At 37.1% G+C, this 72,089-nt stretch overlaps 3 protein-coding genes across 4 annotated transcripts; 2 read left to right on the top strand and 1 right to left on the bottom strand.

Annotated features, from left to right (window-relative positions):
• Nucleotides 1-15,552: 15,552 nt before the first annotated feature.
• Nucleotides 15,553-28,541, top strand: LOC592754 (phenylalanine--tRNA ligase beta subunit). Its single transcript, XM_030986888.1, is given in 16 exon segments — nucleotides 15,553-15,665; nucleotides 15,668-15,706; nucleotides 15,967-16,022; nucleotides 17,161-17,258; nucleotides 18,060-18,189; nucleotides 19,055-19,170; nucleotides 19,393-19,501; nucleotides 20,597-20,747; nucleotides 21,314-21,446; nucleotides 23,131-23,244; nucleotides 24,003-24,109; nucleotides 24,841-25,022; nucleotides 25,720-25,812; nucleotides 26,669-26,851; nucleotides 27,239-27,326; nucleotides 28,326-28,541. Coding segments are annotated over 16 exon segments (1,767 nt in total). The 5' UTR covers nucleotides 15,553-15,649; the 3' UTR covers nucleotides 28,478-28,541.
• A 5,836-nt stretch (nucleotides 28,542-34,377) lies between these two features.
• On the bottom strand, nucleotides 34,378-48,714 carry LOC115924529 (monocarboxylate transporter 12-like). Its single transcript, XM_030986887.1, has 4 exons — nucleotides 48,449-48,714; nucleotides 38,141-38,278; nucleotides 36,045-36,956; nucleotides 34,378-34,585 (listed from the first exon to the last, which is right to left on the bottom strand). The coding sequence occupies exons 1-4, from the start codon at nucleotides 48,627-48,629 to the stop codon at nucleotides 34,434-34,436; spliced, it is 1,383 nt and encodes a 460-aa protein (XP_030842747.1). The 5' UTR covers nucleotides 48,630-48,714; the 3' UTR covers nucleotides 34,378-34,433.
• Nucleotides 48,715-57,346: 8,632 nt separating this feature from the next.
• Nucleotides 57,347-71,762, top strand: LOC100891865 (protein brambleberry). 2 transcript variants are annotated; one of them, XM_030986884.1, is made up of 12 exons: nucleotides 57,347-57,711; nucleotides 58,569-58,697; nucleotides 59,596-59,781; nucleotides 59,996-60,218; nucleotides 60,828-60,944; nucleotides 63,223-63,402; nucleotides 64,053-64,259; nucleotides 64,947-65,046; nucleotides 66,987-67,128; nucleotides 67,865-67,989; nucleotides 69,722-69,937; nucleotides 70,918-71,762. In XM_030986884.1, the coding sequence occupies exons 1-12, from the start codon at nucleotides 57,475-57,477 to the stop codon at nucleotides 71,066-71,068; spliced, it is 2,013 nt and encodes a 670-aa protein (XP_030842744.1). In that variant the 5' UTR covers nucleotides 57,347-57,474; the 3' UTR covers nucleotides 71,069-71,762. The 2 variants fall into 2 exon arrangements, with proteins under 2 accessions (XP_030842744.1, XP_030842745.1); XM_030986885.1 differs by lacking the exons at nucleotides 69,722-69,937; nucleotides 70,918-71,762 and adding an exon at nucleotides 69,515-69,608 and having other exon boundaries at nucleotides 57,348-57,711.
• Nucleotides 71,763-72,089: the final 327 nt, after the last annotated feature.

The raw sequence follows: 72,089 nt of genomic DNA, 5'->3' as shown, positions 1-72,089 counted from the left end.
ACCCCATGGAAGACCAGAAGTGTTGTGCCTGGCACAGCTGAAAATGGGTTATCCAGCCGTTTTATTCACACTTATGTGTATACTTGTATTGTATGTTTGTTTTTAATCAAACAGAAAATAAATACTACTACTACTACTACCTTTGAGGGAGTGCGCACGTCAACACACGTCGCTAATAAAAAAAATAGAGAAAAATCCAGACAGTGGACTTGACTACGCCCCTCCCCATGACTGTACTACTCTAGTGATCCTGTATACCCCACTGGAGTTCATTAAATATAATTCAGCGATGTCACAGCTGCATGGCAATTAGTATCCAGACTAATCATTGCTCCTGATGAAGATAATGGCCCTGGCTAATGAGAGTGCACCGTTCGTCAAGCTAATGAACGCTAGCTAGGGTCTGCATACTATATCGGTTATCATGCATGGTCATGTGATCTACCATAGGTATATGGGTCTACGATCTACTAGATCTATTACCGTTCAAGCAGACGTCCCATTTTGCACACTGAAATATTAAGTATGTAAGGGGTTTTGTAAATTTGTAAAGTTTATGAAATTATAAAGTTCGCAATCATTTTTAGTACTGCAAAGTCTTCGTGTATAGTATTGTATTATTTGACTAAATCGCTTTATAAGGCTCGTTTACAGTCCGGCCCCAAAACTATGATGTGAAATCTGAAAAACACGATCGCAAAGACTTTCGAGAAATCCCCTCGAGAACTACTTATCATAGCACATTATCATAATAATAACTTTCGATTTATTTAGCGCATAATCATTACAAATTAATTCTCTAAGGCATTAAAAGAGTATGCTTTACAATCTACATCAACAACAGGCTGATACATGTTACTAGTATCTGTAGAGAACTAACACGTTATTGATGGACGAAAATGGGATGACTCCATGAAAAATAGGAACCGACAAAAGTGATTATTCGACCTTTTGATAATTAGAACAAAATAATGTTTTAATGTGTAACATAATCACCAACAGTTGGATCTGTGTTGGTGGTAGGTCTATGATCTGTGTAACCTCGTCAATTGGAACAAAAACAGGTTAGCTCGTAATTCATGGCCAAATAAAAAGTTTGATGGCTGGAAAAACAAAAGTCTGTTTCATGTCGATGGACGACTCGCGGGGAGTGAATTACCGAAAATAATAGAGTAATAATAGAGTAATTTCCTGATGCGCATGCGTCATTATGTTGGACTAATCGCATCGACGTGGGGTACCTGTTTAATGTCGTCCTTTAAAAAAATTAGCTAATCATGCTCCTAGGTTCATTTCAGTTCAAATGGATGCTTATTCAGCAAAGAAATAATAAGAACGATGCATATTTTCACTCACTTAGTCATTTGGACGTAATTTTGATGGGGAGTGACGTCTCATGGACGAACATCGACTGTCTAAATGTTGCGAACGAGCAAAGAGAGAGAGAGAGAGAGAGCAAGGTTTTCAATTTTTCTTCGTGTGTATAGTGACATAATAATCTACTTAAAGACCTTTCATGCAGTTTCGTTAATAAAATGTACTAGAAATTATCTAAAGGCCATCTCGCTAACCGAATATGAAATTACTTTTGCGAAATAGGCCAACTTGTAGTTTCAAAATTCTAGGTCGTGGGGAGGGAGGGGGGGGGGGGCTCCAACACCCAGCCCCCGCCTCTTATTCTCTTGTATTCATGTATAAAGTATCACTTGGGCTGATTATCAAAACAAATACAATTTGGGCCAAAATAGTCAGGCCTATTAATGATCGTGAAATTTGTGAAAGAAACGGTGTGGAATCGATCAGAAAAGGTTGATCATGGAGCATATAAGTATTGGTGTGTACTGCAAAGTTCAGGAATCATCAAAATGATAAGAAATGTTGGCCCAATCTTGGTAAAGTAACAGGCACTGTAAAAAAAAGGATGTAGGCCTATATGGGAATAAACAAACGTGTAGCATAAAAATGTGGGCCTCATATTTAAGATGTTACTTGTCATATTTAGAATATAAAGGCATTTGAAGAGCCATGCTTTTCAGGGAACATGTCTTATCTGATGTTCTTCAACACTCGCATAATAACAATGATAACGCTCACAAATTATTTTTCACCTCTCCCTGAACTCAACTAGGCCTATCTATTTAAAGATGAACTTGAGTTCTGGTAATGCGATTGCATTGTGAAAGAAAAGGTGTGGAATGGATCAGAAAAGTTGATCATATCGCATATAAGTAATGGTGTGTAATGCAAGGTTCTGGAGTCATCAAAATCATCATAAATTTGGCAGAGTCTTGGTAAAGTAACAATCACTTACACAGAAAGATGTATATGGGACAACACACATGGTGTCGGGGCTAGTACTACCCTGATTTCCTTATCTTTCTATGCTCATTACTCAGCCAGTATACATTTTCTTCCAAAATTGTTTGGCACATGACATTTATTTGTAATCTTGAACATTCAGTGTAAGTTTCGTTAGATTCTGTGAGAATTCATTTTCTTTTTTTACCAGAACTCAAGTTTATCTTTAATCTTGAATTCTTCGTAAGAATTTTTTGTTTGGACTGGAAGGCACGGCAGTCTCCTTGAAATAACATCACCACCACATAACGAGGTTTCCAAGGATGCCTCTCATCTCCTTTTCTCGGTAAAATCGTAATCATGAATGAAGAGCCACACCGCAAAGAGAGCTTCGATTACGTAATACCTCTCGCCCACGACCGCAATCTATAACGTCGGTCCGTTAGTTCGCATGGTGGGTTATGTAATAGTGGTCATCGCAATGGACATGACCGTATTGGGGTATGATCCTCAGTGGCGGAGCACGAGCCTACCGTTGAGAGGGGGGGGGAGCTGTTGAATAATGGCAGGGGGCGCCCGTCTTATTGAAAAAAAAAATTTACAGGATAGTGACTAGGGGAAGGGTATGGGGTGATCCTTCTTTCGTCGGCCCTTCTCCCTTTCTCTTTTTTCTCGCCCTTTCTTTCGTTTTATAGGAGGGTCGAAATGCATCCCTATATCCCCATGCCTCCTATAACTACGCAACTGGATGTAATCAATAGTATTATGGATTTGTCCAGGCAGGCACTTATGTCACTTTGGTTTTGTCATACTGACTGGTTCCATGATAAAAAATTAAAGGCGTACGTCTTACATTCATAAAATTTACTAGTTGACAAGTAACCTCATAGCTACGTTATGATTATGTGGCTCGGTGTGAAAAATGTCAAAGGTAAAAATATCAGAGGAAAAAATGATATTTTTACCTGGCACCGATAATGTAGCTGGTCAACTTGAACTTCTGCTAGTTCATGACTTATGAATGGTAGATTTGCTAGAAAGGCTTACTCTAACTTCATGTAACTTTCAATAGATTACAAACAACGTACAAGGTGATTGATCTGGGCGTTTCTTTACTGATTTCTACAGAATGGATACTTTCAAAATAATGTTATCTTAAAAGACAATTTAATTTTGGATTAGACAGAGAGAGAGAGAGAGAGAGAGAGAGTGTGTATGTTAGCGGAAAGAGATAGGCGGAGAGAGAGAGAGAGAGAGAGAGAAATAGAGAGAGAGAGAGAGAGAGAGAAAGAGAGAGAGAGAGACTGAGAGAGAGATAGAGGTGGAAGTAACAAAACCATAATTATGAGGGGTGTGGCAGAGGGGTGAAACACGAAAAGGAAAATGGTTGTGTGTACGGGATGCGACAACCCAAACGGAGATAGACAGACAGACAGACAGAGGAGGGAGTAGAGAGGGGGGAGAGAGAGAGAGAGAGACAGAGAGAGAAAGACAGACATAAGAAAAAAGAGAGAGAGAGAGAGAGAGAGAGAGAGAGAGAGAGAGAGAGAGAGAGCGGAGCCGGGAGAGAAGGGGGGGGGGGGGGATACAGCATCTTTCTTTCCTTTAGACCAAAACCTCACTATAATTCTAACCTACAAAGGGCGCTTAATGACAGTCATGTCCATGGCAAATCGCATAACGAGCTAATTATCATTAGTCTGGCCGTGATTAGGACCGCTTTCTTGAAATGGCAGTTTTGATTACGGACCTGATGAGAATAATTTGGCGCAGCGCATCCCATCTTCATAAATGGCGCGGAAATTGCTCATCTGGCGCTAGCGTTACACATCGCAGATTGCGTCTGCTTCAAAGGAAAAAGATGAAGAAGGAAAAGAAGAAGAAGGAAAAGAAGAAGAAGAAGAAGAAGAAGAAGAAGAAGAAGAAGAAGAAGAAGAAATAGAAGGATATTGTTAGCACGTCATTTATAACTCACTTATCATTTGCATCCTTTCATCATGTTTTACGATTTCTGAAGCAGTTTTGTCTTTTGCCAAAGGAATCACTAAATAATAATTTTTGTTTTTCTTATTCATTCTAAATTTTAGGCAAAAGGGTTATTGAATGATTGTGCCCTACATGCTCACTTTTTATGCAGCTTAAAATTCATTAATATTCTATTTTTGTGTGGATAATTGGTGAATGCATTTCCGGTATTTCCTTGAATAAGAAATTCACAAGTCGACCATAATCAACTGTCAAGGAAAGCATGTATTCTCCAACTTCCATGAAATTGTACAATCTTATTTTTTAAAGATTTCTTTAATTGAATGGCTTCATAAAAGATAAATAGGTTAATGGATATATGTTATACATATTTCAAAGAAAGAAGTCAATTAATAGCATGGAAAGTCCCCAGGTAATGTTTCACTTCTGTTAAATCCCCGCCATGTTAATTTATTATCTGTGGTGACAAGCCATTTGCTAAAATGACGATTATGCTAGATTCACTGTATGCAGAAAATCTGTGTTGAGCGGTGGTGGCGCTACACCACACTAATTTTGTCGCAGCTAGTATGGTATCTCTCAATTCGCGACGAGTTTTATCTTTGTTATTATCATTTTGTGTTCGTTTGTTTACTTAATCGACAATACATTTTGAGTTGACATTGACTTTGTTATGATTTTTGAATATGTAAATGCTTGCAGGTATATTTCGAAGCAATAATGAATCTCGCTCACCCTTCCAAACTTCAAGGAGGGGGGGGGGGGGGGGGGGGGGGGGGGGGCTCTTATCCTCATTTTCATCATTTTTTTCTTCAAAGGGGAACCGCACGCCGTTTCACCCCCCCCACACACACACACACACACATACACATCCTCGCCGGATCTAAATTGTGATGTATTTCATTTATAAACAAAATAAAATAGATGCACGTGCAATGCAACAACATGGTAAGAATAAGCAGAAATGATCTAGATCTACTTGCCTGTATCGAAAATATTCGTACAGAATACTTACCGACCCGTCAGCCCGGGCGCCCCCCCCCCCCACTCAGTGTTATTTAGGGTACGCATATGCTCGTACCCTCTTTTTGAAAGCACCCCTATCTGAGGACTGCCAACATTTCCGAACCCCCCTTTCGCGGGCTTTCGCAGGCTTTTCCTGCCTTGGAGACCCCCCTAAATCAGGAAAAATGCTCAATGTACCCCCCTAAATTCGGAATTATTTCTCAGGAGTCCAAAGAGATGAGAGAAAAAATGAAAAACATCCCCTTTTTAAAGAAATCTCCGGGTAAAAGTCAAATACACCCCTTTTTTACAATTCTCGGGCCGGACTTTGTCGCACGAAAAGTACCCCTTTACCGGACATTTTGGCAACACGCATGCGGTCATTTCGACCTCTGAGTGGGGGGGGGGGGGGGGGGGGGGGGGGGGGGGGGGCCGGGCCCGTCGGCTAGAACTTCTGAACTTCATTGACATGAAATATGATTTCTTCTATTTTAGGAGAAATATGATAGTTTATATTTTTATAGTCCTTCATTGTGTTATACCAAAATCGAGATTGTCTCTTTGTTATCATCCTCATGTATTACCCACTTGAATTTCAGTACCAGCACATAGGGATCGGTTTCCCGGTCATTGAACCGGAGTTACCGGACGGATATTGAGATTTATTGCCTTTTTATCATAAATTGATCGAGAAATTTATCTGCTGTATAGAAGGCACTTACTTTTCCTATTTTCTCGTGTTCATGTTCCCATATGATAGGAAACCATTGAATAGCAAATGGGGCGAGGAAAGAGAGAGAGAGAGAGAGAGAGAGAGAGAAGGGGAGGTCGGGAGGGGAGAGAAAAGGAGTGTATGAGAGAGGAGAGAGAGAGAGAGACAGACAGAGAGAGAGAGAGACAGACAGACAGACAGACAGGGGGGGGGGGGGTGGTGGAAAAAGAAGATGATAAAGATCCCCTTCACAAACTCTCTCCCTATAATCCATGTCCTTGTTAATTCGCATGTCATCCCTCTCGTGTTATGACTGAATAGTTTTTCAGAGTACCGGTAGAGGTGTAGATTGGTTTTTAGTTGCTTCTTTTGTTACTGTCCATTTCTACACTTTCCCTTTTAATAAGCCTTTCGGGACAGGAGTATTTTGTAGGGCTAAAATGATCATAAATTGGCAACAATAATGACTTTTGTTTTCTGTTATTGCTACATTGTTGATATAAGGTAATGTTTCTGAAAAAAATACACATGAGCGAGATTGCTGTCAAAAAAATTGAAAAAAATGCAAATTTCGATTGGAAAACCATGATTTTGAATCAACGTGTTGCCAGTAAATTTTAGAGCTCATTTTTCTTAAGACCCCGTTCTCATTCACTTCGTTGGAGCGGTCTAACTAAGACCCGTTCCTCAGGAGTAGTTCTTAGGTGAGTGAGAACGGTCAAAGTGGTCCAGGAAGTGGACTTCTGGACCGCTCCAGAAGACCACCTCGGGAGGTGGTCTTGAGGAACGGGTCTTAATAAGAGCGGTTTGGACCGCTCTAACGTGCAATGTGAACGGAAGCGTACTTTGACCGGAAGTGAGCTAGTGACGTTCCGTGCGAAACATGAAGTACGGTACATACGGTTTGTATTCCGCGCGCGCGAAAAAATTGACCTGCTGACCTGAGCTGCCATAGCAACAAGACCACTTTGACTCGTGGAGCGGTTTGAGCCATAAAAACTGCTCGGAGTGTGAACGCTCGCAAACCGTTCCTCAAGACCCGTTCCTCTGGAGCGGTCTAACTTTCAAAGTGAGTGAGAACGGGGTCTTAAGATTCCTAACTTCAAACGCAATGTAGACATGAAACAAAATGGATGCAGTGTGTTCAGAAACGTGTGCTTTTTCTCCACAGGCATCTGACATCTTGTGTAGGGCTCTGAATCCCCGGCCCCCCCCCCACTCAGAGGTCGGAATGACCGCATGCGTGTTGCCAAAATGTCCGGTAAAGGGGTACTTTTCGTGCGACAAAGTCCGGCCCGAGAATTGTAAAAAAAGGGGTGTATTTGACTTTTCACCCGGAGATTTCTTTAAAAAGGGGGTTTTTTCTTTTTTCTCTCATCTCTTTGGACTCCTGAGAAAATATTCCGAATTTAGGGGGGGTACATTGAGCATTTTTCCTGATTTAGGGGGGTCTCCAAGGCAGGAAAAGCCCGCGAAAAGCCCGCGAAAAGCCCGCGAAAGGGGGGTTCGGAAATGTTGGCAGTCCTCAGATAGGGGTGCTTTCAAAAAGAGGGTACGAGCATATGCGTACCCTAAATAACACTGAGTGGGGGGCCGGGTCTGAATCAACAGTTATTCAGCAAAGCCACAACATTTGGAATGAATGATTTTCTCCCCATTTTCGCTATCTACGAACGACAAACGGTACTGTCGTTCTTTTATCGCATTTACTCAAAGATAACCGCAATTTTTAGAGACTTGAGAAAAGGATATCCTTCTATTGTGGTATGATAAGAAAAGTTTGAGGACAACATTAATGCGATGAAGTGTATACAGGCTGTCAATTCTTGGGGGGGGGGGGGGGGGATAAGGTTACAAAAAAGTTTCACCAATAATATTTTGTTAATCAAAATGTGGTGTCTTTGAATGAAATATATTATTCAGACGCATGCGTCGCCCCCCCCCCCTCCCCTCCTTAAAATCACAACGGATGAAGGCAAGTGAATTACTACTAGTAGTCTCTGTATTATTTTGTGCAATGTTCGTACACTATTTTTCTCATAACTCAAAGGATTCACCCTGAAATATTACTCCGGACATCCCCCCAGACAACTATACCCCAATGACAACTATAGTTCAGAGCAGGACTGGATCCGGGATTTAGTGAAAGAGGGGGTGTTGGGGGGGGGGGGACAATTCCTGAAAACTTAGTTTTAGCCTCCTGAAGGTAAAGAGGTTGCCAATATATAGGGACCACATGAGGATTATGCTCCCTAAACCCGCCTCACAACCGGGAGGTCGTGGGTTCGAACCCCGTCCGCGTCGTACCAAAAGACGTTAAAAGATGGGAGTTGCTGCTACCTTGTTTGGCGTTCACAACAAGGGATAGAGCAACGTCGATCTGGCGCTGCTCATGATCAGTGGCTGCCGGGCTCACGATCAATAATTGGGCAAAAAGAATTTCAGTTTCGGTTAAATAAAATTTGGAGTGGACTTTAAAAAAATATCATTATTATTATTATTATTGGTCTATCTATATTCATCCTGTATATGACCTCATTTTTCCTATCGTCCACACATTGAATATGTCTATCTTTCGCTTTAATAATCATGCATGCCATTTTGTTAATGCTCATCAGGAACAACATTGATGTATTTGAGGAAGTACTTATAAAGTAATTTGAATACTTGACTTGGATGTAAAGATCTTCTGATAAATCGTCCGATTATGAACCTACCACAAAGGTGACAAACAGTCTCTGAAATCTGATTAAATCAATATATTAGTGCGGAATTCCCCACTACAGACCAATGTAGTTTCGGTAATAAAACAACACTGTATTAACTTGCATGTCAGAGCCCCTTTTTTCAAAGCAGAATACAACATGACTATTAGTTCCATTTACCCCCCCCCCCCCCCCCCCCCCCAACTTCTCTGGCCCTACTTGTACTTAAAACTCTTCTGGTTTTATAGCTCTCCTGTCTCTCCCATCTACATAACCCAACTTTCCCTTTTTAAATCCTCCCTGTTTGTCTGCCTTTCTCTCTCTCTCTCTATCTCTCTATCTCTCTCTCTCTCTCTCGCTCTCTCTCTAGTTGTCTTTCTTCCTTTCTATCTTTCTCTATCCGTTTCATATTCTCGTTATCTCTCCCTCTCCCTCTCTTCTTTTCTCGTCAATTTGTTCTCTTTCCACTTTGTCGCCATATGCCCCTTGTCCCCCTTCTCCCTTTAGCTACCCGGCACTCCTCACAATGGCAGGAGACAGAATACACCAGATAAAACAAGCAAAAGTCACGTACGTTTCCGCGCCCAGACTCTCCCTGGTTTTGATTGAACATTAGAAAGGAGACGAGGAAATGGAGAATGAGTGTAGCGGCATCGATCGCGAGGTCATTCACGGGCTTCAGGACGTTGACCGCGATAATGTTCAGGGATAATCACTTGTATTGTCGTACCTCGGCGAGGACTGGTGTTCAAGGAGGAAGTCCAAACACCTTTTTCAACCCTGTGCACATGCACCCCCCCCCCCCCCATACAAGCACGCATTGTACTAAATAAAATGCGCTATGATTATGAATTTGACATTTTATTCAAAGCGGCGGACTCATGTGCTCCCTTAAACCCGCAATTGGTCTTTGGGTAGTCGTCCTAAAAACCCTATTTTTCCTATCATATGTCCATCATTCGCTTTAATAATCATGCCATAAATTGGCATTTTTTAAATATTCGTCAGGGACAACACCAATGTATTTGAGGAAGTACTTAAAATTAATATAAAGTAATTTGAATACTTAACTAGGACAAAGTGATCTTCTGATAAATGGTCTGATAATTTGACTTACCATGCACAAAGGTGACAAAGGGTCTCTGAAATCTGAATAAATCAATTAGTGCAGAATTCCCCACTACAGACCAATGCAGGACGAGGACCACGATAATGTTCAGGGATAATCATTTGAATTGTCGAACTACTTCCCCATTGAATAAAGTCTAGACGCCCCTGAAAGTGCCCTTCATATGCCGTGTTTACGTAGTCCTATGTGCTTATGTAGTCCTATTACAGCATGACTTATGTGAATTATGAAATATATATTGATCTGGAAATTTGAATCGACTGCCTACATGAGTGAACTCATTAATATTCACGTCTGCGCTGGGAAAATGCATATATTGTAGTCATTTTTTTCTAGATTGCCTTTAAATCGCAATCTCCATTTTCGTAATTAGTATATGATGGGGTAAAACGATTTCCATTGTGCTACTACCACGGTATTTGCTCTCGATATAAGTATACGCCATTTTGTTAATAATACATGACAACAGTTACAGATCCAGTTGGACGGGAAAAATCAGTCTATTTTATTGTGGGGTAATTATCTTCCGCTGAGACTGTATTGGAGGAGAACGTCAAAAGAAAAAAAAAAACGAGTATTAGAAGAAAAAAATCCTCTGAGCAGATGCATTTTTCTGTCTTTAATCAAACATGCTTGAATATATCCATGACGTTTAGCGAGATAACTGGTTAACGTACATGTAAAAATGTATAAATGAAACACGCAGGATTAATATTTACATTTTGAGCTCTTCTTTTCAACTTGCCAAGCACAATAGCGGTCTCCATTAGCTTACTACCTATGGCAATTCTGAAACATGTAACAAAGAACTAATACACGTAATCAGATAACGTAGAAAGTAATTTCTTCTGCAAATGCAGGGATTCAACAATGGGAAATTCCTAATTATTGTGGAAATGTATTCGCACGGTTTTCAAATATCTGTATACCGTGATTAGATAATGCAATCACAACGTTCTGCTGTAAAAAAAAAAAAAAAAAAGGCCGATATATATATATATATATATATATAAATAAAAGAACAAATATGGACTGCAAGGACTGCTAAAGTACATAGTTAGGGACTGTAAGTAATTCCTTAGAAATAAAAGAGACTTGGCAAATTAGGCCTTCCTAATATTATTGTCGAAATATTTTCGGTCAAATTTGTCCATTTCAGAAATACTCATAATGCAGTTACATGTGGATTTAGGCCGATTATAGTTTGAAGTTTGTATAAATTATCAGACATTTTGGACTATACCTGTAAATGCCGACTTCCCAACACACGACAGTCATTTAAAAAGAAAAAGAAAAACAGAAAATGAAGAAGAACAAGAAAAACAGAACATGAAGTAGAACGAGAAAAATAAATGTGTATTTAGAAGAAAAAAAAATCAAATCACCGAAAACCATTTATATGGCAGTGGAAAAGCACCCACATATCAAATCATGTACATTTGAGTTATTGTCATCACCAATCCCTCGCAATCCATTAAGTGGAAACGTGCTTGGGTGAATTTCAACTCTTGTTTTCCCGGGTTTCGCGGAAACACAGTCTCGACGGAGAGATCATCTGACCGTCTCTGAACTCGATGAGGAAGGGGTTTGAATGGCGGATCCAGGATACTAGGGCGGGGGGGGGGGGGGGTGCGGGGCTGAAAAAAATGTGAAGAAAAAGAAAAATAAGAAAAACAAACAAATTAACACCAACAAAAAAAAGAAAGAAAGAAGAAATTAAGAAAAATTAGAAAGGAAACGAATACAGACATAATTATGAAAGCTTATTGTTTGCATTCATCGAAGTAAATCGCAATAACGAAAAGAGAGCCGAAATCAGCAGATAAGCAGAAATGAAATAGGGGGGGGGGATTCAACAAGTTTTTAAAAAAAGGAAAAGAAAGAAGAAGAAAAAAAACAGGAAAAAGTAAAAAGGAAATTCTCTTACAACCTACAAAGAACAAAACATAAATTATCTTAAATTATAGATAAGGGACACTGCTTCTTCAATTGTCATCTCGTCGATGTAAATTCAAAATATGGCGGTGGGCACTTGCCCCTCTCAACACCCACCCCCTGGATTCGCCATTGCCAGAGCGTCAACATCATCTTGAATTTCAATTGCGGGTATCTAAAAGAGACTTATTTAATGACACAAGAGCTTTTATGAAGAGTAGATTTAAAACGAAAAGGGGAAACTAAACTGCTGTGCAGAGAGAGAAGACGGAAGTAGAAAGATTGCTTGTCGTATTACATTCATTTTGAAATATAAAAAAAAATAAATGGGATGGGGCTTGAGCCCCCTCCCCCCCCCCCCCCCCCTCTACTCCCCGTCTAGAGTCGCTGTTTCCCCCAGCAAACACATTATTTACGAATTATTCACAAAATTAAAAATGGTTGACCAAATTTGGTGTTACAAACTAACTTAGAGAAACGTTCACTTTTAATGTAGGCCTAGATTAATTTTTGAAGGAGTTTGGTGATGTTGGCCTTTTCTAAGAGACGTATGAATAGAATCACGGAAACATTCTTGTTTTTATTTAAACTTACAAATTCATTTCATGATGTTTGTAAAGAGCTTTTTCCGCATTTATCACGATCTTTCAATTAACCTCTTCCACATAATTCTATTTGCAATTCACCCTAGCGTGAATGTCGGATGATCTTTGACGTCATAATGGCAGGGTCATCGGCAAACGACCTTGCACATGTTGCGGGTCATTTTTACTTCATGTATCATGTTAAGAATGATGCGCTGTTCCACATATTAAGTTTACACCCTGTGGTAATTCAATATGGAAAAGAGATCATCGTAGATAACCTGCACCTACATTTTCAGCCTTTCTTTGTTTATATATTTTATCAATAACAGAGTCAGAGAGATTTATATTTATATAATTTTCATTTTGGAGGGCCGGGTTTGACCCCCTGTTTCCCATTTTATTTTAATTTCCTCAGGATACTCGTTGAATGGGAGCCTATACATTAATTCCCCTGTTTTCAAGACCTATATCACATTAGCAGCGCCATCGCTCCCCCTGTTCACTTTGAAAGTGGACTGGTATGCCCATTATGCCCATACTATAAGTACACAACGCTATATAAAACTTGCCCCTTCAGTAACTTTGCAATTTTTCGGAATCCAACAACTTATTTCCGATGATCTTTGATTCGCCCCTGCATTGCCCCCCCCCCCCCCCCCCGCCCCCTCCACTACGCTCTTTGTTCTACAATTGGTTTGACTATTCTATTTCCTTTTTTGCTTGTCGGATAAATTATAATTTGTTGCCCCCCCCCCCTCTTTTTTTTCCAAATCCGAGATCCGATCCAGGGGCGGATCTAGCTTTTTGCTAAGGGGGGGGGGGGTTTGACCAAAATAATGACGATGCAGAGCATCGTCCACGAGCCGCGAAGCGGCGAGCCGATTTTTTTTTGGGGTGTTTATTTGAACCCCGTAAGTGATGTTTTCCTGGCATCTATTAACACAATGGAGACCACAAAAAGCAGTGCATGATAACGTCTTTTTAAATCAAGTAACAGTTTAATACACAGTTATATCCAGAGTTATCATGTGTTTGGTTAAGTTACCAGATGAGTTGAATATCTTCTCACAATATTTGCACTTGAAAGGGTTTCTCTCCAGCGTGCGTTCTTTTTTCTTTCTTTTTTTCTTTCTTTTTTCTTTTTTTTTCCTTTTTTTTTTTTTTTTTTTTTTTCTGGGCCGCCCAAGGGGGTTTAAACCCCCTAACCCCCCCCCCCGTAGATCCGGGCCTGCGATCCTGTTTCAAGCTCTTTAATCGTTGATGTTGAACTTTCACCAAGTTATTAACGACATTGCGGTTGCGATAAAATTTCACAATTGATATGCCTTACTCTTCAATTCTCCTGTCTTGGTTTTCTCAATGTTTTGTCTGCTCATGTTTGTTTTGCGTAGAATGCTTCCTTGTAATCTGATATAAAACATTAAATGGGGATATTTTTAATTATTAAAGTCATGATAGAGCATGAAATATAATATTCTTTTTAAAATCTTTCTTTTATTAGAAAATGAAATCTGCAGATCGGAAAGAACACGGGGGGGGGGTATACGAGCACACTGCCATAGCATGTCCTGTATTTCAAGGGGGAATTTCAATTGCATCATCAGGAGAAGAAAAAAATCATCGTGCTTTTTAAACGGGATAACTGCAGTGTAATGTAGCCTGAAGTGAATGGAAACATTCACATTCACAAAATGTAAGGAGATTTTTCATATGGTGCAATAAGCAACAAATGGACAAGAGATGGCGCTGATCCAGTTTTACTGTAATTACACGTTACCTACCATACGGTATTATCTCTATGTTATCTACTCAGTTTGTGCTTGAACTAGATCATTGCCAGAAGTATTGCGTGAGAAAATTTGTGAGGTAAGAAAATCAAGCGATAGTTTCACGATCAGCTTGTGCGCACCGAGGCTAGGCATAACAAACTTGAATCACATAATAAAATAGTTTACGGTGTCTTGAAAGATACCGAAAAAAGCTGCCAAAACCAAATTAAATCGAAACAAGTAGTATATTCATGTACATGTATACCCAATAAATGAAATTGTAAATGACATTGAGAATGAGAATAGCACCAGGGCATGGCAAGAGAGGCACAATGTCCAACGACCTTCTCAAACCTATTGTTCCATCACGTTCATTACGGTCAACTACACATGCTAATTTCCAATACGCCCCTGGTCCCCGAACAAATACCCGTTACGGAGATCGTACTTTGCCATTGCAGCCCCTAAATTATGGAACAGTTTACCTATTATTATTTGTCAATCCCCATCTGTAGAGTCTTTTAAGGCCAGTTTGAAGTATTTTTTGTTTACCGGTAATAGTAATTTATAGGGCAGTTTAATTATCTGTAATGTTATTATTAGAATTATGTATTATTATTGCTGTATGTTTATTTTATGTTGTACCTAATTACTTGTATGTTAAGCGCTTAGAAACATTGTATTAAGCGCTTTATAAATGTAATTTATTATTATTATTATTATTCCAACACACACACACACACACACCCACACACACATTTTCCATGTTATAGATTTTGTTTTCATTTATTTGATCAGTGGCGTTGTGAGCAAAAACTTTTTGGAGGGCAGAAAATCTGCATTATTAGGGCTTGATAGGCTTACTTATTGTACTTGTACATGCATATATCCACATTTGTTTATATTTGTTTTAATAATTATTTTATTAACGCTGTACAAGTTATGTTTTTATAGCAATATTCATTTTTTTCTTTATTATTTGTCTCTTCAGAAGTACAGCAATAACCACAATGATAAAAGGTATGATAAGATTACTGAATATAGAAGCTTGTGTAGGTGCTATCTTATATACATATTTATGTATGGTGTGTATGTGATATAACCAAAGAGATTCGATCATACACAGTATGTCCTCCGTAGGATATAACAAATAATCTGCACGTACTGTTAAGAAACACTAACAAAGCCCATGAATGTTTTGCTTACGATATTATTTTACGATACTATCTTAAAAGATAGATAAATATAAAACGAAATAAATATATTTTTTTAAAAATCCGAAATTGAGAGATATAACACGTGCCGTAAAGTAATTTGGCGACAATAGTCAAATCACTGACTAATCGCCAATAACTCAAAACACAACAACAACAACAACCCGATCCAGACGTCCGCGTTGATATTAGTCGAAATTTTCAGCAAAGGGGCTGGTCGTACACACGTTGATAAAAACCACAGGCTGAGCTGAGCATCAAAATAATATTTTTTTTTGGATATTTTTTGTTAAGTGTCTATTATACACGATGCCTACTGTTGGTGTTAAAGGGATCTACTCTTTGAGGTTTTAGGAAGAACTTATAGTGAGTATACAAGGGAGAAATAAATCACCATGTGTCGCCGATCGAGCGAAACTGCTTCTTAAAACCTTTAAAGCAGCCCCACATGCTTATGTTTATGTTGGTTCAAAAATGGCTTTGCATTATTTGCATTTCATTATATTGGTATTGCATCACTCATCCTGCTCATAGTAGCATTCATATACTTCATTTAAGAATTTTTAAGAATCCATGTATTAATTATCAAAACTCTCCAATGGCTTTTTCTTCCTTTGAATTTACAGCTGATGAAGAATTTGATGAGCTCTGCTTCGAATATGGCCTGGAATTAGATGAAGTGGTGAGAAATAGAGCTGTTTTTTTTCTCTGTCTTGTTTTCTTTGTTTTTCTTGTCCTCGTTGTTGTGTATATTTGTTTGTTGTTTGTTTTGTTTTTGTTTTTGTTTTTTTGTTTTTTTTTGTTGTTGTTGTTTTTTTTTTTTTGGGGGGGGGGGGGTTGATAATTGTGTTCCCCCAAAACAAAATTGTATTGAAGCCCAGGCACTAGCACACATAGGAGCATCACTATCCTGGCTGTGTAGTAAAAGCTGTGCTTTTGATTCTCAACATTTCAAACACCACTGTACAAAACTCAACTGATTTCACTCAAAATCGGTACTTTAGTGACAATTGGTGACACCTAAATAGCAGTAAAATACATTTTTTCAACTTACTGATGTTAAAAAGAATAATTTAAAAATTAAAATTGTAAGTCTAGTGTCAAACTTTGCTTACAGCTGCATCGACATGATTGTGTAGAGTCTATGCGATATTGTGTGGTGTGTATATTTGTGTTTGGACTTCTAGGTCCCTGCCTCACAGCATGTATGCAGTGCTAGAGGTCAATACGCATTAGCATTGACTCTCTATGCTTTGCTGGAGTGGGCACTAGCAGTAGCACACTGAAAGGTTAAAGAGGAAAATAAATTTGAGTGATTCTATTACTCTTTATGAGAACAAATAGACACTTCCCTCAAATAGAGTATTATTCAGAAACTGTAACTGTAGGAAGCATATAGACAGGGAGATGTTACTTGTTTTATCTCCTCCATCTTCTTCATCTTCTTCGACTTCTTTTTATTCTTTTTCTTTTTCTTTATCTTCTTCATCCAATTTTTCTCATTCATTCTTTTCTTCTTTTTCTTCCTCTTCTTCTCCTTCTTCTCCTTCTCCTTTTTTTTCTTCTTCTTCCCCTTCTTCTTCCCTATCTTTTTCCCTTTCTTCTTCTTCTTCTTCTTTTTCTTCTTCTTCTTCTTCTTTTTCTTCTTCTTCTTTTTCTTCTTCTTCTTCTTCTTCTTCTTCTTCTTCTTCTTCTTCTTCTTCTTCTCCTTCTACTTCTTCTTCTTCATCATCTTCATCTTCCTGTTCTTCTTGTTCCCTCCCCCTTCTTCTTCCTCTTCTTCTTTTTCATCTCTTTCTTCATTATTATTCTTCTTTCAGACCTCAGAGAAGACAATGATAGAGAAGGAGCAAGGTACAGATAAGGCAGAAGGAGCTTCCGATGTTGTCATCTACAAGATTGATGTACCTGCAAACAGGTCAGAAATGGCCCTTGATGGCCCTCCACCCTCCTCTTCCCCGATCTCTGTCATATTATAATAATAATATGTCTCGTTCACCCAGGGTAGCCTCATCAGTATTCATACTGTTCTCCCTGAGGGCCCTGCAATCATTTCATTACCCCGGCTTTAACCGAGCTACCATTAAAAGGTGCTCAAGCTTTCAAGGAATTTCTTTCTACCAAGTACCCATTTACCTCACCTGGGTAGAGTATGGCAAATGTAGATTAATGTCTTGCCAAAGGACATAAGTGCCGCAGCGGGACTCGAACCGTGGACCGTGCGATCCACAGTGACGTATCCACTGTACCATCTCTTAAAACAATCAATCAGCATAAAGGTATGTATTCCAAACATGTTTAATACTAAGCCTGAGATTACCAGGCTGAGTTTTAAAAAATTAAAAAGAGTAATGTTTATATTAAAATATAATTGTTATCCAGGGGTAAGTTCAGATTCATTGGTAGGGCAAGACATTCCATCTTGTTCTCTTGTTAGATGCTCTAAAACTGTGAATATTGCCTCATCTTTTGCATTTGCTACTCATTGAGTATAGACTAAATATTTTTATGAACTATATATGTATCAGTTTAATACACGTAGGTCTTTTTTTATATTTATTATTACCAGGGTTTGTCTTTTTTCTGTTAGGTTGAAATGATAAAAATCATACCTTCATAAGAATAATAGAAGATGTGTGATAAAATGTTATTTTTATTAGTGGTCTTTATTACTTTCTTGAATAGGACAAGTTACCAATGTATTTATATTTCACTCTAGATATGACCTCCTATGTCTCGAGGGCCTTTCCAGAGGATTGCTGGTTTTTCTCCAGAAAATGGAAGCTCCACGGTACAAGGCTGTACCCCCTAAAAAGGGAGCCCTTCAACAAATGTTCATTAAACCAGCAGTAAGTCGATAGATAATCATACCATGGCTAATAACAGTAAATTTGATTTTTGTGTTAAATGTACAGTATGACGTTGATATTTTCTGATCCGATCAAATGACTAATGATGATGATGATTTTGATTCCGTAGGCAAGAATTTTTATAACTGTTAAAGGGATAGTTGAGTTCTGTTTTCAGATCACAAATGCCTTCAAAGTGCATGGTTATTGCTCTTATTCTTATCTATGACATTTCTAGTGCCCTTTGCTGGTTGTGCGTAATATAACCAACACGAAAAAACCAACAAAAAAGCCAACATCGGCATTGGCTGAAATACAACGTAAAAGCGCTATTTTGTTTTTCCAACGGCTTTCAACGGCTGGTTCAAATTATCTAATATTTGTGGTGGTACAGAAGTATTAGAAATTGTTATATTTATGGATATTTCAGCCGTCTCTGAACTGATTTTGTTCAAACAAAGATGATTCTGTCATTTAAACTGTATGTTCTTTCAAATTTGACACTCAGTTTTTTCATTATCTCACCAAAAAATTATTTTGTGTAGTGCCCTCTGCAACAAAACTCAACTATCCCTTTAATTTAGTTCTTTTTATATCTTTATCTTATTGTGTTATCATTTTGTTTTGTCTCTCACTGTCTCACTCCGAATGTCTCTCTCTCTCACTCTCTCTCTCTCCACCCCTTTTTTTCTGCCCCTCTCTCATCCTACCTCTCTCTGTATCCCACTCTTTCTCTTTATCTTATATCTACCTCCCCCCCCTCTCTCTCTCTCTCTCTCTTTCTCTCCACTCTCCACTCTCTCTTTCTCCTTGTTGCGCCTATTTTCTCTATTTCTCTTAATCTCTCTTTTAATCCCCCATACAGACAGCTCAAGTGAGGCCCTATGCTGTAGCAGCCATCATGAGGAACATCACCTTTACCAAGCATACCTATGATAGTTTCATTGATCTTCAAGATAAGCTTCATCAAAATTTAGGAAGGTGCGTCAATTAACTCATTTAGAAGTTAGAACAGGAATTTTACAAGGGCTAAATCGATCAGCTATCCCTCACATTGGCAACAATGGTATTTTTCTCTTGATTAATATTTTTTAATGTTTTTGATCTTTTCCACATATTGCCAATTGAAGGATTATAATACTGCTTAATTTCCATTTAGAAATTTCCTCAAATGCCATTACCGTTATTTGTTTGTCCTTGCAGGAAGAGAAGCTTGGTTTCCATGGGAACACATGACCTGGATACCATCAAGGGGCCGTTCTACTTTGACGCTCAACCCCCCGACCAAATCAAGTTTGCCCCCCTCAATCAGGTCAGTCTATCTAGGGTATTGAAAGATTGAAGTATGGCCAGGCATTCATTTGTCCATCTGTCCAGTAGACACTGTTGAGTTTGGATATTTTCACAGGATTTGGTGATGAGGAAAGGCTTCCAAGTAAGGAATGTCCAATACATTTAAGGAGCCTAGCTTTTTGGGGGGTCTCAACAGGCAGATAAATGGATGAATAGCTATCGTAAATTCAGTTCAGACTCCACGGGGGCCATTGGCAACGTTTCTCATAATTAAATAAATGATTGTATTTACAATGATTTGGAACTGAAATTACCAGACAAGTGAGATAACAGTTGGCTTCTGTCTACTGTACACTATAAAAAGAAAATAAATTGAAATAGGTTATAAGAGCTACTAAATCATTGTTTAAGATTACAGGTATCAAATGCCTTTTCTTTCAAAGCAAATCCATGCCTAGACTGTACTAACATCCCACCAAAATGGTTGCTGATAATCAAGCTCACTGATATTTAACATTATAATAAATTAGTATGGTTTCAAGTTTTACACAATTGCAAATCAGAACTTAAAGATAATACAAAGTTGTGGTATGGGGTCATGAATTTGGTTCAAATGAACATATTGGAAGCATATGCGATTTTACAATATTCAATGAACGTTGTCACAGTTGAGTCTAAAGCGATGAAATTGTCAATAATAAACTCTTTATGTTGTATAGCTCCCTCTCAAGATTGATATTAATTTAGCTTTAAAACCATGTTTCTTAATTACAATCGACCAATTTGCTATTCCTGTTTGGAAATTATATATCAGAACTGCATATTCTGAGATTTTTATGGTTCCAGCTACATGTATCATGGGATGGCCTTAGGCGCTATTTGAAATATTTGAAATTTACTGGGAGCACCGATAAACTTTTGATTATTCAATTTCTTGAAAGCAGAAGTGTTTTAGGGGCTAAATTTTCTAGTGCTAATAATACATCCATAGGGGCATCCAAATACTATCCATCCAATTTTCAAAATTTCCCAAACTTTGCATCACCTTTAACTATCATTGAATACATTTTGAAAAGCTTTCATTTTAAATCCACTTTGACCTTCTTTCAATCAGACCAAGGAATACACAGCTGTGGAGCTGATGGAGATGTACTCCACAGACAGTCACATACGTCACTACCTTCCCATCATCAGAGACAAGCCGGTCTATCCGGTCATCAGAGATAGCAACGGTGTCGTCCTCTCCATGCCTCCCATCATCAACGGTAAATACAAACGCTTCTGGGGGGTGTTTCACAAAGATCCTAAGTTGAACTTATCTCTAAGTTGGACTTAACAACTATGGAAAGTTAGCATCTTTGAAAATATTTTGTAAAAGTTATTTAAAAAGGCATAAAATGTTGATTCATATTTTCTATTATCAAAGAGATTTTATGTTCTTGATGTGGAATTTATGAAAAGTCTAAAATATTTTTTTTCTCAACCACAAATGTGTTTCCCTTTGATTCCCAGTTAAATTGTAATACAATGAGTATTTAATACTATTTTACAGGATACGGTTCCAGGAAGTTACATTTCTGTGTACTTTATTAGAAATATATCAGTTATTTTAAAGATGTGCGTGACATCTGCCTCTCTCTCTCTCTCAAACTCTCTCTTTCTAGCACTCTCTCCCTTTCTATTTCTTTCTCTGTCTGTCTCTTTGAGAGCTGTTCACATATAACAACAGCCTGAGAAAGGATTTAATGTCTGGTCCCATCCATTTGTTTTAATGTTATTGCATGTAAAATGTACATTCATCATTTTGTAAAAACTTGTCTCCTTACCCTAGGTGACCGTTCCAAGATCACGCTGAACACCAAGAATGTTTTCATTGAGATCACTGGCACTGACCATAATAAGGTCAAGATTACTCTTGATACCCTGGTCGCAATGTTCAGCCAGTACTGCACGGAACCATTTGTGTAAGTTCACTAGGAGTGGTGATGGTGGTGGTGATGATGGTGGTGGTGGTGGTGGTCGTGGTCATGGTGATGATAATGGTGGTGGGGGTGGTGGTGGTGGTAGTGGTGGTGGTGGTGGTGGTGGTGATAATGATTGTGATGATGGCGATGCTGACGTTGAAGATGAAAGTTAAGATTATGAGGATCGTGGTGATGATGTTGAAAATGAAAGTGATGGTGGTGGTGATGATGGTTTTGATGAAGATTGTGATGATGATGATAATGATTATTCTACTATAACTATTTAATTTTGAGATCACTGGCACTGTCCATAACGAGGTCAAGGTCAGTCTTGATATCTCGGTCGCTATGTTCAGCCAATACTGCACGGAACCATTTGTGTAAGTTTACTAGGAGTGATGATGGTGGTGGTGGTGGTGGTGATGATGGAGGTGGTGGTTGTGATGATATAGGTGGTGGTGGTGATAATGATTCTGATGATGGCGATGCCGACGTTGAAGATGAAAGTGAAGATTATGAGGATTACGATGATGTTGTTGCAGCTGAAAGTGATGGTGGTGGTGATGATGGTGTTGATGAAGATTGTGATGATGATGGCGATAATGATTATTCTTCTATAACCTTTTAATTTTGAGATCACTGGCACTGACCATGATAAGATCAAGGTCACTCTCGATATCCTGGTCGCTATGTTCAGCCAGTATTGCAGTGAACCATTCAAGTAAGCTTACTGGCAAATAGATGATGTTGTTGGTGTTGTAGATGATTGAGATGAAGTTGTTGGTGTTGATGATTAAGATGACCACAACAATGAAGAAGATGCTGATAGAAATGTCGAAAGATGACGTTTCTACTGATGATAATGATGGGGATTTATAATTTATGATAATAATTAACGATGATGAAGATGACATCAACAGTGATGCTCATCAATTTATAAATTGTCATGGCTCACCATTTTATTGTTAAAGTCTGTAAATTTCTGTAAAGTCACATGGATTGGAAAAGAAGACCTTCGGGTCATAGTTATTAAGTTAATCTTTTTCTTTCCCCGGCATCCAAGTGACTCTTTTCAAAATGTACTCCTGTTTTGTATTCAATAATTTTCGTTGTTTCTGCCGAATAAATAATAATAATAATAATTATGATAATGCTCACTGCGGATCTTGGCTCTAGAAGTGATCTGAGTCACATGGGAAACTCCCCAAAGCGCAGTGACTCTGACAAACGAGAATAAAATTCCATGAATCAAATTTTGTAATAACAATTTACCTGGAATATTTAGAGGGAAGTTTCAACAGTAAATATGGGGAAACTTGAAGTCTCGCCTGCAAAACTTTTGGAATCTAAACTGCAGGAATCAAATTTCCTGAAATATTTTGCCAATTTGAGTGCACCTATTACCTGCAGCTGAATAGAATAATTCAAGGGGTCAGTGACACAAAGACGTAACTCCATTTTGGCCATTTGTGGTTTATGTGTCACTGAGCACTTGGGCCTTAAGGCATTAAGTCTATGTTTCACTAGGCATTGACTTCAATGGGGTGTTGGGTGGAGTTAAGTCTTTGTGTTTCCTGGAAAGCCCACATTTTTCTGAACATTATGATATCAAATACTCATTTTGGCAAAATATGGAGTTACGTCTTTGTGTCACTGAACCCTCAAATTATTTCTCTTTGTTTAGTATGGAGGCTGTCGAGGTGATCAAGCCTGATGGTAGTAAGGACCTGTTTCCAGAGCTGAAGTATAGGACGGAGAATGTTCCTGTGGAACTCATCAACAAGAGAGTGGGAATCAGGTATGTCTATTCCTATCACAAAGAAATATTTTTCTGTGTGGTGTTTTTTTTCAAAACCATACAAACTTGTAAGTTATCATATACCAATAGCCTACAGGTATCGGTAGTCTTTTTGTTTATAACAAGAAGTTAGATCAAGTTTTATAGAGCAGCTACTGTATATATATACTCTACTGCACTTTAGCATTATATGGTAATTCAGTAGTCAACAGGATAAAAGTATTGAAGTAGTAACGCTATGTTGATTTATGAAAACATTGTCTCCATGGTTTTCATGTAAGTCAACGATAAAGATAAAAAGGGATATAAAGTTTTTGGCAGTATTGCATGACTTAAAAGAAATAAAATGCTGGATGAAAGAAGGAGCAGACACTCTTTCCTATTGGAAAAACAAGTTTAAAGTGCCAATTGGTGGAAGTAGCAGCTTGAATGGCAAGGAGTATGTGTACTGTACACTGACATTGCAGTGTATATTGAAGATGTAGATGTTAAAGAGCACAGGGGCAAGTACTGAGCCTTGTGGGACACCATTTTAGATTATTGTTTTTCTTTTCTTTTCTTTTCTAATGTTTTCATGAAGGCCCATTTAAATGAAGAAAGGATGACAATCAAGCTTTTGAGTTATATAACTTTTTCCTAAATTCTATGAAGCCTAAAAACTGTTGGTATACATTTCAAAATTCTTTTTGGTACAAACATCTACCTTTCTACCTTTAAAATTTTTTTTTTATTGATAATATTCTTATTTTGTTTGATAGTGAGTCAGCTGACAGGATAGCTAATCTTCTGACCAAGATGTGTCTTACCAGTAAAGTCACTGATGGAGGCAAGATGCTGTCAGTCGAAATCCCTCCTACAAGATCTGATATCCTTTGCATTTATCCATGCCCTTTGTCATTGTTTTGTTGTACTTTAATAATAATATTAAAACCATGCTTATCAGTTATGAAGTGCTTTGCACCGAAGTCTCTAAGTATATGTTAAGAATATTGTCGGATTGAAATTACATAAAAAATGTCAAATACACATTTGTGTGGAATGCTCTGTCTTTGATCCTGTTTAACGATAGGGACAACTTTAAAAATCTGTTTTGCTTGAAATCTGATAACAAAATTCAGAAATGAACCTCTGAATATTTTTAGAGTGTTAGGACATGAAATTTCACAGCCCATGTATACAAATTTTACAAAATCATCATTATTTTATTTTTTCGTCATTGTAAGTTATATATGACTGTTCATATGGATTTTGTCTGTATTTTTCAGGTGACTGAAGCCTGTCTGCACTAGTTTGGCCAGGGGGTATTAGACCTCCCTGCAAGATCACTGACAGGTGGTTATCTCATCAAATCAGCTCTCAATTAACATAAGAAAAAGGGGATCATGGGGGATCAACAGGCATCGATTAGGCATTGTTTGCTATATAGAGGGCGCAAGTAGTTATAAGTAGTGCAGTGCCAATGAGTGGGGCGTTTAGATGTGAATAGACTTATTATATAATTTTTAGGATTTCAAGATTGTTTGTATATCATGTACCTGCAAGCTTAGCATTCAATGTGACTCTTGATGATTCCTTGACCTATAAATGACCTTGCACATGTCATTCATGCCTGTGACATCATCGAGGACGTAGCTATCGCCCATGGTTACAACAACATCACCAAGACGATACCCCAAACCAACACCATCGCGGAACAGTTCCCCATCAACAAGCTAACGGATCTCTTGAGGCTGGACATCTCTGCGGCCGGATTCACGGAAGTCTTGACCTTTGCATTGGTGAGTTTGACCACTGATGCCACAAAGGGAGGCAATTGTGTAGATATGTAGTATTTTGTATTCTAATGTAAACAAATGTGAAGAAGAAAAACAAAAGCCCAAGATCAAGAATAACCTGCAGAACATGATAGATAGTGACAAATTAAAGAGAGTATAATACATGTGTTTTTATATATTTATATATATTTTTATTTATATAAAAGATTATGTATAGAATGAGAAGAAGAATGCGAAAAGCAATTCCATCAAGCACCTTATTCTCCGTTATCTCTTGATCCAAGGGGAGTGGTAACTTAGAAAAGCTTGTTAAGTCCTCTGAACACTGTATTTTTTAGTGGGAAATAAAAAGAAATATTTCTTTAAATAATTTAATCCTCCCCCCCCCCAACAAAAATAAAGAAAATATATATATAATTAAATTAAATTGAATTAAAAAATGAAAATAATAATAATAATACTTATAATAATTTAAAAAGTATATAAAAAATATAATAATAATAATAATGATATTAATAATGATACTAATAATAAAAGAAGTGAAAAAAGAGAAAAGGGGAATTGTTTTATGTAGTTTCCTCTTTACTATTTCTGTTATTGCTATTAATATTAGTATTACAATTATTACTAGTGCTATTGAAGTGACATTCATGTAACACTGTTATTAACAGATTGTACAAATTTGTCCATTTTGTTGCAGTGCTCAAGGGACGATATTTCAGACAAACTTCAGGTTGATATCGCCACGACCAAGGCTGTTCACATCTCAAATCCGAAGACAGCAGAGTTTCAGGTAGGTGGGGCAAAAGCCTGCCTCCTAGTCTACTAATGATGATGATGATAATGCTGGTGATGATGGTGGTGATGGTGGTGGTGATGTTGGTGGTGGAGGTGGTGGTGGTGGTGGTGGAGTTGATGATGATGATGGTGATGATGATGAAGATGAGGATGATGATGATGATGATGAGGATGGTGCAGGAGTTAATAACAGGCCTGATAAAAACCCGATTTAAATCGGTTTCCCGATTTTTTTTATTTTTCCCGATTTTTTTTTTCTTCCCGATTTAAAAAAAAAAAAATCATTTTTTTTTTTTTTTTTTCCTTCCCTATTTTATCCTGATTTTCCCGATTTCCCTCTTATTATCTCTATTCTTCCCTATTTTTCCCCCAATTTTCCCCCCAATTTTCCCAAGTTTGTCTCAATTTTCCCAAGTTTGTCTCAATTTTCTTACTCGAAAGGGGTGAATGTTGTTAGATGCCATTTTTTCCCCGCGAATCGTCTTTTTTTTTTTTTACTCAAGGGGGGCGTGGTTGAGGGGAAAACAAAAAAACCTATTTTTTTTTTTGCTCACTATCACCCCTGTAATAATGATGATGGTGGTGGTGGTTGAGGTGGTCGTGGTGGTGATGATGATGATGATGATGAAGATGGTGGTGATGATGATGATGATGATGGTGACAATGGTGATGATGATGATGAGCACAATGAGGATAATGATGATAACAATGAGTATGCTGAGGATGATGGTGATAATACCAACGAAAATGATGATGAAGTTAAAGATGTCTCTTTAAAATAAATAAACAATTTCCAACAGCAATTATAATGCTTCCTTATCATCGCTTCAATCCTATTCCGTTTCACGCAGGTTGCAAGAACAGCCCTCCTCCCTGGTGTCTTGAAGACCATCTCCTGCAACCGTAAGATGCCTCTCCCCATCAAGGCCTTTGAGATCTCTGACGTCGTTCTTCAGAACCCTGAGAAAGACGTCGGAGCAGAGAACAGGAGACACTTCTGTGCAGTTCACTATAACAAGTCACCTGGGTTTGAGGTCAGTTTTAGGTGGTGATTAGGATCTCTAAATCATTTCTATTTGTTTGTATTTGTTATTTTAATTTGAGCAACTAATACATAAATGGAGATGAATACATGGATATGAGGGGAAAAAGAAGCTGTTTTGGAAGAAAAACAGGAAATGCTTGTGTAGTTGGAACTCACGGATTGATACAGATAAATTAAAGAAGACAGTAGATCCAACGTGAATTGGAGACAGAAAAGAACTGTGATGAAGGAGGTTCATAGACCAAAAGGCAATTCACCATTAAGGACATTGCTAGTGCGATTTATAATTGCCTGATCTTATACAATGCTTAAAAAAAAAATTACCTCTTTGTCATGCAATCAACATCTTTCTTTTTTGTGTTTACTTGTCTGCTAGGTTATTCATGGATTGTTGGATCGGACAATGCAGCTCTTACAAGTTCCCTTCTCAAAAGAAGATGGCTACCACCTAAAGTCTGCTGAGAGTAAGTTTCAATGTACTGCTTTATATTAACTTGCAGTAGTCCATGTATCTCATAATTTTTGCAAGAAATTTATCTCTTCATTTCATTGTGTATGTCTTCAAAATTAGTCTGATGCATGAATCAAAACATTAGGTCTAGATAATCCCCCTATCAAGGGTGTTTTTTTCAATAATAATGGTTTTATTAAAAAACAATGCCTCGCAGCCAAAATGCTGAATTGTGCATGTTTACATGTATACATGAGCTTCATTACATAACATTATATGTCATTTGTTACAATCATTCATTCAAACAGTATTGGTAACATTTAACAGTATTCATGTGTAGCATTTAAAACCAATCACTATATATTATTTACATTTTTAAAATCTATTAAACTTCACAATAGTAATAACAACAATTGATCAAAAGCAATACAATACATAACATACAAATAAGTAAAAAGCTAATACTGAAATTATTGCACCTGTGTCTTTAACAATTCATATTCATTGAAAATTAAAAGTCAGCAAAATGTTGCTCTATGTTGCCTGTTCATCAACGGTAAGTACATAATTATAAATTAAAGGGTTACTTTGTGTTTGTTGAAGTTTGACAAATGTCAGTTTGATTAAAAGAATTCCAGACAATCATTGCTGTCTTCATCTCAGCCATTTATTCCCAAGTACTGTTTGTTGATTCATGTAGTCTGGAGCTACTGTGAGTTGACTTGTATTAGCATTAAAATCCAATCAAATTGAAATCCAATGGAAATCAGGAGCCTCAGAAGCAGGAGCCCCCTGAACACAGGGGCAAGTACTGAGCCTTGTGGGACACCATTTTAGTTTTTGTTTAAGGTTTCCCACAAAGGGCCTAGGTGGCCCCTTGGACCCCAAGCCAGTGATGTCTATTTTTGAGCCTCTGTGAATATCATGCCTGTTATATATATATATGTACATTGAGCTTCTATTATCTATTTCTCTCTCTCTCTCTCTCTCACTCTCTCTTTCTCTGTGTCAGACCCAACCTATTTCTCAGGTCGCTGTGCGGAGGTCATCGTCAGAGGCAAGTCCATTGGCTATCTAGGTGTCATACATCCCAACGTCGTCAGCAAGTTTGAGCTTCCCAACCCCTGTGCGGCGCTTGAGATCTCTATTGAACCATTCCTATGATGATTATGATGATATCCATTCTCCATACTTGAAGTTCAAATTATTTCATTCTCCTGTGACAAATAATTGTTGCTAGGTAGGACAAACATTATGTCTGGTCTTACCTAACAAGTAACAGCACATATATGTGCAATTTGCATTTTGACTATTGAAATTCGTTACAGGTGAATTAAATAATTTGTATCGAGTTTTTGTGCATTAAATTTGATTACATTTTTAAAAATGGTCTAATGAGCCCTTTCTCTGGCCGGAAGTCTTATAATGCTATTAATATCTCTTAGTAAAACATGTTAGGACCTCAATAAGGTAGAAGTTATATTGCTAAACTCAACGGATAGCTGTAGATACAGTCATACAATTTTTTTTTTTTTTTTCATCTTGCACTCATCAGAGTAAATCACAAGAATTAACAGAAAGCTGAAATCAGAAAGAAAAAAGAAAAAGCTCTGATACCTAAAATATCATATCTAATGTTATTGAAATCTTCTTCGAAATCTTGTCATCATAGTCTTGTCTTAAAGGTAATGCAAAGTTTTGGGAAATTTTGAAAATTGAATTTGAGTAATTCTTTATAATTTTGGTATATTTGGATGCCCCTGTGGATTTATTATAGGCACCAGAAAATTTAGCTCCTAAAACACTTCTGCTTTCGAGAAATTGAATAATCAAAATTTACCGATGCTCCCGGTAAATATCAAATATTTCAAATAGCGCCTAAGGCCACTCCTTGGTAGCTGCAACCATGAAAATCTCAGAATATGCAGTTCTGATATATAATTTCCAAACGGAAATAGCAAATTGGTCGATTGTAGTCAAGAAACATTGTTTTAGAGCTAAAGTAATATTAGTCTTGAGAGGGTGCTATACAATATAAAGAGTTTATTATTTACAATGTCATTACTTAAGACTCAATTTCAACCGTGACGGCGATCATTGAATATTGTAGGATCGCTTATGCTTCCAAATTCATGACCCCATACCAAAACTCTGTATTACCTTTAAATTTGTATTGAATGCCAATTATGTCTCAAATCAATATTTGTTATACAAATGATATTGAGCACCTGCCATAATAGATTGTGTTTCTCTTTTGAAAGCTTTTTAAAACATCACAAGATTTTACATGGTATGGATGATGATAAAAATACCCTAACAATAATATGTTTAAAAATGAGAATAAAAGGTTATTGAGTTGTTTTTAAAATGAAATCTAGTATTAACAATTGTTTAATGGATATGTTATGGATGACCCTTCCATAATTCAGTATGAATCTATCTGTAAATAAATATTCTGAGAACAGTAAGCTTTCGATTATTGTATTCAGAGGGGAGTTCTGACATTGTATTTTCTTTTCTGTACTTCTGTAGTTATTCAGCTTTAATGGAAAACCCAAATACATGTGGTTAGTAAATTATCTTTAAGATTATATGGGTTTCAAAAATATTTTCATCTCATAAAATGAATATAACGCTGAGGGCATTTTTTCTCTTACGATATTTTCCTCCAAGCAATTTGTCATACCAAAATACAGTTCAACATGTTTACCTTACCTTCATAACCTTGCTATTCATGGAGCATATTCCTTATCCATTTTTACCAAAATATTCAAAATCGCATTTTCTGGGAGGCCTCGATTCTGGTTTTGCAAGTGGAACAAAATAGTCAGAACAAGAATTTACCAAGTGAGTTTTCATCAGTATTTTAAAGCCTGTCTGTACTTTTTTGGCCAGGAGGGATTACACCACCCAGCAAGGTCACTGACAGGTGGTCATCTCATCAACTCAGCTCTCAATTAACATAAGAACAAGGGCATCATGTGGGATCAATAGGCATTGTTGGCTGTATAAAGGCCCCCAATAGCTATAAGTAGTCAGTGAGGCTTTAAGAGAAAATGCAATTTTACCTGAAAGAATACCATTTAAAAAGTTGTTTCCTTTTGTGAATGTCTTTTATGCAAATGCCAATTATTGTAGTAAGACACAAGTTATTTGAAAATACAGTCAAACCTGCTTTAGTGACCACCTGTCTACAAAGACCATATTTTTTGTTTCCCTTGAAAATGGTTTCTCATTGAAACATGTACTAAAGGAACCTGTCTACAAAGATCACTTTTTGTGTTTCCCTTGGGCAGTCGCTATAGACAGGTTTGACTGTACATGTAAGTGATAATGAAAATACTAGACCTATGGATTTAAAATCTTACCCCTCCGTGATTTTCTTTCCCCGTCGGTTCTTCTTGTCGGTTCTTATTTATTATGATCCTTATTTTTCGTTGGGCATGTAGTACATGTATTTCAATAATACAAATATAATTTACACATTAATCTCTGCAGTCCTATCGGGTACTATTTATTAGATTTATTAACATTTATTAGTTAAAATGAAAGTAATTACTTGTATATAGATTTATCTTCTACTGCTTGGAAAATTCATTGTAAAGCTTCAAGGAAAGTTATTATGTTTAAACACGATTGCCCCTTTTGTGGCTCTCGTTATCTAAGTGCATTTATGGTATGCACAAGTAGAAAATGCCAATCTTTCCTACCATATCCTATTCATTAGAAAAATATTCACTCAGATTTGTATTCTTCATTAACCATCTTTAATCTTTTGGGCAGTTTTATGTAATAGCCACAGTAATATTTAATACACTGTATTACCACTTTGCAAAAGATACATTCTTTTTCTGAATCTTGTTTATAATTATGTTGTCAGCCTTATTGAATAATTATTAAATGATATACAAGTACACATGTAAATTATTTACCATTATGGGATGTTTCGTTTGTTTGTTCGTTGTTATTTCCGAAATCCATATAAACAAACCAGTTTAAAACAAAAAAATGTGTATAAAGCATTATTTCAAATGATGAAGTAAGTAAATGTGTAAAGTTTAGACAAACGGTTGGATGGCCCATGTCAGGACCATTTTCATAATGGTCCTGTTTTTCCATGGGGTCCAAAAGCAAAATATCATATTAATTGACGTACAATATCGACTTTCAATCAGTAATTTACCAATGCACTACCCCCCCCCTTCCTTATCGATCCCCTTCACCTGACCTGCCCCTCTCGCCACCCTCTCGATCCCGCAAACCCCTCCTGCTATCCCCCTTTTAAGTCATCCAGTATATTACAAAGAACAATAAACAGTTTTATTACAACCATAAATCGGTATTAATATTATTTAAAAACATATTTTTCTGTCGTAACATTTCAAACTAAACTTGTTATTTCTTTCTTAAATGAGGCCAAATTTCAAGGTTTCTTTTGTGTTTAGTTTTATTTTATTGTCCACATAATGTAACGTAATCAAATAAAAATGCATTATATACAAATTCAATAACTTAATATTAAACAAAAGATACGACAAATAATTATACAATTATTCAAATAAATCATTTAAGATGGGCACAGTGTTGAAAACACAGTAGAGGAGTCTATTAAAAAAAAAGCATGGCTTGTATTTTATAGACCCCTCGAGAATAAAAAAAAGTCACAAGTTCTCTGTAACAATAATTAAACAATATATGTATAAAATTGCAACTACCTATGTGCATAGAATTTCTGTATTAATTAAGGCCAAGTTTCTTGATTGTCGAGAATGCATAGATAAGGCCATTATACATTTTACTTCTATAAATAGCAACCACTTTGACAAATGATACTGACAATTACTACTCTTCCATGGTATTAAGAATGTCAATAGAAACTTATTAGTAGCTGATTAAGCCAGTTCGGAGATAATATCTGCCACCTGGGGGGGGGGGGGGGGGGGTACTCAGATTTGATTTGGACGGGGATGTGCCGCCCAATCCTCGAAACCCTACCCATTTTTTAGGGTCATTTTGGGGGGATTTTTTTACAATCGATTTTTTTTTGTAGCCCTATTTTTAGGGCTTTGTTTTGTTGAAAATGGGAGGAAACAGGAAACACAAAGTCTTAACTCACCCAACATCCCATTGAAGTCAATGGCTAGTGGAACATAGACTTAACTCCTTAGGGCCAAAGTGGACCTCTATCTTTAAACCACGTTTTCTCAAAATGGCCGAAATGGAGTTACGTCTTGATCTAACCCCTCGATAAGCTTCTCAAGAGGGTGAACAAAACGCATCGATATCGATATCGATATGTTCTATATAGATATGCATCGATATGTTCCATCCAGGGGCGTACGCAGGGGGGGGGGGGGGTGTTTTGGGGGTTCAAACCCCCCCCCTTTAGTATTTTTATGTATGTAAACCCCCCCTAAAAAAACCTAAAACCCCCCCCCTTTGGTTTTTTTTTTTTTTTATTATTAAAAAAAAAAAAAAAAATTACCCACGGCTAACCTAAATAAGGTGACCTTACCCCCCCCCCCCCCCCAACGAAAAAAATGTCAAATTTTGAAATTTCGAGACCCCTAAAAAAAAAAAAAGTGTCCGCTTACCCCCCCCCCCCCCCCCCCCCCCCCCCCCCCCCCCCCCCCCCCCCCCCCCCCCCCCCCCCCCCCCTGAGAGACTTTTCGGCCGGCGCGATTTTCAAATTTTCGGGAGCAAAATATTTTAAACCCCCCCCCCCCTTGAAAAAATCCTGCGTACGCCCCTGGTTCCATCTATACCAATAAGTTATCTTAGGGACGTTGCGCTTCAAATATTTTTGTTTATGCATTGTTCCTACTATGTGTTATAACTCAATGTAACCCACTGTATTTTATTTATTTATTTTTTATTTTATTTATTTTATCTATTTATTCATCTGTAAACAGTTATTTTACATGGTGAATAAATAAAACAAACAAACAAACATATATCGATGAAGCACCTCCATCTCTTTTGGAAGTGATCATTCTGAAGGAGTATACCGAAGTGCTAAAGTCGTCTTTGTTCGTCGTCTCGGTTACTGGTTCCAAATAACGGAACCTGCGGATGAAGTTCACCGCGAAACCATTCAAGCACTGGCGTGATCACCCCACAATGTGGATTGCTACGGTCAACGTCCTTTTAATGCACTGCCTTGAATCATGGAGTTAGTAACTCCATGCTTGAATGGACGTCACACGTATCAGTCCACGCGAATCTAAAAGTCCCTATTGTTAAGCACAATAATGGGACCAGCAACCTTGACGATTTGGCCAATAGGACGTCACGGTTCGGTATTACTTAATGCACATAGGATTCCTCAAAGATTGCTGATTTCACACAATTTTATCCTAAACAATGGCGAGGTAATCACACCAGCCCCCCAAAATGAATTTGCCCCGGCCTGTTTCATCCCGTTGCTTGAATGGTTTTGGCGGCGAACCTCATGCGCAGGCTCTGTTGTTTGGAACCAGTAACATGGTCGACGAGCGAATGGTTTTATGACGCTAGCACTTCTATCAAGTATCAAGCTTATTTGTCTTCCAGAAATCACATGTAACAGAATATAAAGTATAATCATAACAGGACAATGTAGAATAACCAAAGACGAGGAGGCCTTGATTGAAGCACAGCTTGTTAAATTAAGACCCCCCCCCCCCCCCCACTCCGGGGTCGGAATGACCGCATGCGTGTTACCAAAATGTCCGGTAAAGGGGTACTTTTCGTGCGACAAAGTCCGGCCCGAGAATTGTATTAAAAAAGGGGTGTATTTGACTTTTCACCCGGAGATTTCTTTAAAAAGGGGGTGTTTTTCTTTTTTTTTTCTTTCATCTCTTTGGACTCCTGAGAAATTATTCCGAATTTAGAGGGGTACATTGAGCATTTTTCCGTTTTTAGGGGGGTCTCCAAGGCAGGAAAAGCCCGCGAAAAGCCCGCGATAGGGTGGTTCGGAAATGTTGGCAGTCCTCAGATAGGGGGTGCTTTCAAAAAGAGGGAACGAGCATACGCATACCCTAAATAACACTGGGGGGGGGGGCGGGGTTAAGACCTCCTCATTGACATTCTTGCAAGGTAAGAATGTCATTAGCAACTGAATACTGGCGATTTCTAAAGTTTACGAATCCCCGGGTCGATTCTCTGAGTTGTTCGCATCTATTCTTTCTCCCAGGAAGTACCGTGATGGTATTAAAACGAGGCATGTAAATACTTCTATACCGCCCAAAACCACGAAGGCAGTACTGAAACCCGCCACACTGGAGAGCCAACCTAGAAAGACAAAAAAAAAAGCATATTTATTTGTTAAGGACTTGGAGAACAGACTGTCTGTAAAACATAACATATTCAATCGGATAGAGCATACACTTACAAAAGCAGTCGTATTAACCAGGGAGGTGAAAGAAAGGAGTCGAAACTCTTGTAATTTATTCAAACGCATTCGTGAGTTCTAAAGCGTTACAATGGGATGTACACACAAAAAAAAACATTCCACTTGGCTTTGAAGTTCCATGCTCCGAGCCGCGCTCCCACTGCGGTGAATTTCGGAGGCCAGGCACCAGTTTCACATTTATTACAAAACATTACCGCAAAATTTCAGTGTAAATTATAAACTTTATATGGGGATTGTATTGGGAATAGTGCATCAAAAAATTTATCAAATTTAGGACTCTGCCCTTCCCATAATTAGTGTGCCAGAATTGGTAAAAGAAACATTAGATCCTGACAAAAAGTCAATATTTTAGGATAATGCGCTAATTTGTGCATGTTTTAAATTCCCGTTATGTAATCCATGATTTACAATCTTCGATAACGTTAAGTTTGCTAATGCGTGTTTTTCGCGTGTTTTTTGAAATTTTGCAGTTGAAAAAAAATTGCAAATTACAAAAGTTTCTGTTCGCTTATTCTACTCTTTACACATTCAACAACGGATGAGAAATCATTGAAAGGGGCAGCGAACAGTTGCTGTGATACCATTTTCTGATATAGGAATTCTAAATCCTGAAATGTCATGCGCTCTGTTATCCCACCACCTGGTCAACAGTTGCATATTAGCGCATAACTTTTTCGGCGGCTTGGAGCATGGGGTCAAAGGAGGAGAGCAGCTTGATTCCAGTCCTTCTCTATCACGTCCCTGTATTAACCAAGGAGGATATCTCTTTGCATTAACCTCATAACTTCTTACAGGTGCTCAACAATGAGAGGACTTCTGTTTTTCTTTAGGCATATCGCTAAAGCTAGTAGCCATTGTAATTGTTAGTCTTTAGGGAGTCTTTATGGAGTCTTCAAGGAGGGTCAAATTTGTTTTTCATTCGTTACAGCTTGAGGTTTTCGATAACAGTGACTTTTCGATTCGCACGACGAGAACGTGGACTGCAACGTGTGACATCCTTTTAAGCCACTTCCAGTGCCTTAAAAGGACGTCACACGTGACTGCAAGCGCCTTAAAAGGAAGTCACGCGTCCACGCAAATCGAAAAGTCCCGATTATCTGAATTTATACGAACTACCGTCTCCATGCTTTACACATAGTATTAGATGTATGTATTTTTCCTTTAATGAGGACAACTACTAAAAAAAATAAAGAGAGTCCAAGTTTAGCATGGATGTAAGTAAATCTATGCATTCCTATAATTGTATGTAAACGATGTACAACTTAAATTGTTCATTTTTCCTTCACCCCTTTTTTTTTGGGGGGGGGGGCTTGACAGGACAGCTTGATGTGATCTTACCCGCCAAGAGTCCTCCTAAGGGTTCTCCTATACTGTAGAACAAACATGTCAAGCCGTAAAGAGCTGAAAACACTGTCGGGAAGAGGTCCCTCATAAGCACTGTCGTAAGAGTTGTCCTAGCACCAATGGTGAGCCCTCCGAGAAAGGCTGCGATTCCCAAGAGCCAGAAGAGACGTATCCATGGATCGACAAGGAAGACGACAGCGTTGATGACCGTGAGGAGGATGGTGAGGTCAAACGATGTCATCCATCCGCGATCGACGACGATTCCCTGGCATACGCGTCCCACGACGTTGCCGAGTCCTCCAAAGACCGCTAGGAGAACTGCCTTGGGGAGCGGGAACCCTTTGGCAGCTCCGTGTGGGACTAAGAAAACAACCCATGTGGTGTTCACCATCCCCGTGATTAGCTGATAGAACATGATCAGCCATGTCCATTTCATTTCTAAGAGGATGGAGACCTTGAAAGTGTCAGAAAAGTACCGGAAGCATTTACCTACACAGGTGCCAAATGCGTTGGGTAGGTTAGAGGGCGCTTCATCTATCAAGTTGTTCTCCGAGTCGCTTCTTGTCAGTTCCAGGTGGTCAATGACTACGTCTTCTGATGCAGCATCAATGGCTTCGCTTCCGTCTTCTTCTACAACTGAATAACTAATTTCTTCTGCGTCTTCCTCGTTGCGATGTCCATCCATGAAAAGAACAAAGATGGCATTGTGAAGAAGGAGTCCTCCAAGGATGAGGATGGTTCCTCTCCAACTGTACACCTCGAGAAGAAACTCTGCGAAAATTGGAATGACGATCATTCCGATGGCGTTACCCGAATCAGCGATTCCGTACGTCAATGCAAAATGATCCTTCACTTTTTCGTAGAACATCAACACGCCTGCAAGCCGGACGAATGCATAGCATATTCCTGAAAAACAATGCATACAGATGAGTCTATAAATAGCAAACTGTTCTACTGCATATGCATTTTTATGCTTTTTTACGATGTTTTGACATTTTAAAGATCGTACCAATTTAAGACACGGCTTTCTGCGCCTTTTCCAGACCTGTTTTCTTACTTTAAATGAACTGCGACCGATCCGAATAGAGAAAAGGGGCATTGAGAAAACAAATCCTATCCACGGTAAAACCCAATCGGGGATTCCTTAAATGAATCCTGCAATCATAAACTTGTGCCCCCCCCCCCCCCACGCCCGCACAATTTTTCAAAATTCCTTTGATTAATAAAACAATATTTGGTAAATTTATTTTAAGTGAAGTAAAACTGCTCCCGGTCATACCAGTATGAAGCAATTTTGTGAAATGTTCCAGCGCCTTTTATCAAGGCGGCTCCGCTAAGGCCGGGACTTTGCTTTAAAGCCCCTCTAAAGGTTAGTGTTGGGAGCCTCACAAATTTGATGGAAAACTTATAATTAAATTATATAATGATGTAATAGATGATGGTATTAAACACACACATCTGCAAGGATTCTTTGAAATAAATGTGTTTGAAGACGAATATTGATGAAAGAATACAAGTATCTGGGTTTTCTGGGTACCACAGACAACTAAAAAATTGTATTATTTCAATACATATTGGCCCTAAAATGTATATAGGCTTATTTTGAAGATCCTTGCAGAAGTGTGTGTTAAAAAATAATGAGATCCTCCTTCACATCTTTATACCATTTAAGTGAAATTTTGCCATCAAATAGTTGAGACTTCCAACACTTCAGAAGGGCTTTAAGTAAAGTGGAGTATACTTCTATGGTACTATATAAATGGACATTATCATCGAAATCATAATTATCATTATAAATAATATGATTGTTATTATTGTAAATATAACTATTGTGATTATTACTATTATATTCATTATCATTAGTATTATTATCATTTTCATCAATATATCATCATCATTATTGCTATTATAATACTACTACTACTCCTCCTCCTCCTCATACTACTACTACTACTACTACTACTACTACTACTACTACCACTACTACTGCTGCTGTTGGTTTTACTACCTACTGTTACTACCACTACTACTTCTACTACTACTACTACTACTACTACTGCTGTTGCTGCTACTGCTGTTGCTTTGCTCACCTGATAACAAGGAGAGGATGCTAAACTGGATAACATTGGTGGTGAAACAAAGGCAGCTAAATGAAAGTGATCCGATGACACAGATGATGACGAGCACCCACACCCTCATTCCTTGCACAATCGGTGCGATAAACGGCGCTAGGGGATGAAAAAGAAAAAGAAACACATTTATTTTATTTCTTTATTTTCCGCATCTCAGTAGAAACATGCAAAATATAGAATAATACACATTTCATAAAGTACAAAGGAATACACACAGTAAAAATCCCAAGTAGTTAACAAAAGAGAAATGAATGAGTAACCTAGCTCATGCTGCAATCATAATTATAAACCTTTAGGTCAGTCAGGAATCCCATGACTTTTACAAACCGATCGCCTGTCTGATTATCAAGATATTTCTGATTGGAATTAGAAATTTTCAAAACCGTATGTTATAAATAGTAGTCTTTTGCGGGAAATGAGTATGGTAAAAAACCTGTCACTCAAAGATTTTTACCTTTTTAAGCACTTAATGATCATTTTGAAGCGCAATTTTGTTAGTGCTTCAATATTACACCATATCACAGACACTGATAACACGTAGGGCCATGCATCTCAGATATGTAAAACTGGAAACATTGTCAAACACTGCCTTACAGGAATTCGTGGGAAGGCCTTAGAGCGGTCAAGGAACTTCCTTACTGACCGTCAACTATTATGTTCATATCGGTGGTCAATCGAATCTCAATTGAAAGCGTTACATAATTTTATATAGGGAGTGCCGCAGGGGTCTTTATTTGGGCCATCGTTGTTTGCATGTTATATCAACGACTTCCAGATTTGTTCGAATAATTTTTCCTCCCTTTTCTTTGCTGATGAATCACACATTTTCCTCTCAAATAGAAGTCCCCAAAGCCTTCTGAATGCAGTAAACCACGAACTAAACACTGTTATAAACTGGGTCAATTCAAACTAAATATCTCACTTTGTACTCTATACACGAATCCCATGAAGCTTCTTTAAACTGCGGAATACTTGCGTGGGGGGACAGTTCAAAAGTCCTCATCAATCAACCTTTTTCTTATACAGAAACTAGCTTTTAGAATTATTAACCATACAAGCTATCGAACCCCATACAGCCCCAGTACGCTCCCGCGAACTCATTCATTCAATACAAATATTGAAAGCGTTAGGCGTAAACAAAAAAAGATGTTGTATTGCCCTTTGCGACCGACCGCCAAATCTTGAAAACTACGGTCGGCTTCTTAAAAAAGTGTTTTTAATATTTTTTTTACAAGGTTTTTTTTTGAAAAAAATGTTTAATGAATAAACAAAATATGCATTTTGTTAGTTTAAATGGGATATTAATGCATAAAAATCATCAAATTATTCCCAAATTCTTTTTTTTTTTTCCATATTTTTCCCTCCACAGGGATTTTATTGATTTTCATTTGAAACACATACAAAAATATATATTCAAGGTAATTTACATAATAACATGAATAAAATAAAATTGGCTTTTCAAGATACAAGTATTGTTGAGCTGTTGAGTTAACAGAAAACTAACAAATCAATAATTCATTTCTACCACTCATGGAAAGAAAAACAAATACAGAAATAATATCATTTTAAGTAAACAAATTCCTGAATTGAAACCATTTTCTTGTGAATTTATTATTTCTACAATTCGAATTTGCAATATATTTTTCGTTTTTGAAGTAATTTATAATCGAAACTCTAATACTATCAAAGTCGGGCAATTGTTTCTTTATTTTGCAAGTATACACCATCTGTCGCACCACAATCAGTATACAATTCAATGCATAAATATTTGAACCTTTTAAACCAAATAATTTATCTTGTAATGAAAATGTTAATTTATTTCCGGTTCCAGTATTAATCCAGTGTTCTAACCTACCCCAAATATTTTTAACATGCGTACAATCACATAGCAAATGTATAACTGTTTCAATCTGTTCATTACAAAATGTACAATCTTTTCTTGGGACTAAATTCATTTTAAACAGTAGATCGTTCGTATATAATATGCGTTGCAAGACTTTAAACTGAAACCATCGTAAGCCCACATCAATGGTACAATTAAATCCAATAGAACAATATGTTTCCCAACTCTTATCATTCAGGTCAAAAATGCATTTCCATTTAAGAAAACTTTTACATAGTACTTTTCTTCTCTTTAATAATATTGCATAAATATGTGAACATCCTTTAATACGTTTCATAATAAATGCCATTGTATCTGGGAAAAGAGGTTGTGGCACCTTGTTAAAAAAAATAGTACAATTGTTAAACCCTTGTCTAATTGCATCGCATAATCCATGATAAAAAAGAAAATTTATTTGAATATTATACTTTTCTTGAAAGTGTTCCAGAGAGAAAAAATCACCATTTGTGTCTAAAATATCGTTAACAAAACGAATTCCCTTTTGACACAATTTTTTATTATATATTGAGCTATTGCCTATTTTAATGTAATCATTATTCCATAAGGGTTGGCAAGAAATGTTATCATGATGCATGGACAAGAGCGTACTATAAGCCATGAACATTTCTTTCCAAAAAAGGTTCTTTGTTTTACCTGCCAGTTCCCGAAAATAATTGTTTCCCATATATAATTTTAAATCTTGCCGTTCAGGCAAGAAAGATTGCCAAAGACAGAGGATACTGCTATCTATTGAACCAATTACTAATCTCTTAATCCAGGAAATTTTTAATGATTGGCAATGTGTGTATATATCTATCATTTTAACCCCTCCGTCTGAGTAACTTTGTGACATTTGATTTCTACTTATTTTATCAGGTTTCTCCCCCCATATAAATCTATAAAAGTGAGCATTTATATCTTTCAAAAGATTTTCACCAGGATTAGGGAGGGACAAAAAAGGTAGTTTAATTTGGATACCAACAATGACTTGACGACAGTGATTCTTCCAAGAACAGTTAAAGTATCGTCTCAACCACGATGTCATTTGACTTTTTATTTCTTTAAATTTTTCATTATAATTGTGAATTATCAATTTGGGCAAATCCGTACAAAAGTCTATACCTAAATATCTGAAATAATCATCAAACACCCAATTTAGATTTCTATCCAAAAGAACACCATCTTTCTTGTTTTTAAATCCTCCAATCCAAATCGCATGTGTCTTCTGTATATTAACTTTTAAACCAGACATTGCATTATATTTATCTAAAATGTTTAATGCACTGTTTAATTCCATTACAATGTTAGAAGAGTATCATCTGCATATTGAATTATTTTAAGTTGTCTACCAGGTAAGCTCAAACCAACAATGGAATCGGAATTTCTAAACAAGAGACCTAGTATTTCGGCGCATAATAGAAAGATAAGAGCTGACATGGGATCTCCTTGACGACAACCTCGCTCTATTGAAAATCTTGGAGACAGGTGTCCATTGATTAATAGACAGGATTGAGCATTTTCATAGAATACATTAACCCATTTTACAATAGAGGGACCAAACTTAAAAAAGTGCAATACTTTTCTAATAAAATCATGAGAAGTAGAATCAAATGCTTTTTCAAAATCTATAAGCAGCAATAAACCAGGAATGTCATTGATATCAGTATACAATAATAAATCATATAACAAACGGATATTCTCTCCAATGAAGCGCCCTGACATAAAGCCTTTCTGGTTTTCATGTATAAGAAAAGGAAGTACGTTCTTTAATCTGTTTGCTATACAAGAGGAACCTAATTTATACACCACGTTCAATACAGATATGGGTCTCCAATTCTTCAAATAATGTCTATCTTTTTTTCCTTTGGGAATTAAAGTGATGACTCCTAACTTCTGTGTATAGGACATTCCGGATGAATATGCAGAGTTCAAATATCTCACTAAAAATATGTGTAATTCTTTCCAAAAATGTTTGAAAAATTCGACGGTGTATCCATCTAGACCAGGTGATTTATTATTTTTCATGTTTATAAGTGCTTGATGAACTTCATCGATGGAGAGTTCTCCTTCGAGCTTCTGTGACATTGAAGCAGTTAATTTACTTATATCTGGATCATTTAATATTTTATTTAAGTCTACATCAACAACAGGATTATTTTTATACAATTTAGAGTAGAATAATACAACTTCTGATATAATATCATCATGCGATGTTATCTCCTTGTTTTCAGTAGTGACCAATTTGCATATACGTTTATTCACAGCATTTCTTTTTTCTAAATTCAAAAAATATTTTGATGGTTTCTCGCCATATTCCATCCATTTAATTTTAGACCTCATCTTTATTCCTTCCATTTTTTCTTTTCTTAGTGATTCTAACTGAACTTTCTTTTCATTTAATATGACTAAAGCTCTATTTTTGTCTGTTTTTGATATCAATGCCTTCTCCAAAGCTATAATTTCTTTCTCTAAATCATATTCTAAATTTACCAATCTTTTTTTCTTTCTGGCTGAGTATAAAATTGTTTCACCTCTAATTATGGTCAACAACGTATCAAAAAATAACTGATCATTTACAGTAAATTCATATTGTGTATCTTGTCCTTCTACCTCAAATCTATTTACATTGTTATTATACGGGACAGAATAGGTCTCAATCGTTTGTTGAATGACATCTTTAATATTTTCCACATAACTATCATCCCTTAACAACGAATTATTGAATTTCCAGTAACCTCGACCTACCATACAATGATTTAAATTCAAAGATAGCTTGACCAGGGAATGATCGGATCTGTACCCAGGTAAAATTTCTATTTTATTAACGAGTGACAGTAGTTCAGTGGAGACCAAAAAATAATCCAATCTAGCCGCCTTAAAGGAAGTAGGTTGCCGCCATGTAAACATTTTTTCCAGGACATGTAATTCTCTCCATGGGTCTATCGAATCTAGATCATTCTTCATTTGATCGACTTTTTTCTTGGCATTAGGATTATTAAGGCGAATATAATTATATGTATCTTTATCAAAATCTTGAACCAAGTTCCAGTCTCCGCATAAAATTGTTAATGGATTATCAAAATCCAAAGCAAGTCTTTCAATATCTGCATAAAAACTAACACTATCGTGATTAGGACCGTACAAGGATATTAATGTTATGTCATAGCTATATATCTGTAGGTCTAACGCAACAAAATTCCCTTCTTTTGATCGCTCAATCTTATTTACATTAAATTGCACCCCTTCCCCAAAACAAAATAGCAACACCTCTGGCATTTGACGCTTTATGGCTGAAAAAACAATTATCTCCCCAAAATCGTTTTATAGAAGCTTCTTCCTCAGCTACAAAATGTGTATCTTGCAAGCAACATATTTGGAACTTTTTTAACTTAACAAATTCTAAAACATCATTTCCTTTTTCGCTATTTCCCAAACCTCGACAGTTCAAAGAAATTATATTGAAACTAGCCATTGAATATTAACTTTACCTCGGTACTATGAAAATCAAATCCTGTGGAGTTTTTCTTTTGTAACATCAAACAAATAACACTGACAGCACTAAGCACTAGTCCACCGAAACAGCTTACACTGCAACACCTATAACAATTACAGCGATGTCTAGCACAAACGAAACTACAAAACAAAAACACATATGTCTCTGATAGCGAGACAAGACGCAATACTAAGAAAGCCACAGGTGACCACATATTTGCTGTGGATCCCCGAAACCCCACCAATCCAACTAAAGGCCCGGTCACACAGCCTTTCGCGTCTGTATCGCGGGTAAAATTTCGCGATTTTTTTTTTGCCCGCAGTTGCCCGTGGTGGAAAATGTGCAAAATTGGCTTACCCGCGGTTTACCCGTGGTATGCCCGCGGAACAGACGCCGGCGACTGTTCCGCGTCCTTATCGCGGGTGAAGCGCGGCGGTACCGCGGCCTAACACGCTTACACGCGGTACACACGCTAATGCACGTGATAACAACGCGGTACAGACGCGGAACAAACGTGCTATGACCGTGCTCCACCCGCGATTACCCGCTAAAATTTCGCGTCCAATTCCGCGTGTAACCACGTCTTAACCGCGGCCGTAGCACGTCCTAGCACGTTCGTTCCGCGTCTGTACCGCGTCTTTACCGCGTGTGTACCACGTGTACCACGTGTACCGCCCGCGATTACCCGCGGTCTAAATTTTTGGGCAGCCCAAAACTTTTTCGCGCGGCCAACCGCGTGTAACGACGGGTAAAGTACGGCTGTATCGCGTCTTTATCGCGACCTCAAAGCGTCCAACAGCGTCTGCTTCACGGGCAGAAATTTTTGGCCGTGATTCGGCCGCGATACGCCCGTGGAGGGCTGTGTGACCGGGCCTTAAGAGGGAAAATATATCAAACGTTTCCCCCTTGAAAAGAAGGCACACCGGCTTAAAATAATCACACACAATCCTGCTTATTGTATGATAACTTTTGTTATGTCCGGGAAATGTATACCCAAATGTATTCCCAAATTCTCATTCGTCTTCTGCCCTTGTTTTACAATCCTGCAAGGAGTATAAAGTTGTGTAATTTTTTAACAAGACTTAACACAACCCCTGTGTAAGCAGTGAACCATCCAATGTTTGTGTAAGGTCGTTACACAACGAATTGGCAGTGTACGCGGAGTGCCCCATGGATCTGTATTTGGCTTATTGTTGTTTGTCACGGTTTGCACTTCATATCAACGACTTATTTTTTTTGTATACCAAGTAACAAAACGCAAGCTACCCGATCCCGAACCTTTTTTGTTTGTTATGAATTACTTGGTCCCTTTCTGTCCGATGCGGCAAAGCCTTTCTCTTCACCTTGCAAATACTGAAATAGTTTTTGCACACAATACAATATAGCATTGACCTACTACAAAAATAGAGAGATGTACACAGTGTGAGTCAAAAAAAAGTTTACACCTAGAAAATTGCTAATTATTTAAAAATCATCTATGAACAGTGCCTCCTGTGCATCCAAGCGTGAACACATACCACACAAAAATGATACCAAATGATTTGGGATAAAACACTCTTTCATAAGATGTATAATAATTTACTGTTCATAGATGATTTTTCAAATAATTAGCAATTTTCAAGATGTAAACTTTTTTTAGGTCCATGATTATATAGTCACCCGGCCGATCCCTTTTTAGTCTATTTATAAAATAATGATTTTTCCTAATAAGTATGGGTATGATAATAGAGATTTGAATTTTATTTATTTATTTCAGAGAGAAATGACTAACAGAATAAAAATAAATGGACATTTGAAAGTACAAAATATGAAATTTCTTGCGAATTTGCTTAGTTATTATTTGAACAAATAATTTGTGTATTATTGATGTTCTATTGTTTTGCTAAATTGTAAGTAATATTATATTATTGTTTGAATATTGAATAAACACCTCTAAGAGGGAAAGAGAAGGAAAAAATAGTCACTGGGCCACTCTCGTCAGATGCAATAAATTCACAATTTTCCTCTTCAACACTCACGTACGTATTTAGAGAGACCATCTTCGTAATGTAACCAAATCTAATGCAAACATCCTTCTGAAGAACCTCAATACAAATATTTCATTCAACTTTAATGAATAATTGCATTACAATACTCAGAATGCAAAACGCATATACTACGTGTTGTTAGGTCGGGCAATCCATAATGTTTGTGCTACCAGGCAAAAGCCAATGTATGCAGTTCGCATTCTGACCATGATTGAAATGCAATCATTGAAAATAGATTAATGAAAACCAATGATTCGTATTGAGGCACTTCACAAAGACATATGTATTTGAAATGCGAAGGTCACACATTTTACAAAGTTCTAATTTATCCTTTCCTGTATTATTTAGAGGCCTGATATCTAGATTTATTCTTCCCGGAAAATTTGATTATTTTCTCGAAAATCTTGTCAATGAATAGATATATCCGAATTATCATTGCAAAATACTCGAGTCTAAACTGATGTAGTATTATTTTGTATACCCCTTGACATTCCCCTACTCTAATTTTCTCAAATTACATTTGTTCTATAACATCAATATCAAATGTATAACTTGAGTTTTCTGGATTAATATAAAGAAAAAAGATAAATATATCGTCACTCATATTAAACTTGTCTTTTTCAAATTTTACCATGCATATTCACTCGATGTAGCAGGTAAAAATTTGACACTTTCCTTATTTCAGTTTTGAGATAAATTGCTAAACCGCCGGAATTTTTGTGTTGCTCTCTTACCAGGAAGCTGTAATGAATGGAGATCCCGTCCAAGAGGCCCCTTTGAAGTCATCCGTGGCACCGCGCGTCTTTTGTTTCCCCTACCGTAATCCCCTTAATCCCCCTCCAAAACCTTACAGCTCCCTAGTAGCACTCAGTCCTCCCTTTCCACACACAGCCCAGCCCAGCGAGCACGGCGGCTTTTGCTTTGCCGGCCCGTACTTTGGGTGAATAGTGGTGCTAACTTGACAACTTCTAGCCCTAAATCAATAAATGCGCAAACATACAACACAATTTCATTTAGTTTTTTAGGAAGATAAACCTTTGGACTACCTTCCTAGCTATGTACAAATTTCGGAAATTTTCGGAAAATGTCAATAATTAGATGAGAAAATCATGATTATGAAAATCTTTCATTCGCTCTAACTCATGATTTCCTTGGTCGATTTCGCTGGTTAAAATGGCCATGTCTTCAGTAGAGCTATCCGAGAACGGAAGACGCATTTGATGACTAATAGAAAGTTGCATTGGTCATAATGTTGTGAATTCTGCATTTTATATGTTATAGCTAAATACATCTTCCATGAACATGACTTAATTTGTCGGTGCCACGCATGGCTTCAAAGCCCGATGCTTGCATATTTTTGCAAACGAGTGAATAGAGAACTTAGGGAAACAGATGGCGTTGCGTAACATTTCGTACTATTTGGAATGCCAGAGAGGGACTGTGCATTGATATGGACAGCTGTTGATGGAAATGATGGCTGGAGAGGGTTACATTTCTTTTTGTTAAGCCAGGTTAATCTTGAATAATTTTCCCTCAGAAAATTCTTTCGAGACGGTATCTCCATTCATTACAGCTTCCTGCTCTTACTACGTTTTCTGTGGATTGTATTGAATGTAAAATCATCTATTTGCATAAACCTATTGTAAATCATTTCCTGTTCATTGATTTAAAAGCTTTCAACTCGAAACTAATGAAAAGAAAAGAAACCCGATTAACTGTCTAAATGTTTTTTTTTTCTTTCTACAAGCGCTACTCGCGCAGGCTGGGTCATTTATTACGTACGGGACCTATGAAAATATAAAACAGTTCTCAAATGCCGCCAAAATATTTAAATTCATGGATGTTTCTTCCCCGAGTGAGAACAGAAGTAAACTATTGCATCCATATTATATGAAGTCGTACTGTGCACTACAAAGACACAACATCATAGAAAAATCCTTGCAAAGAGAAATAATATGTTTTCAAGCGACATTAAATTATAAATGTTAGTGGAATAAACCAGTGTGTAGATAAAATCTGCACAAGAGGAGTAAATGTTATTTGAACCAAATAGACCGGTGTAATAACATATTTAAATGTATGGATGTTTCTTTCCTGGGAAACTTGTGATGACAGGTCATGCCATTAACCTGACATCAATGAATGAACTACAATACTTGGAATCCAGTCTGCATACATTACTTGTTGATATGCCGGGCAAGCTTTCAGGTTGGCAACAACATCCTTTTGAACAAAATAGTATGCATGGCATTTGAATAGGTTAGTTAACCGGTGTATTGTGCAACCCATTGATCATGAAATAAAATTAATATCCGATAGCTAGAAGCTTATAAAATAAGTGCAACCCATTGATCATGAAATAAAATTAATATCCGATAGCTAGAAGCTTATAAAATAATGTAATCATTAATCATTACGTCACAACGGTGTACCACTGATACAAGTGTAAGACAGGGCAGCCCCCCCCCCCCCCCCCCCCCCCCCCCCCCCCCCCCATCAGAAAAAGGTGAAAGAGAAAGAGGAATAGGAGATCGAAAGGAGAGGAAGAAAAATAGAAATGAAATTGAAAAGCAAAGTAAACTGAAAGGGAAAAAGGAAAGGAAAGGAAAAAAGGACAGAAAAATAAACCGAGATAGAGAATGAGCTGTGTCCTAGACCGTATGTCACAGTCCCGCGCTGACCAAATTGTTAATTTGAGATTCGCACAGATTTAGTGATCTCTCATTCCCAACTTTCACAACTTTCGTATTATTGGTTTGATTTATTTCAAACTTTTTTTCATTCTGTTTCTCCTATTTCTTTTCTGCTTTCACACAAAATCAATGCACTAATTACAAAGGCTGACCTGCCCTTTAAAAACTTACCAATAAAGAATGTGACTCCATGGTACATGCCTATGATGATACCTAGCTTCGCATAATCGGTATCTAACTGAAAGGAAATATCCGCCAAAAATACTCCGAAGCTTTTCACCACTCCCATCTCGAAAAAATTCAAGAAGAACACAGCCACAACAAAAACTAAATGCTGCCTCTGAAACGACATGATGTGGCAGTAATGGTCAATATCGTCGTTTGGAAACCACTCGTTCGTCCTCACGCTCAACTTCCTGTGTAGAGTCTAAGGAAATTGACATAATGAACGCCAGCGAGTAATATAAGTACGGTGTCCAATGAAGCTCCGCCAAGCGACCAGTCGTTGTGAAGTGTCCAAGTGGCACCCGCATTAAGATAACAAGAGAGTCAGACTTGAGCTAATTGTCTGATCTGAACTTTTCAACGTTAATGAACTCTTTTGATCACCTTTAATCATTTGAAAATTACTGAATATTATTTTCCAGTTTCTTGAACCATTATTTCGACGAATTTTTACCCACTATTATATTGCATGGTCTAACATTTGACTTCTTAGTTTCGTTATCTGGTAGTTGTGCATTGAATTCTCTTTTTTTTTGTTAATGTAAGTCAAAACAACGTGATAGTTAGACATAGTTTTTTTTAATAATTTTTTAATTTTTGAACAATCTGAATATTTTGATCCCCTGTAAACATTTTTGGATATCCTTTATCATTCATCCCTTTTAAATAAATATTGATACAACGAACATTAAATGTATTCAACCATATTGAAGAATCTGAATATTTTGATCCCCTCTAAACATTTTTGGATATCCTTTATCATTTATTCCTTTTGAATAAATATTGATACAACGAACATTAAATGTATTCAACCATATTTATTACTTTTGCATCCGTTATGAAATTATCATAGCTCATAGTTACATGAACTTGTACTTTGTAACTCTATTCATTTTTTTTCATCATTTGCAGTCAGTATGATAAGTTGACAATGATGATTATCTGTGTACATGGTTATTTCATTTCCATGCATTTTATGTGACGAAATTGTGGAAGAAAATCAAAAGACCTTATTATATTATGTACACATTGCAATAATTGGGTTCAGATTAGATGTGTAGGTATAGCACCGTCAACAGAGAATTAACACCAACGAATACCATTAGGTGTTCTGAGAAACTTATTAAATTCGTGCCCATTAATCTACAAGATTACCCACCAAAGTGTATGAGAAAGACATAAAGCAAGAATAAAGTACAGTTTCTCAGCAAGACATGGACATCGCCATTTTCTTGATTGCATGACGTACTATGCGGAGTCGTTTATCAAATATGTATTCAAATTTATGGATGCTTCCTTCCCAAGTGTTTGTGGTGTTGAAGCACTTCATTCACCTGCTATTATATTATCCTTCGTACTCCAATTGCCAGAACGCAAATTGCATAAATAAGTTGGTGCTGTTCTGGGGTGAAGGTTTCGCATACATTAAATAGATTTTTCAATCGCTATATTTAAGTATTTTTGAATAAGTGAGTTACAATTGTTACCCTATTTATATATTTTTCACCAAATGTAATCTTTTCCTTAATTCTCAGCTATGATTTTCCCTCATTGTAAAGTAAAGATTTTGTTATTTAATTTGTACAACTCCACCTTGTACGTCGCATTTTTCACGAAAATGGCTGCGCCCATGTCGTTCTAAAAGGCATTATATCATGTCAAGAAATCTTCATTTATATATCTCTTGTATACACGTTCGTAAGATGTATTCACTATGAACATGACCTAGCATCGTTTATCCATTCATGAATGACCCTGCATTCAATCAGCAGATGGATGAGATTTATTGTTGTATTACCAACGCTCCTTCTCTCCCCTTTCCCTTTCTTCTCTGCAAGTCACACTCTTTTTTTTATTTATATTTTGTATTGTTGTATCTAAGTTGAGGGCTGCGGACACGTCAAGCTACTTTGCTTATTTCTGTAGCCCTCCTGCATCTAATGTATGTTAATTATGCATTCAATATATTTGTTTAATTTCGTTTATTATCTGTATAAAATTATATACACTTAAAATATTGTATCAAACCATATTATGTTCATCAAAATGTATGATGAAAACAAAGAAAAAAGATGCAGAAACCAATCAATCAAATCAAATCAAAACATGACGGACAAAGAAAGCGGACAAAATATACAGTTCCTCAGGTAGACAAAGGAACATCCCTTCACTGATATTATAGTGTAAAAATGTGTAGAACAGGTGTCACATGCATATTCACCTGTTCTACAAATTTGTACATAATAGCAGTGAAGGGATGTTCCTTTGTCTACCTGAGGAACTGTATATTTTGTCCGCTTTCTTTGCCCATCATATTCACAGTGATTGTACATCAAAATGCAGGAATTCATCTCGGTTTTCAGAATACCTATACTTATTCTTTGGGGTTAGTTATCCTTTAAATGTAACGTTTGTAGGATGAAAATGTACAAATTGTCTGTTTAGCCGGTTGCCTTTTTCAAATGAACAAATATTGCATATTAATGGTAATGATTTACTCAGTGCAACATACGCCAGGTACTCTGGTCATAATAAGCAAAATATAAATAATTGTATTAATCAATATACTAAAGAAAAGGGAATGAAAATAGCACATTTAAATTTTAGAAATTTTAGGAATAAAATTATTATCATTATTATTAATACTACTACTCCTACTATTATTATCATTATTATTGCCATTAAACATGCTATTGACTTGCTTTATATACCCCTAGACGAATCAATACGGTTTATTAAGATATTCAAATTTTATGCATACTTTTTAAACACAGGTTGTTCTTGCCAACATGAAGGCATGCCCGAGCTTACCCGACATAATTAAAAATAATATGCAGACTGGATTCCAAGTATTGTAGTTCATTCATTAATAACTGGTTAATGGAATACCTCGTCTGTAGGCCCTCAAGAAAAAAATATTCATAAACTTGAATATGTTAGTAAACTGGTCTATTGTCCATTTCCATACGCTAATTTAAAAAGACGTGTGCATTAAATTTGATTGCATTACGAAAAATGGCCTATTAAAGATAAAGGCCAGTTATGGTCACGCGATTGCATTGTGAAAGAAACGTTGTGGAATCGATCAGAAAAGGTTGTTCATCTAGCATATAAGTATTGATGTGTACTGCAAGGTTCTGGAATCATCAAAGTGATAAGACATTTGGCCCAGTCTTCGTAAAGTCGACACTGTACACAGAAAGATGTATATGGGACTACGCACACGTGCGCGACACGTGCGTTTATCTCTCACATCCCAATAGAAAAATTAATTTACCAAATATATCAATTGGTAGGTGATTTCCCGCAATTTTTTATCATCATATATATTCTTTCACATGATTGGTAATAAGAGCTTCCATTACATTTTTTGAAATTGGGGCGTTTCCAATACTGGTCTTTACCTTTAAGTGCCTTTTAAGAATTATTTTATTCAAATCTAACGAATAATTGTATTCAAATAGTCAGGATGCAAATTGCACACTTCACGTTCTGTTACGTATGTTTAAAGGGATCGGGTAACTTTGTCTCAGATTCTGAAACAAAATCCTGGATTTAGCTCATGCAATGATTATTATAAACAGTCATTTAGGTCAGTCAGGAACCCCATGACTTTTACAAGCCGGTCGCCTGTCTGATTATCAAGATATGTATGATTAGAAATCGAAATTTAAAAATTCGTAGTCCTAACGGTTTCCATAACACTACAGTCTATTGTGAAAATGAGTATGGTAAAAACCGGTCACTCAAAGAGTGTTACTTTTTTTGAGGCACTTCATGATCATTTTGAAGCGCATTTTTTTTAATTGCTTCAATATTACACCATATCACAGACACTGATAACACGTAGGGCCATGCATCTCAGATTTAACATTGTTAAACGATGCCTAGTGTCCAGAGGCCTATATAAACGGGAGCAGTTCACCTATTCTGCCATAGTTAAGCTGCATTCGTCTCTACTGTAATCTTTCAACACAGACATGTATGAATATGATTTGATTCGATTTGATTTATTCATTTTCGTTTCATTATAATCATGTACAAAACACATACAAATTCAATGATTGACATGAATCAATGTAATTTGATTGAAGACAAAAAAGAAATTATTAGAAATAATTATGGAAGAAGCAAAAATGGAAACGCAACGCAACACAGTTTTAATCAGTATAGGCCTAAATGTGGGGGGGGGGGGGGGGGGGGTAGTGAGCACAATTTTTTTTTTGGTCCTCGAAAATTTTAAAATTTGCACCCCCCCCCCCCCTTGAGCGCCAGGGGGGGGGGGGGGCCCAACCCCCCAAAAAGATAAAAATCGCGTGATTTTGCATGATTTTTTTCTCAAGGGTACCCATATTTGTATCGATGAACTTTATTCACTAATATACAAAAGGCATTCCTTTACTTATTACTCATACAGAAATGCTCTTGAATAAATCGCGAGCAGCCTTATTCAATCAAGGTCACTGCTAAAAGCAATGCCACTGACTGAAAATCGGTGCCAATGTGCCAACACTTTCTCTTTTAGGAGCCTAAAGTTTCAGAAGTTTATGCATTTTAGAACAAATATTTTGACTGAAAATGTTCGTTTGGTGTAAAAAAAAAAAAGAAAAAAAAAGAAAAACCCACTATGAACAAAACAGTGAAATTTGGTAAATGTTAAACATGTGACCCTCGTGACCCACGACACCCAACTACTCAGTTAGCGAAATACCTTTAGTGACGTTTATGAGATCTATAATTTTGTAATCAGTGTGCTTATGTATATTATAGGCAACAGTACTGACATTATAACAACGTTATATATTACGACCCCCTTCCATTCCTAATTATACGCCATCATAAACGATTGTGCTTAAAATGTAGAAAGGTGAGATATGATAATTCAAGAAGGTGATAAACCTTGCACTTTAAAGGTAAAGACTAGTATTGGAAACGCCCCAATTTCAAAAAATGAAATGGAAGCTCTTATTACCAATCATGTGAAAGAGTATGTTCTGACTAATACATGATGATACAAATTTTGCCGGGAAACCGCCTACTTATGATATATTTGGTAAATTACTTTATCTATTGGTGTGTGAGAGATAAACGCACGTGTGCGTAGTCCCATATACATCTTTCTGTGTACAGTGCTTGTAACTTTTCAAAGACTGGGCCAAATTTCTCATCATTTCGATGATTCCAGAACCTTGCAGTACACATCAATACTTATATGCTAGATGATCAACCTTTTCTGATCGATTTCACAACGTTTCTTTCACAATGCAATCGCATGACCATAACTGGTCTTTATCTTTAAAAAAGATACCATTTTAAACCATTCCAAATTCGATTGCAGCCTTTTGTAAGTAACAAAAGTAGAGAAAACATATTTAATAATTGCAACATTACCTCATTAAACCGGACAAATGCGCAAACTAACATACAACATACAACAATACACAAGAATAACAGATACAAATTAAGTCAGCTTAAACAGGATAACCCACGAAAGCTCGAGAGCTTATTCCCCGACAGACATGAACAAAATTAGTAAGTTTAAATTGTAATATTTACAGACAGATAAGAAGAAAAAACTTATTAAAGATAATAATGATAATAATAATATTATTAACAACATTAAACTGATGATAGAAATGATAATAAGTACAAGAAGTAAAGAAAGAAGAAGGAAACGAAGAAAAAGAGGACGAGGACGAGGAGGACGAGGAGGAGGTGGAAGGAAAGGAAATAATAATGAATATGTATAATTTCTATAACGTACAAAAACATAAGTAAATACAAAATGAAAAGTATGAACCGGCAGAAGAATGACAATTTCAATCATAATACATGTCATTCGCTTCTCTTCTCTTTTCTTCCGTATTAACTTACCTCACTTTCCCCCCTGCTTTCCCCTACACGAAAATTTTAAACTACGGCAGTTTACAGAGACTTCAAAGAAAAGCGTGAAATTACAAAATGAGACAGGATTGAACCAAGAAAAATAATGGGCATCAAATTTACGAAACAACAACAACAACTGTAGAAAAAAAATCACTCTTAAAAGGAAAAACATTATTTTCTATGAACTTATCGAAAACAAATTCAAGAAAGATATTTACTAGGCCAAGGTGTCCGTTGAATACATACTACTATATAAGCCCTATTTTGTTAGTTCATAGAATTTTTTTTTTAATATAATGTTTCTCAAAGTTTTTGTATTATTTGGAGCACAAAATAAAGCAACGCTCGAGAATTTCTAATTCTTGCACATGAACCAGAGAGGCGTTTTCAAAAATTTGATTTTAGCATTCAAAATTTCTCCTGGAAAGCTGAAATTTTGAAATTAGGTAGTTTAAACATACTTCTTTATCGGAGATCAATTAAACAAAATCAATAGTGTTAATGATCACAACATTATTCAAGCAAGACAATGCGTCCTTCGGTGTGTCCATATTTACGATTTAATCAAGGAAATTGACCTTAAGCATTGTGAAGGAAGGTGTAGGTGCCCAGGGTGTATAATTTGTTATTCACACCTCTACCATCAACCACTAAGTGGAAGACATCATATCGAATATATTTTAATATTTTAGTCAGGAAAATACACGATTTTCACGCATTTCAGTACTGGGTTGCGATGAATAGCTTCAAGGCTCCCGGGCCCCGGTGCCCCGAAAATAATGAAATATTGGTTGAAAAGTTGAAATGTTGAATTAACAATGTATTTTTTTTTAAATAATTTATTTCACATATTCATACAGGGTATCTCATTGAAAACTGGTCTTCCATAAGGCCCTGTCTCAATACAAATACACATATATCCAAATTTTCAAAACAAAATCATACATAATATAACAGTAGGAAGAAAAAGACAACAAATTGAATAAATAAAGCATATTAACATCAGACACAAATGATAAACACGTAAAACTAACAATGTGAAATAAGTTACGATAAAAAACAAAAACGTGATCTTTTATGTTGCCTTGCTTTGTAAAAATACAAATAGATATGCAAAATGTTTACATATTTAATAAAGTAATAGAAAAAATAGAGCTTAACATCAAATACGACAACAAATATATTTAGTAAATGTAAGACCATATTAAAGGTAAATAATGATACAATAAAAGAAGTTAAAATGACCTTTGTATTGAAAAAAAAACAGGAAGTGAGACACTGCTCGTATAATATTGTAAAAGGGCAAGAAAGGTCAGATTTTAAAATGTTTTGCAAGAAAGAGGATTCATGATAAAATTGACAGAGCTCCGAACCTATAAATCTCCCAGATCCAATTTAGAAGATACAAATTTAAAATGAGTTTGAGAAAATTTAAAAACATGTTACTTCTCTGATATCATCCGTTTAAATACATTGATAGTTAAACAAATTCGGGCTTCCACTGTAAATTTGTTCAACACTTTAACTCCATAATTCACGAAAGTGTTAGAATAAAATTCAGTATTGCACTTAAAGCTTATCTGCCATAGTTTACAGGATGGATTAGACCGCCCTACGAGGTCACTGGATAGGTGGTTATCTCATCGACTCAGCTCTCAGTTAACATAAGAAAAAGAGGATCATGGGGGACCGATGGTCACCGATTAGGCATTGTTTGTTGTATAGAGGGCGCAAGTAGCTACAAGTAGTGCAGTGGGCCTTTAAAAGGTTTCAACAGATTCTTATTACTAGTTCGAGTTGTACGTTGCATGATCATCGAGTAGTACAAATTTATCAGACATAGCTGGAGGAGCTAAATTATTAATACATTTAAAAAACAGACAACAAGGAACTTGTTGAAAAATTCATTTAGAGTTGGCCAATTTAGGCCATCCAAGACCTGTCGGTAATTATCTTTAGTATGCACGTAGAAAGAAAAATATATCATCAACATAGTTTAATTCCCTAATTTGAATCACTTATGTAACATTTTGGGCCCTGGATCATAATCAGATTTGGGTATATTACCTAGTAGCTGAGACGTATTTGCCTATCAAATTTCACCCAATGCATCTATACTAGCCAAACTTTGTCAGTAGGAAGTGTGCCACTGAACATATTTCACACACACACACACATACACAAAAAAAGGGACATATATTTCCGCTTGGGAAGCATGTCGATATGCCCCCCCCCCCAAAAAAAAAGGGGGTAATCTTTTCCCCCTAAGTCCAATGACTAACCAAATTTTGTCAAAGTCATGCGGTTCCCCTTTAAGTTTTTTCTGCCCCAAACTGGTGTATATACTAGAAAAAGCGTTATTATACATTCTGAACTTAATTCAATTATTTTAAATTTAATGTATACAGTGCAATCGTTGTGTTGTAAAAATATGTATTGCTTTCTCAAAAGTAGCCAAAACTATTGACAGGATTATTTACTTAAGACCGTCACCACTACTGGGCAAGAAGGGATTAGACCACACAGCGAGCCATTGAGGTCACTGTGACAGGTGGCCGCTATCTCATTAACTCAGCTCTCATTCAACATAAGAAAAAGAGGATCATGGGGGACCAACAGGCACCGATTGGGGAAGTTTTCTATATAGAGGGAGCAAGTAGCTACAAGTATGGCAGTGTGCCTTTAAAACATCTGCGCCTGTTTTACAGTTTACACGATATTAGAGGAGCAATATGTAAATACAAAGTATAAAACAGACCTTCACAAAATACCGATGCATCTTCAGCCTACCTTGAATCTTGATTGTCAACTCGCATGCAAGTCTTTACATGAATCGTTCGTGATTAAATGCCCCGTGCATCTAATTAGGAGAGGACCAATAGGAAATGCTTTTAGTCATCCAGTTCTCGTATTTATCCAATCAACGCGCTTGTTAGAAAGCTGACGCAAATGTGATTGAAAACGGCGGACAAAACGAATTGCTACGCTCTGTAGACTGTTGTTATTTTTAAAGAAATACACTGATTCACAACTTAGGCGCCTCGATATAGAGATTTATTTCAGGATTTTACAGCAGCAGATGGACTATGAAAATATTGTTCATACATTTTGGGATTATTATGCTGTTCCTTGTCAGCGGAACAGGAGCATTTTTCTCATGGATTTTTGGAAGCTCGAAGCAGAAGGACCCGACGTCAGCGGAGACGACCGGGGCGCCCGTCGGCCCCGTACCGTTCGAGGTGAAGTCTGCAGATGAAAAGTTTTTGAGCACGGGAAGTGAACTCTTGGCTGGACTGTCTGAGCTAGATGTTTGTCACCATACTGTAAGCAGTTAGAGTAATGAGTTTAATGGTATCAACTTTGATTAATTAAAAGCAAACAAATTCGAGAATTAAATCTGATCTGATCGATCAAGCGTTATTGAAAAAAATGAAGAAAATGGGCTGTCCGATGCATGTGCAATGAATGATGACGTAGGTTAATTGCATTATTAACATGATTAAAGCCCCTCCGGCTCCTCTCAAGTTTTGGGAGCCCCCAAAATTTTATGGCAAAATTGTAATTGAACTGTATCATAATCATTTAAATATCTGCAAGGATTTTTAAAACAAATGTGTTTGAACTTCATTGAAGTCAAAAATTGATAAAAGAATTAAAAATTAAAGTTTTCTGCGTACAACAGAAACCCCAAATTATTTGGGGCTCCCAACACTGTAGAGGGGGTTTAACCTACATGTAGTCTATATCACCAGGACTTGATTTGCACCTATACCCCATTACCTTCCATAAAATGCATTGTAGACCTAGATCTACATCACAAAAATGCCGACCTCTCACCAGACGCAGAAAGTTTGCAGTATTGACTGTTGCTTCTTCTGGAAAGGCAGAAACACAAATTAGCTGTTTTCGCGGTGCCAATTTTATACATAACAACAATATTAGCAATATTAGTTGTACTAAGGCTACGCATTGAGTTCACTGAATTTAGCGAACTCCCTGTGAGTGCATTTTTTCAACACTATTCTATAATCTATTATCGTAAAATAACCATCAAATTTACAACATTTTGGTTAAATTCTTGACAAAATTCAAAGTGCTTTTGTATTAAAGTAAAGGCTAGGTGAATTTAGTTTATCAGCTGCTTTGACCTTTGTACATGTACTTTACAACCCCCCTACAGGTGGTCTACGAGCTGAAGGGTTCCTGCAATGAGATGTCCGAGGAGGAGCTTGCTAAGCTAGGGGTGCGGCTTCTTAACTGTCAATCAGCAGCAGAGGGACGGCCCACCTATAGGTGCACCCATGAAATGGTGAATAAAGCCCTGTTCAACCACAATGCAGTTGGCCATCGTTAATCGCCACAGAACTATGCATGTAATATATTGGGGATAAAAAAAATATACATGTAGCTGTGCTCAACAACTGGCCATGCATGTGCATGTACATGTTCATCGCTACTCACTGCATGATCCAAGTGTTATGAGAAACACAGAATTTGACAGAATTGTGTTCCCCAATTCTTTTCCGAATGGACCGTAATGGAGCAAAAACTAAAGATCCTAGTTACTAAAGATCCTACTTACAGTACATAAAGATGACAAGCATGGTTTACACAGACCCCCCCCCCCCCCACATTTCTTTGTAGTTCCCTATATTAGTAATTCAGTCACTATAGAACCATGCAGAAGAATCAAGTCACAATGATACAGATTGGTAATGTGTTCTTGTTTATCTACTAGAAGACAAATTCACCATTGAAATATAACCAGTAAAGCACCCCCGGTATGCAGTACGGTAAGTGTTAACATATCATCAATAGTGATCTGTCAGTTCATGACAGGTTCAGTGACCCAATCAGAGTTCGACATCAACTTCAAGTGTCTCTCCAAGTACCTTGGTCTTGAGCCATCCGTTTCAGTGTTTCATACCCTGTTGCTCCACATTCTGTGATTACATCGTCTAGAAAGTCTTTAGTTTACGAGGTCTTCCCCTCATCTTCTTTCCATGTAGACGACCTTCTATTACTCTGATCATCGAGCCATCATCATGCCGCATTATGTGTCCAATCCATTTCTTCTGGCTCTGATCGTTTGAAGCAGCACCCGCTTTTCTTGAGCTCGATGCGACACCTCTTTAATCGAAAATCTGTCCCTCCAAGACACACCTAGTAATTAACATATAGCATACTATTATTTATTGTTTTGATAGACAGTAGCTGAGTGTACCAAGAACATGGACCCTAACACCTGGAATGCCTATCATATCGTGAGCAACCGAGCCAGGTCCGTGTGCTATGCGGTGCGACAGCAGCAGTTTCAGAGGCAGACACAGTTTGCAGTCAATCAACTGGCATCGAGCGCTGAGGGACAGCTACATCTCATGCAAGACCTCAAGGTACTATCGATACAAATTAATTGTAAAGTACACAGATGTGATCTCTATGGGCATATTTAAGAAGTTTGCTCTTGAAAATACTTATAAACAATCTGAGTACAGGTGTAAAGCTAAACAATCGAGCCATATGAATGATAACATTTAGAGACATTAGTGGGTGCTCTAGACCTCAAGACATGATGCTTGTGTTTTACTTGTTTCATTTTTTCTTCAGAACGGTCAAGAAGACCTGAACTCCATGGCAACGGATACCTTTCACACCATCTCCGAGGGTCAAGAGAAGCTGGTCAAGAGCCAGGAGATGATCGGTAATTCCCAGTCCAAACTTCGCCTGACCGTTGAGAGTAACATGCGGGATCTGACCAGAGAGAAGGCCCTTATTGCAGCGGGACATCAAGAATTAGCAGCTATGACAAGTAACATCAGGAAACAATTAGGTATGCCTTCTCAAAAGAAATTTACGATCCGTTTGTATAATTTGTCAAAAACTATGAAAAGAATTATAATTAGCTGTTCTCTTGAAAATGAAACATGATCCCCCGAACTGCACTTGCATCTCCTAAAGCCCTTGGTAAAGATCGAATATGGGTGAAATCTGTTCCAGTTCAAAGGTGTACCAAAAATAACATACTGCAACTTTCAGGTAGGATCATACTGCAGACCCCTCACTTAAAGTCTCACTTGAGTAAAATGTAAATTTCGGTTTAACTCAGTACAACTTTCTGAAAAAAGATCACCAACTTTGTATTACAGAAGTATCTCTTGAAGGACATGGTGCGACAGGGAATAACTTTTTTTCCAGCAGAATTGAACAAACACTATATTACCACTATATGTTTTTATTACTCAACCTGTCATATATATTTTCCATGTTGTATTTGCATGTTTTTTAAAAGCCATCTACAATGTACATGTAGATGTATGCGTGTAGCTGTTGCAATGGTCACACGCATATAACTCGGAATGTATTTTACTTGCTTCACTTCTTTGCCCTAATAAATGTCCTCCCAAAGCACTCATCATTCTCAATATTGGTTTTTATTAAGATGAAGCCACTCATCAGCTGCTGGAACAGGATATCCATCAGGCCAATAAACACCAAGAAGTCTTAGAAGATCTCTCCAGTCTAAGTCTCCTAGCGAAGGATGTTTGGAACAAACTAGGTAATTAAAGTGACTCGGTAACATTGTTGAAGGTTGATGAAAAAAATTGCTTAATTTTTGTATAAAATGTTACTTACTATATTCCTTTTACTATACTAACCCTCTGACATGCAAAAAATCCTGAATAAATTCTCAAAATACAAAGATATCTATGGTTTTCTTTGAAGGCGTCGATGTGAGGCACCCTCTAACAGTGATTAACAGTAAATTCTCCCAACCATTTTTGAATTTTCCCAACCGTTTTTCCATGACAAAAATACATAAAACAGGCTATAAAAATATGTCAACACTTAACTGTCTGGAATGGAATGTAGAGCCATTTTATTGCTTTGTGACGATTTACATTCACCTAAAATGTAATTTAATTGTCCTTGTCTTGATGCTGAACAGGCTTTGACAAGTAGCAGGATAGAAGTAGAATAATATAGTTGGGAGAATTAAGGAATCGATCAGATCAGTTTTTCCCGATTTGTACCATGAATAATGATCCGTTTTCACTCAAATTTTCAGATTATCTTTAATTGTACATCTAGCATTGAAGTCACTACCTTAGCACCACTATCTCTCATCTGAACAATGTTACAAAGTCCCTTTAAGATAATTATTTGTGTCTTTAAAGTTTTACAGTCTCAGAAGTCTGCACAGTTTAGTAGCAAGAAGACAGTTGGAATACATTTCATTAAACCAGTGCCCCATCTTACATAGACTTGATATCAATCGCAACTATTGTTGTACATAGGAGACTGCAAACTTGCGATTGATCAATCGTAACTCTTTGTAAGACAGGGCCTAGAAGACCGAAGATTTTAAGTTCTCCCCGAGGGACTTGGTAATGTGGATTAATGCCTTACCAACAGCCACTGGCGCATCGACTTGGTTTCAAACCAGGGACTTCCCGGTTTAATACGAGAACACTGCTCTACCACTGGGCCGCCCCACCTCCTTTTCTTTGTATGAAAGATTTTATTTGCAATGCCCTACATTTTTATTCTCATCATTATATGATTGAGATAGATTAAATCAGTACTGTTTTGTTTGTGAGCCTGAATACTATTCTTTCAAAGTCTTATTATGGTCTATAATGATATGATATACCTGCTTTCGTATTCTCATGAGGCCAACTGACAACATAATAATAATGATGATATTCCTCATTTTTTTATTATTTATTTTATTTATTTATTTATTTTGGTTTAAAAAGACATGTAAATATACATGATCCAAAGGTCCAAGGACCAAAACTGATCATGTTTACAAATTATACAATACAGTTATAAATACAGTAAATATACAATAGTCAAATCAATACAATACCAAATTAAACTAAGAGAAAGTAGTGGTCAAGATCGTCAAATTACTAAACTGATATATGGTAATAGTAGGAGATAAACAGACAAAAATAATGTTGAGTAACCAAACAATAAAAAAAAATAGGGGGAAAATATATTTTGAAAATAGGCAACGATAAAAGCCTTAAAACCTGAATTAACATAATTACGTTTGAGTTGAAAGGGTTTCCACACAGAAATATATATATTACAAATTTATATAGCGCTTAATACATCAATCATGTCTCTAAGGGCTCTACAAATATATTAGTACCCCGGTCATCGGATTCAGGCTTGCCCGCACACAATGTTTGCACACTCTCCACTCCCTGGGGAGCATTCCATTCTATACATTTCATACAAAAATTACACCATTTTTTTCATCAACCTTCAACAATGTTACCAAGTCACTTTAAAGGTAATACAAAGTTTTGGTATGGGGTCATGAATTTGGTTCAAATGTACATATTGGACGCATATGCGGTCCTACAATATTCAGTGATCGTTGTCGTGGATGAAATTGAGTCTAAAGTTATGAAATTGTAAATAATAAACTCTATATGTTGTATAGCTCCCTCTCAAGGTCAAGATATAAATTGAGCTATAAAAAAATGTTTCTTGACTAAAATCTACCAATTAGTTGTTTCCGTTCAGAAATTATATATCACAACTACATATTCTGAGATTTTCATGGTCGCAGCTACCATTGTACGGCCGTAAGTGCTATTTAAGAAGTTTATCAAAATTTACCGGGAGCACCGGTAAATTTTTATATTCAATTTTTCTCAAAAGCAGAAGTAGATTAGGAGCTAAATTTTCTAGTGCTTATAATACATCCACAGGGGCATCCAAATATATCAAAATTGTAAAGAATCAGTATACACCCAATTTTTAAAATTTCCCAAAACTTTGTTTTACCTTTAATGTCATATTGGATGTTTATACACCAGATCATAACATGGAGTACATGCACACGTATCAAGAAGAGACTGCTCAGCACTACCACCAGACACTTGACAACCTCAAGAAGATGAACAACACTATAGAGTATCTACTGCATGTCATGGAAGAGATGCAGAATGAGATCAACCACCAACTAGGCTGGGTTACTCAACTGCTAACATGGACAGGTTTGTATCAAGCAACAACAGGCCTTATGTAAATAATGCTCTGCATTTTCCACCCATCCCCCATGTGGTATAGTCATTATCTTACGTTTCCCTCGCCCAAAGACTCTCTGAGAGAATATGGGGTATTTCTTGATGGGACCAAGGGTGTGCTGTGTGCAAGACTTGTACACCTGGTCTGGTGTTAGCGAATTACGACTTTCTACACATTGAAACGATGACCATCTCCCTTTAAGGGGATCTGGTAGCTTTGTCTCAGATTCTGAATCAAAATTCTAGATTTAGCTCATGCTGCAATTATAATTTTTAACCTTTAGGTCAGTCAGGAACCCCATGAATTTTACAAGCCGACCCCCTGTCTGATTATCAAGATATTTATGATTGGAAATCGAAATCAAATTTTGCGTTTTCCTAACTGTTTTCATAACACTACAGTCAATTGGGGAAAACGAGTGTGGTAAAACCGGTCACTCAAAGATTTTTTCTTGAGGCACTTCTTGATTTTGAAGCGCGATATTTTTAGGGCTTCGACATTACAATATCACAGTCACTGATAACACGTAGGGCCGTGCATCTCAGATTAAACATTGTTAAACGATGACTTCAAAGATCATTTATTTAGCATCAACTTTTTTTTCTTGATTTACTCACAGGTGAAAACATGTCATTGCTTGTCACGTGTGTCCTCCACACCTGTTACTTCTTCATGGCTGCTGTACTGTGCTCCTTTCTCAACACACCAACCTTCTCTCGTCTTGTTCTCCTGCTGGTGGTACCACTCAATGCTGCAGCCGAGATAAGGCAGGGCACCAGTCTCGATTTCCCATCTCTGTCCTTCTTCATCACTTCAGTGGTTATGGGTGAGTATATTCGGCATTCAGCAGAGATGCCAACCAGTATGATTAAATCGTATTTAGTATGATAATAAGAGTGACATACGATAATATGATATCACCTCTTAAAATACGATTTTTCATCTTTAAAAAAAAAAAAAAAAAATTTAAATGAAAGAGCAAACATTTTACTTGACTGTACTTACCAGTAAAACATTTTCCTGAAATTTTACAGGCTAGGGGCTGACGGGCCAGTGCGATAGTGTCAAGTTTTCGTAAAAATCAGATTTTTCTCTCCAAAATCCGATTTTTTAGGATACTCAGTCTTTTTTTTTGAGTCAAGAGGTTGGCATCTCTGATTCAATCAATGGTGTATTATTTATGCATTCAGTGCTAAGCTAATACTCTATCTTCGGTTAGTCAGTGGTGACACTTGCAGTTCTGGAAACTAAAACCTTTGCACCATCAAAGTCATAATCATAATCGCTTGTGTGCGATGTTGTGTACTGGGGCTTACAAAAAATAATGATTAATATCTTGCCAGAGGACATAAGTGCTGTGGCAGGACGCGAACTGTGAACCTTATGATCCACAGTCCGGTGACATACCCACTAGACCACAACAGCCATGACTAATACACTTTACTTACAAGTCAAACAAGGTACCGGTAGTCATTATTGTTTTCTTCTTTCTTTCTCTTCTACCCCTCTGCAGCTAACTGGGTAGCATTGTGGCTCTCTGCTTGGAGACATAGAGGGCGTGCTCCGATAAGCCCTCATACGCTCTACCTACCAGACCTGTCGTGTATCAATGGGTAAGTGTTCTATACCAACATTCTCCCTAAAAACTTGTTACGAAGTAGCCGGAGGCATTATGTTTTCTGGGTGTCCGTCCGTACGTACGTCCGTCCGTACATCCCGTTCTCGTGATCGCGTTATCTGAAGAACCGATTAATGGATTCCTGCCAAACTTTGGTCATGTATGTATCTTGCAGAGCCGATGAACTGATTAGATTTTGGGGTAACAAGGTCAAAGGTCACATGGCTCATTATGTATGCAAAAACAGCTCATGATCGCGTAATCTCAAGAACCGATTGATGGATTCCTGCCAAACTTTGGTCATGTATGTATCTTGCAGAGCCGATGAACTGATTAGATTTTGGGGTAACAAGGTCAAAGGTCACATGGCTCATTATGTATGCAAAAACAGCTCGTGGTCGCGTTATCTCAAGAACCGATTGATGGATTCCTGCCAAACTTTGGTCATGTATGTATCTTGCAGAGTCGATGAACTAATTAGATTTTGGGGTCACGAGGTCAAAAGTAACAGGGCTCATTATGTATGCAAAAACAGCTCGTGATCGCGTTATCTCAAGAACCGATTGATGGATTCCTGCCAAACTTAGGTCATGTATGTTACTTGCAGAGCCGATGAACTGATTAGATTTTGGGGTAACAAGGTCAAAGGTCACATGGCTCATTATGTATGCAAAAACAGCTCGTGGTCGCGTTATCTCAAGAACCGATTGATGGATTCCTGCCAAACTTTGGTCATGTATGTATCTTGCAGAGTCGATGAACTGATTAGATTTTGGGGTCACGAGGTCAAAAGTAACAGGGCTCATTATGTATGCAAAAACAGCTCGTGATCGCATTATCTCAAGAACCAATTGATGGATTCCTGCCAAACTTAGGTCATGTATGTTACTTGCAGAGCCGATGAACTGATGAGATTTTGAGGGTCAAGGTCAAAGGTCATGCAGCTCATTATGTAAGCAAAATAGCTTGTGATCGCATAATTATCATTAGAACAGATTGATGGATTCCTGCCAAACTTAGATCATGTATGTATCTTGCAGAGCCAATGAACCGAGTAGATTCTTGGGTCATGAAGTCAAAGGTCAAATGTCATGGGCTCATTATGTATGCAAAAATAGCTTGTGAACGCATTCTCATTAGAACTGACAGATGGATTACTATTTAACTCATGACATCTTGCAGAGCCAATGAACTGAGTAGATTTTAGGGTCATGAGGTCAAAGGGTCATATATGTATATGAGAAATCGCTTGTAATCACGATATTCTGAGAACCTGTTAATGGATTACAATTGAACTTGAATTTGAAAAATTTCTTCTGTTTTGGTTTGTAAACTTGCTCTATGACGGAGGCATCATTTTCCATCTAGTTTTTTTACCCCTGTTTGGATGTTAAAGCACATTCTGATTAAAATGTTTTAAAAGTATGAAACTATTCATTATATTTTTATCCCTTATTTTAGGATAATTTACCACTTCTTATTTTTGTTTGTGTGTGTGCTTGAAATGACCACACAGTGTTATTAACTGGCTGGAATCCTGTTAAAGATAATATTTCTGTACTTGTAATAAATACCTCTTTGTTGGCATTTGTTTATGTATTTGTAGGGTATTCTTTCTCCTATTTGTGACCTACCCATATGTTTCTGTCTGCCTCTCTCTCTCTCTCTGTTTTCACTACCCTCCATTGAATAATGCCATTGCACAGAGATGTAGAATGTGGTTATAAAAAGGTGAGTCCCGTATTCTACTAGTATTTAAATCTGACGCTGGGTTTAAGCTTCTGTCCAAAATCAAGTTTGACAAAGTTAGACCGTGGTCCAAATTTCCCTTTGATAAATGTGATCTCAGATCTAGGGTCAGGTTTAACTGCATTATAAAAATATGGACCTTAATGTTTTAAATGAAATATGTACAATCTTTTTGGTATTTGTCAGATCCCCGCCACGAGATTTGACGTATGAACCCCATAGCTTCGGCGATTCAGATTCTGGATTATCTAGCAATAGAAGACTTCACTCGACGGGATTTACGAGCATGCTATCAGCAGAGTCCACTAGAAACATGACCAGTCTACTGGTAAGTTTGAGGGAACTATTTACAAGTAAGACTTATCTACAAAATAGGTCATTTTTATAATGTTTTCAAATTTATATTAAAGTTCACTTACTAAAAACAAGATATTACATTCACTTTTTTGTTATTTGTTAATTTGATTACATTGGTTATTCTAAGGTAGTCAAGCCATTATGTTTCTCCTACCTAACAACTGGGAATGTATGCAATTTGCATTCTGGCTATTGAATAAAAAAAATCATTGTTAACATGCGAAATGAAATAATTTGTACCTAGGCACTTCACAAAAACATATGCATTAAATTTGATTGCATTAAATACATGGCCTAGTGCACATTTTGTGGATACCTCACTGGAAATATCTCAAAGATCCAGAGAGTCACCGTGTGAGCAATTAAAATGCAACTGCCAGTTAATAGATATCGGTCGAAGGTCAAATATTGCAGAGGTTGTTTCAGGTAAAGCTGCATGCACATGTGTCATCATACGTGTCTTGTGATTGGTAACTCCAGTAACTTTTTGTTTTAAAGGTGACATTATTTCTCAACAAAAAACTTAAGTAGTGGCAAACAGAAATTTACAATGTATTAAATGTAAGCTGAAGTTGAAGTTTGAAGTTTGAGATACACTTGCTTTCATCTTGTTTGAAATTTCATCCAGATAGAATAAATTGAAGCTCTCTTGCTATCCTAACAATATTTCCCGAAATTCTCTTTTTACAATTGAACTCCCATAACAGAGTAGCACAAGACATCACTCCACTTTGAAAGATACTGATGGTGGATTTGAAGATGATGAAAGTGATTCAGATGTCTTCAGTAGTGATCAGGATGATGATAATACCATCAATCAAACTTCAAACAGGTATTGCACTCTACTTTAATCATTATGAAGTATTTGGTGTCACCTGTGCCTGGGAGGCAAAAAGTAAACTGATCACTATATAACCCTCGGTTAAACTGATTGGGGATGTGCAGGTGGACCACTCCCCCGGGTTTGCCCCTACTCTTATACGAATAGTGCTGTGGGTTCTTAACGTGCAAAGGTGGTAACTCTCCTCTACAGGAGTATTGGGTATAACAAGCAACAGAATTCCTGTGTAACCTATCAACATGATCTTAAAGGGAAAGTCCACCCCCAAAATAAGTTTGTTTCGATAGAGGCAGAATAATAAGAAAATCAGGTGAGTGAAAGTTTGAGCAAATTCTGAATGAAAATAAGAAAGTTATGAATTATTGAAGTTGTGATCAATCAAATACAAATTGGCAACTCTGTGACTTATCATACGAGCTCTCCTTCATTTGCTTTGTGCATAATATTCCATAAAATCATGTTTTCTTTGTTATTGATGACGGAATATACATTTGTTCCTTGCAGGGGGAGTATAAAAACATATTTGCAATTATTATATTTAGGATGCATGTATGGTTGAAATTTTTCTTGAGGGAAAATGAAAATTTTAGATTTTTTTAGTACTGAGCAAATGGAAGTTGAGCTGGCATGATACGTCATAGAGTTTCCAATTTGTGTTTGATTGATCACAACTTAAAAAATCCTAGCTTCCTTATTTTTAATCGGAATTTGCTCAAACTTTCACTGACTTGTTTCTCTCATTTTTCTACTCCTATTAAAACTAACTTAATTTCAGGGTGGACTTCCCCTTTAACTCATTTAGTGGAATAGCTTGAATTACAGCTCAGCGCAGAAAATTGTGGTTCTTATTTGATACATTTCATGTTACCAAGGAGTTGCGAGGCAAGGTCTCTTTGTAACTCCTCGATGTAACATACATCACAACAAGGAAGAACAAGCCAGCCATTAAGCAAATGAAATGTCCAACCCCACAAAGTGGGAAAAATGGACTTTAAAGATAAAGACCAGTTATGGTCATGGGATTGCATTGTGAAAGAAACGTTGTGGAATCGATCAGAAAAGGTTGATCATTTAGCATATAAGTATTGGTGTGTACTGCAAGGTTCTGGAATCATCAAAATGATAAGAAATTTGGCCCAGTCTTGGTAAAGCTACAAGCACTGTGCACAGAAAGATGTATATGGGACTACGCGACATGTGCGCGATATCTATCGGGTCCAAATAGATATAATAATTTACCAAATATATCAATTAGTAGCGGTTTCTCTGCAAAATTTGTATTATCGCGTATTAGTTAAAACATATTCTTTCACATGATTGGTAATGAGAGCTTCCATTTCGTTGTTTGAGAGGGGGGCGTTTCCAAAACTGATCTTTACCTTCAAACGCCGATGATGATGATGATGATGACAAGGAACACATTGCAAATCTTGATATCATTTCACAGCCCAATTACTGTCCGTGTGTATATAAACCTGTCTGTAAACCTGTTTGTCTGTCTGTTTGTCACACACAGGACATTGACCGTGACTAATCTCAGCTTGAACTCTGACCCGACCCCAGAGCCTTCACCCATGCCTAACGCTTTGTAACTCCTCGATGTAACATACATCACAATAAAGAACCCACTTAAAATCTTGATATCATTTCACAGCCAAATTTATGTCTGTGTGTTTATAAACCTGTCTGTAAACCCGTCTGTATGTCTGTTTGTCACACACAGGACAATGACTGTGACCAATCTCAGTGTGAACCCTGACCCGACCCCAGAGGCCACACCCATGCCTAACGAAGAGTCAGGATCAGGTCATCTGATGGACTTTGGTAACCTGACCAATGCTGTAGCCAAGAGACATCTAGGTGTGGCCCTAGAGCAGGTGCAGGCAGCAGCTACACCAGAACGGAACCCAAGAGGGCGCCGAGAGGGCACCCCTGGAAGGTAAGTACGGTAGTTAAGAATTGAATTCAAAATTAGAGACGGGGAAAGTATAGGAGCCTAAAAGCCAACCGCATTGGATTTATACCGTCTTGATCAATTGAGCACACAAATAAGAAATTAGTACAGTAAAAATTGTAAAATGTCTTTTCTCCTAGCACTTTGATAACACCTTGAATTCAAGTAGTTCTAGACGTGCATCCTGAAAATCATATAAGGTTAAAGAGAAGGTTGAGTTCTGGGAAGAGGTGAAAAATAATTTGTGAGCATTACTCATTCTTATTATGCAAGCGTGAAGAACATCAGATAAGACATGTTCCCTGAAAAGCATGGCTCTTCAAATGCCTTCATATTCTAAATATGCATGTAACATCGTAGAAATCGGGGGGGGGGGGGGCCGGCTTTTTACGCCACGTGTTCGTGTAGTCCCATATACATCTTTCTGTGTACAGTGTTTGTAACTTTACCAAGACTTGGCCAAATTTCTTATCATTTTGATGATTCCAGAACCTTGCAATACACACAAATTCTTATATGCTAGATGATCAACCTTTTCTGGTCGGTTCCACACCGTTTCTTTCACAATGCAATCGCATGACCAGAACTCAACTTCATCTTTAAACCTCGTAGCTTTGCAGAAATGAAAATTAAAGCCAATTTTGAATACTTGCATTGAATCATCATTTTGAGGAAACATGAACAAATCAGTGAAGATTCATATGGTAGGTATATGCTGTAAATTGAAGGCCAGCCAACTGTAAACAAAATTGCAAAAACTTGCTGATAAATTCCATAACCTGTACAGCTGTTCAAGATAATAGTAAGAAAAAGGCATATCACATCTGCCACACACACTGGGGGGGGGGGGGGGATGTCATAATCCCCTCCCCCTCCCATTTCAAGATAGGGATAATTTGCCAATGCCGTGTCTATTTTTCTTGACAAGATCAAAGAAAATAAACTGTGATGATTCTATTCCTCAGCTCTCGATCATCTTCACCAAGCCGTCGCATGTGCAGTGGTTATACCAAGGCAGGGTTGAGATGTCGACTGACATGCGCTGGTAAAGAGGACTTCTGTTTCAGGCACATCGTATCCCACGGCAGTGCTCCTACTACTCCTATCAAGACATAGTGAAAGATTCATCTCATTCTAAGGTTTGTTTCAACGATAAATGAGTTTACTTGCTTATATTCTTCATCTTGAGTACTGGTAATGGAATCATATTAAGAGTCCTGGGAACTGGCTTGAAGTGTGTCAGACTTCTTTTGATTTGTTTTGTTTTATTTTTGTCTTTGTGACTGAAATTTTTTACAACGAACTAACATTATCTTGCTGGAAATCACATTCATTGACAGGCACAGCTCACAAAATTTAACCAAGGCCCAGTTTCATCAAACTTGTTATCAATAACAAATGCTAAATTTCTATGACAAATTTGCTCTCAGCCAACAGTAAATGCCACAGTTTCAGTAGCTTATAACAGTAATTGTAAATTGTTTGATGAAAGAGGGTGTATTAGTTGTAAGATTATTTACAAATCATGAAGAGTGTAGTGTAATGTGTATTGTGTATAGTATGTATTATTGTACTAGCCATTGTTAACTACATGGGCACTTATATGTTATATGTTTTATGCACATAAGAGCTATATTATCAAGGCAATGATTTTCCCTGCTAACTGAGAAGAAGTCGTAAATAGTGAATTGTATGCCTGCACTTTTCTACCAATCACTGAGGCCTAGAATCCTACAAGTTTTGTTGTTCCTTTTTTTGTGTGAAATATTACATCATGATTTATAGACCATTCAGTTAAAGGGATAGTTGAGTTCTGTTTTCAGACTGCAAATGCCTTCAAAGTGCATGGTTATTGCTCCTATTCTTATCTATGACATTTATAGCACCCTTTTAGAACCTAAATTGCTATGAAGGTAATGTTAGACCCCAAAATGTGTGAAATTTAGCTAATATGATCATACCAAATCAGCTCTACTTTAAAAAAAACACAGTGAGCGTTAATTAATAATTTAATTAAAAATAACAATACATGAGCTGGCTAATTGTGGGTAATATAAGCAACACGAAAATTCCACAAAGCTAACATTGGCATTGGCTGAAATATGACGTAAAAGGGGTTACTTCGTTTTTTTCAACG

Source organism: Strongylocentrotus purpuratus, unplaced genomic scaffold, assembly GCF_000002235.5.
Source record: "Strongylocentrotus purpuratus isolate Spur 01 unplaced genomic scaffold, Spur_5.0 spur5_scaffold_16, whole genome shotgun sequence".
Lineage (NCBI taxonomy): Eukaryota > Metazoa > Echinodermata > Echinoidea > Camarodonta > Strongylocentrotidae > Strongylocentrotus > Strongylocentrotus purpuratus.
Note: the sequence above shows the minus strand (reverse complement) of the source record. Positions and strands in the feature narration are given on the sequence as shown.

Coding starts and splice junctions, on each gene's coding strand:
- LOC115924529 (XM_030986887.1), bottom strand. CDS start 48,629: ATGTCGTTTCAGAGGCAGCATTTAGTTTTTGTTGTGGCTGTGTTCTTC. Junction 36,957..38,140: donor CATCCTCTCCTTGTTATCAG/GTGAGCAAAGCA, acceptor ATTGTTTTTCAG/GAATATGCTATGCATTCGTC. Junction 34,586..36,044: donor CTTAGGAGGACTCTTGGCGG/GTAAGATCACAT, acceptor TTGTCTTTCTAG/GTTGGCTCTCCAGTGTGGCG.
- LOC100891865 (XM_030986884.1), top strand. CDS start 57,475: ATGAAAATATTGTTCATACATTTTGGGATTATTATGCTGTTCCTTGTC. Junction 60,945..63,222: donor GGATGTTTGGAACAAACTAG/GTAATTAAAGTG, acceptor TTTATACACCAG/ATCATAACATGGAGTACATG. Junction 64,260..64,946: donor CATCACTTCAGTGGTTATGG/GTGAGTATATTC, acceptor ACCCCTCTGCAG/CTAACTGGGTAGCATTGTGG.